This window comes from Nicotiana tomentosiformis, chromosome 5 (genome assembly GCF_000390325.3).
Source record: "Nicotiana tomentosiformis chromosome 5, ASM39032v3, whole genome shotgun sequence".
NCBI lineage: Eukaryota > Viridiplantae > Streptophyta > Magnoliopsida > Solanales > Solanaceae > Nicotiana > Nicotiana tomentosiformis.
The window spans coordinates 117,325,370-117,385,249 of record NC_090816.1 but is presented as its reverse complement, the minus strand read 5'-3'; the positions used below and the strand labels follow the sequence as shown (position 1 = coordinate 117,385,249).

Below are 59,880 nucleotides of genomic sequence, written 5' to 3'. Positions count from 1 at the left end.
TCCAGATTAATTATGCGGAAATTAATAGTGGGGAGATATACATGGACCAAAAATTGACGCAACATGTAGAGTTATTATGAAATAATAAATAAATGGTGTTTGTCACTGTCGAAGTTTCTATTCTTGGCTTACTCTTTCTCTTCTAAAATTCACGTGCTCAACCAAAACCCTCATTGGCCACCGCTTGTGATTTTACAAACTCAAAGTTATATAAAGCGTTTGATCTGAAGATATCTTTAATTGGGAAGAAAAGGACAATATTGATATTGTAGTTCCAACAGTACTTTTCCTAATTTGTAGTATGTCTTTTCCACCTTGGTCTACGACTACGTGATATTTTTGTATGTCAACTAGAATAGAACTATGTAGAATATAAGCTTTTTTTCCAAATTAAGGAATAGGGGCAGGTTAAAAATGAATTAGATAAAAATAAATAAAATATTCGATACGATCATATTTAATACATATAAAAAAATAAGTTAACCGACTGATTCGTTAGGGATGAGCGTTCGGACAGTTCAGATTGCATATGAAAATTTCGGTTTGGATTTTCGGTTTTCGGATTGAAGAAATGACAATCCTAATCCAATCCAAATTAGATTTTTTAAGTTTGGATTAATAGGTTTGAATATTTTGAATTTTCGGTTTTGAACTTATAAGTTGAGATGTTTCTTCTTTTTATAAAAAATGAATATCCAAATGAAGTACTCATGTTAAATTGCTTGAAAAGTTCCTTATTTTTACCGCAATCATCCAAATGAAGTATTCAAGTAATGAGATTATTATTAAAAAAAATAAAATAGAGACATTAATACGACGATAAGAAGTAGAAATAGTAAAATCATGTCCAAATAGAAAGTATTCTCACAATAATTTAGTAATTAATATTGAATATATGAGATAATATCTTGGGTAGTGTATTGAACTTATTATTATTGACATATGTATAATGGACTAAATATAAAGTATAAGAATTTCAGATATCCAAAAATTCAAAGTACCAAATCCAATATCCAATTCAAAATCTAAAAATTTTAAAAATTAAATCCAAAACCCAATTCGTAATCCAAAAATTCAAACCAAAAATCTAAAAAATTCGGATTTCGGGTTTACTCCTACTTGAAGCTCTATGAGACTTCTCCATTGTTTGCCGAATAAAAAAAAGTTTTATATGACTTTAGATAAACGAAAAAGATTCTTATGCTAACTGTAAATACAAAATAGCGTTCTCGAGTAAAAAGATAAATAAACACTAAGACTCAACTGCTTTTAAAAATGAATTAGTACTTACTTCTTAGTGTAGGAGAAGTTTGATATTAGTAATTTTGAAGAAAGATTTCTACTTATTTAAAGTAAAATAATATATTTGTTCAGCTACTCAACTATTTTATTATGAGAAAAGGCACGATTTTTGTAAAATCACTTTTCGGCGACATTTGATTTGTTGCTACTATTTAGAAAGAAGGTGGAAAATGATATTGCTGTGCATTAAAATGGAATATGATTTGAAAAAATATCGGTAGTTCGTTTTCAAAACGACATCTATAACTAAGATAAGAAATCATAATTTGAATCGCGTAGAACTAGTTAAATTAGCTGTGAAACGACTACTATCGAGTTGATTTTTTTAAACTAATGTAAGATACTTATTAATAAAGAAAATTCACATAAGTTTTTTTGTACTTAAAATTAAAAATAGGCACTGGTTGCTAATTGAACAAGAACGCTCGAATTATTCACCTCATTTTCTCACCTAACAAAGTAGATTAGGCAAATAATATGTGGTAAAGCATTGATTAATACCAAGAATTTAGAAAGGTGAATTGATCTTGTCAAATAAGCGAATGATATATTTTTTTGACCTTGACTAATTACCCCCACTTTTAGATAGTGCAGTAGACATAAATTAACGTTATTAATTTCACAGGGTGTCGGTAAATTTTTGTCATCATTTTAAAAATCTTGATTCAACGCCTCCTCCTCCTCCTCCGATTTTTCTATGTGATTTAGCTCAAACTTTGTTTTATTTTACGTGAGCATTTTTTATGTACACCATATAGAGTTAATTACACTAAACACGATCCTATAATATAATTTAGTTTCGACACTCTTTATATTTTGAAATCAAACACTTAGATCATTATACTATGAAAATCCTACGCACACCCAGGTAGTGAGATCCGGAACTGAATACATTAAAATATGATTATAAAATTTACTTCTGTTTCAAAATTATCTTAAATTTACTTATTTATGTGAAGTTTTATTTGTGTAGAATTTTCATTATATAATAGGTTTAAATATTTTTAGAAAAATAACGATAATATCATCATATTTAAGAGTTTCGAAAGATAAAAATATTTTGCCAAATAAGTACAAATTCTAGTTATCTTAGTTATATAATTTTGGTTATTTTTCTATCTAATATTTTTTAAAGAATATATTTCAAAGAATATTTATTTTCTTTTTAATCAAAGGCATGAACAAGATTTTCAACAAAAATGTTTATCCTTTTTTCAAATTTCATAAAAATAAATACATAAAGCTTTTTATTTACAATTTATCTTTTAAGTATATTTTAACATGCATTACTCATAGGGAGTGTAAGTGTAGATTTGTTTATTATTAGGGGTGCAAGTGTTTGATTTTATAATATATAGGATGTATTCGAAACTAAGTCATATTACAAGAACGTTTAGTGTAATTAACCTTATCATATATTCTCGTTTCTTACTCCTCACTCCATCTTCTCTTGATTCCTGTCTCTATTTTTTGCTGCATATTTGTCGTGTTGATTTTTCTTCTTCTTATTGTCGAGTGTTTTAGATTCTAACTTTTTTCCTATTTTTTGCTCAAATCCGGTGTTGATTTCTAATACATCGTGCTTGAACTAGATAGATGTAGTTATTTAGTGTAGATGATGAAATTAACGTTGCTAGACTGATAATAAGTATTGAATGATCTAAATAGTTTAATAAAAAATATGAATAATTGAACAATATAGACAAATTCTGTAAATAGAACAAAGTTATGCACGATCGTCTTAACTTGTGAAATAAGTCAAGTTTTACCTAAACGTTAAATCTTGAAAATAATTTGTACCAAACTAGTGCTTCGTCTAACATAACTTGTGAACAAGACTAAGTTTTATAAATCCGGCAAAAACTTGTACACCAAAATTATAACCCGAGGCCATTTTTATACAAACTTATTAAATTGGACAAAAGTTTAACAATAGTGCGGAATAGTCCTATTTGTGTAAATCACGTGGAAAGTATACACTCTATCTCAATCATCATTGCATGATTTTAAGATGATTTTAATGAGGCAAAAACATAATTAATTCAACTGAGTTAGTTCATTGATTAAGCTAAAAGGGTGCAACGAGATGATAAAATTTCTTTACTTCTACTTGAGCTACGAAAATTTGAGTCAGCTCAACTAACTAGTTCACTAATCAAATTATTGGGGGCTCAATGAAATGATAAATTTTTTTTATCATTAATCGAACAACGAAATTATAGAACTTTTGATAGGGAGCGACTTACTTCAAATACTATTTTTTTTTTTAAATTACTATAAATTTTATGTCCAAACGCTACTTACTCATTTAACGGATCTTTTTTATTCGCAAAATTAAATTAATCAGACCAATAAATTGTGGGAGTTGATAGCTCAAAAATAATGAGGCAAAAGTGATCAACCGTTACAAGCCACAGCATACTGCCTTAACGGTCAAGATTGCGACGTCGTTGCATACGATTTTTAATTTTTAAACACAAATTGCTAGGCAAATTAGTACATTAAATTAATGCCGTCAGATTAACCCCAGTAAGTATGGTGTCCACATAACTGTACATATACACCCAAAAAATAGGAGATAACTTCAGAAAAGAACTGCACATAAAAAAATGTGATTTTGCAAAAAGCACTTTTTAGTTTACTCTATTTTAGAGCCTTGTTGTGATTGACAGACAGTGACATGGATTGAGAACGTCTAGGTTCTCTTCATGTAAGCTTTGTGGACCCTAAAAAACTTAAATTAATATAAGTATGCAAATAAATAAATAAAGAAATTTATTGGAATTTTCCTCTTTTCTTGATCTTGCTTTACTCATTCTTTTTTCTTCAAAACGAGTAGACCAATTTTCCTCATTGAAAAAGGGGTAAAGGTGGTGTCTTTTTTCTTCAACAATGAGTCAAAGAATCTAATTAGTACTGGGGTTTTAGTCTTAGCTGAAATAGTAATAAGGGGGTCAATTTTTTGGGTTTTCTTGATTTTGTGTGTTGTAGGTTTAACTAACCTTGGTGGCTTTGACAAAGTGTTTTTAGGTGTTTGCCATTTCAAAAGGTGGCATTTTGGTAAGAGGGATTGCGTCCTTTTGTTTTGTTGGTATCATTTTGAGATCAAAGTTACCTACTTTTCACCTTCCTACTTTCATTTCTATGCAATTAAGTTCCTTTTAAGATATTTTTTTTGGGTTTTCTTGTATTGAGGAAATTGGTTAAAGATTCTTGAAAACAGTACCAACTTTTCTGTTATACAAAGAATTTCCTGTGGAGCTTAAATCTCCAGAGGAAGGTGCTTTTTTTTTTTTCTTCAACATCATTTTTTTCTCTCCAGATTTTAGCTCAAGATTAGAACTTTGATGCTCTTTTACTAGTTTTTCAAAAAAATACTTGGGGTTTCATTTTGCTTAGTGTACAGAAGAAAATCTAGGAAAGAACTTACTGAGAGAAGAATAGTTTGATGAATTTTAATTTAATTGAAAATTTGGGGACTTGGGTCAAAAGGGTGTGCTAGATCTTTAAGCATGTATGTAGGTTAGATCTAGACATGTGACAGATCATTTTTATTATTTTTATATTGGGGGCTTATATTATCTGAGAATAAGGCTTTGAGCCAATGAGATCTCATTCTAGGAACTTGGTCATTAGTCCAATGGTTGTTCTGCTCTCATCTTAATTCAGTTGATATTTCAAGATTGCCTAGCGGATGGACTGAAAGAGGGATTAAGATGTTGGCAATGTTAAGGTGGTTGTTTTTGGGACTGTTGATTTCTTTGGTCATTATATCTGTTTCAGCTAATGATAACGAACTCTTTGGTTGCTGTGATGAAGATGGTTTTTGGAGCATAAGTACCATTTTAGAGTGCCAAAAAGTGAGTGACTTCTTTATTGCTGTTGCTTACTTTTCAATCCCTCTTGAGTTGCTTTACTTCATTAGCCGCTCCAATCTTCCTTTTAAATGGGTTCTAGTCGAATTCGTGTTGTTTATAGTTCTTTGTGGATTGACACATTTGCTCAATGGATGGACTTATGGTCCTCACCCTTCATTTCAATTGATATTGTCCCTAACAGTTGCCAAAATCCTTACTGCCCTTGTCTCTTGTGCAACTGCAATTACCCTTTTGACTCTGTTCCCTCTTCTCCTTAAGATAAAAGTCAGAGAATTGTTCTTGGCACAGAATGTTTTAGAGCTAGATCAAGAGGTTGTTATTATGAAGAAACAAACTGAGGCAAGCATGCACGTCCGTATGTTGACACAAGAAATTAGGAAGTCACTTGATAAGCACACAATATTGTACACTACTCTGGTTGAACTTTCGAAAACATTGAAGCTGCAGAATTGTGCAGTTTGGATGCCAAATGAAAGTAGGTCACAAATGAACTTGACACATGAGTTAAGCCCTAGTTCTGCAGCAGAATCTCATCGTTCGCTCCCAATTAATGATCCGGATGTGTTAGAGATAACAAAGAACAAGGGGGTAAGGATACTGAGGCAAGATTCGGTTCTTGCAGTTTCGAGCAGTGGAGGATCTGGTGAACCATGTGCTGTTGCAGTAATTCGGATGCCATTGCTTCGTGCATCGGACTTCAAAGGTGGGACTCCAGAGTTGGTTGACACTCGTTACGCCATTTTAGTGTTGGTACTTTCGAGTGCTGACGGTAGAGTCTGGAGCTATAATGAGATGGAGATAGTAGAAGTAGTTGCTGATCAGGTGGCCGTGGCATTATCACATGCCACTGTGCTTGAAGAGTCTCAGACAATGAGGGAGAAGCTAGAAATGAGGAATCGTGTGCTGCAGAAGGCTAAAGAGAACGCTATGAAGGCAAGCCAGGCAAGAGCTTCGTTTCAGAAGGTGATGAACAATGGGATGAGGCGGCCGATGCACTCAATTTTGGGTTTGCTCTCCATATTTCAAGATGAGAAATCAAGCGCTGACCAGAAGATTATTGTTGAGACAATGGTGAAAACAAGCACTGTTCTCTCGACGTTAATAAATGATGCGATGGAGATATCGGCCAAAGATGACGGACGGTTCCCAGTAGAAATGAGGCCGTTTCAGTTGCATTTACTGGTCAGGGAGGCCTCTTGTCTTGTTAAGTGCTTGTGCGTTTACAAGGGGTTTGGGTTTTCTACGGATGTTCCGACTTCTTTGCCTAATCAGGTGATGGGCGATGAAAAGAGAACGTTTCAAGTTTTGCTGCATATGGTTGGACATTTATTAAACGTCAGTGTCGGAAAAGGCTCTGTTGTGTTCAGAGTGGTTATAGAGACTGGAGCAGATGGTGGGAATGACAAAGTTTGGGGAACAAGAAGAGCAAACGCGACAGATGAATATGTGACTATAAAATTTGAAATTGAGGTTAGTCTTGAAGGCACTCAATCAGATAGCTCAATCTCCACCATTCACTTTGGTGGAAGTAGGCATAATAGCAAGGAGGTAACAGAGGGTTTGAGTTTCAGCATGTGCAAAAAGCTTGTCCAGGTTAGAATACATGTTGTTTTCTTGATTTAGTTAGTAGTTATCTGTAGATAATTATAGTTCTTGAACATCTATAAGAAGTAATGTTCATGGCCTGTAGTGAATTCGTACATGCTGGAATGTGTGTCTGTGTTTAGGTATTGAATTTGAATTTGCTTGGAGATTTAGGGGCAACTCTGAGTTGCATACTATATTTATCGTGGTAGAGGAACATAGTATAGTCAGTACGTGTGGAAGTAATCTAATGTTAAAAAATACAAATCACACTCTTAACTTTAGATTGTTTAATAAAATTTGAGACTTGTGAATGGTGCATAAAATGTGGCGATTGATAGAAGTGTGCTAAACATTTAAAACATCCTAAAGTGGGAAATGCATAAAATAAGATGGTCGGAGGAGTTGACCATTTCAAAAAATTTCCATAAAATGGTCAGAGGAGGACTGATGTCTTCTGAAGCAACAACAACAACAAACCCAGTTTGATCCCATAAATGGGGTCTGGGGAGGACTGATGTCTTCCGAAGGTTGCCAACAAATGCCAAACTGTCTTCTTAAAAAAAGGTTGAATGTGAAGGATCTGATATGAGTTGAGCTAAATGAAAGGAATGAGGATTCATATTGCCGACCCCAACTTGTTTGGTATTGATGCGTAGAATGTGAAGGATCGGTCTGCTCCCTTGAGGTTCAAGTTTTTGTTAAGATCACCCACTTAGTAACCCAGAAAGAAAATTCTTTTAAGGAGGAACTCGAGTTAATGATTATAAATGGATGGCTAACAAGGCTTCCAACTCAGACTTTTTTGCTAAACTATTTGATAGAATGATTTAATGAAAATGTAGGTCCCCTTTTTTCTTATTGACCACCGGGTTGCTGAAATCTCAGAGAACAAGATGCAGCTTGAGGACTTCTTCTTGTGTGGAAGATGGTTCTTTAAGTACTCTTCATTTGTAAAAGGATTAGCTTAAGAGGTTTCTAGGCCGCAATATGCTGGAGAGATGTCAAGTGTACATATTAACTGCCAAATGTTCCATATGTTCATATTATGCTGGCATTCAACCTCTTTGTGCTTATCTTCTAATGGAAGTATTTTGTAGGGAGAAAGTTTATGCAGTTGTCGAAGCCTCATCACTCGAGAATACTAGATTTTTTTGAAGTTTCTTCTGAAATTTGTTTTACCTCTAAATAAAATTGAAATAGCCAAATAGGAGAGATCTAGAACCGACTACCAAAAATACCATGTAAGCCATTCTTATCCTGATAAGAATAGAGAATAGTAGTGAGTTCTCTTAAATAGGTAACATTTAAGTTAGCTTCACTTTAGTTCCTAATGCGAAACTACACACAAGCATCTTTATTCAGATAATAACCTAAATAGATATGTAAAACTGCACATCTTCATGCAACAGATTTTTGTGTGTGAGAGGGTGGGAGGGAGGTTTTTTTTTTTTTTTTTTTTGGGGGGGGGGGGGGATATGAGAAGAAAGATGTGTGCTTAAGCATCCAGATAAAGAAGTTGGCTTCAATTTAGTTGAGTCCAAGGGGGTTGGCTTTTGCTGGTTTGTGGCCTTGACCTCATGTCTCCTAAGTCCTAACTAATTCCAAAATGAGCAGGGAAAGTTCTGGATTTCTTCTATTGATGAAAATATTGGCAGAACTTATCAGAAGTTCCAGCAAATGCATTGAGTAAATGCTACCTGCCCAGGGGCGGAGCTAGTGTGTAGGTTATGGGTTCGGCCAAACCCAGTAACTTTGGTCCAAGCCCTGTATTTGTCGACATTCATTGGTGTGTAGAAATTATTAATGAACCCAGTAATTTAAATTTGACTGGAATCCTGAACCCATAAACTTTAAATCCTGGCTCTATCAAGTTGCTTTAGAGCCTTAATGGGTGAGATAGATTGGGACTCCTTACTTGTATTTGTTTATGTTTAATCAGCCAAATAGGAATATTGAAGAAGAATATTCACTAGTTGAGCTTCCGGGCTGAATTTTTCGATGTTTAGGTGTAATGTGAGAAGTAGCCTATGACTTTGAAATGGTGTATACTACCGTTTAATACTCACACGATAAATTACTCATCCTGACTGGGGTTTAAGATATACCTTCATTGTCTTTGTATCTTAACTTCTAGCGCAATTGGTACTCCTTTCAACCTCGGGCTTCTGCAGACAACATCGGTACATATTGCCGTTTACCTTTAATTTTAGTATTGGAAGTTTGGAAATTTAGTGTTTCGGATGTCATAAGATCGAGGAGTGCTTTCAGTGACCTTGTAGAAATATCTGAATCAACTGATTGTTCAAGTTGATTTTTGCCGGTGTGACTACAGATCATGTGATTTTGAGATTATGACATCTATGTTTTTCAATTTTAAAGTTGTGAAATGTCATTGTAGTGTGCTTTTGTTACTTTTAACAATCGCCCACCATGGCTGAAACTAGTCTGAACACGGCCTTTTCTCCTTTGGTATGAGGTTTCATCCTTCGAATTGATTATATTCTCTTGTTTTTTTTTTTCATTGCATATAAGTTTCTAGATGCTGCATATGATACTAATAAATAATCCAGGCAAGAAATTTTTTGTTCTTTTCTTTCTGGATCTTACCTCTGCTATCTGAAGCAGTAAGTTGCTCATGAATGTGATTAAGTAATATCTGGATCACCACATTGCTTACTCTGACCTGCATGTTTTTTTGCATAAAATTTCCAGATGATGCAGGGAAATATATGGATGTCTTCGAACGCGCAGGGCCACGCACAAGGGATGACTCTTATCCTCAGATTTCAAAAACAGTCGTCTTTTAGGAAACGCATGTTTGAATATAGAAATCCTTTGGAGCAACCAATTTCCAGCACAATGTTCAGAGGCCTAAATGTACTCCTCGCGGACGACGATGATGTAAATAGACTGGTAACAAGAAAGCTGCTAGAAAAACTAGGTTGCCAAGTAACTGCTGTTTCAACTGGTTTTCAATGCCTAAATGCTCTAGGTCCTCCATTAACAACCTTTCAAGTTGTCGTTTTGGATCTTCAAATGCCAGAAATGGATGGATTTGAAGTGGCATTGAGAGTGCGCAAATTTCGCAGCCGTAGTTGGCCGTTGATCATAGCCTTAACTGCAAGTTCAGAGGAACATGTATGGGAAAGGTGCCTACAGGTTGGAATGAATGGTCTAATAAGGAAACCTGTTCTCTTACAAGGCTTGGCTGATGAACTTCAAAGAGTCCTTCAACGGGGTGGTGTCGATGGCTTGTGAGGTAATAGTACTACTAATGGTGAAAACAAACCTAAAAAATGGTCCTGGAAAACAGCAGGAGCCGGAGATCGGACAGCGTTAATCATACCAATATAGAGAGATAGAGCATTACATTACATCTTTGTTAAGATGAAACCAGCTTCTTCCTAACCATGTAGTTTCCACTATGTAACTATATAGGTCAGCCTGCAAATTTTCAGTTCTTGGCTTATGTTGAAGTGGGATATGTAAGATGTATGGATTCCATCATTTTTTTCCAAAGAAACAAGGAGAATGTTACTGATTTGAAGAGGACTTGTAAGCTTATACTTATTCCTCACACATGATCTCTTCTGATCTCAATTAATCCATATGACAGGCTTATGCTTGAAAATTGTCTCCTGGCACTTTGTTTAGTTTTGGTTTCCAATTTTATTACCTTTTACTAAAGTTTTTAGAAGTTTTATTCGATAAAAAAGATGATTCTTTTTCAACCAAATGCATTTCCTTGTTCATTCCTTCTAAAAGGAATGCCACATTTATATAATTTAACTTTAAACTGTCTCTTTTACTCTTAATGAGAAATTTTTATTGTCACAAATGTTAATGGCATATTTAAGACTACAAGTTTCTTTTAATTCACTTCTTTTATGGTCCCTTATCACACACCCTATCACCCTCCACTCAGTAAAGGAGTGGCAAACGGGCGGGTCTGGTTAGATATAGGCGGGTCGAAAACGGATAATGCAAAAATGAATAAAATATTTGACATGCCCATATTTAATAAGGATAAAAAAAAAGGGTTAACCGATGGTCGCTTCTTGAATGTGATCACTTTCGAGAGAATTTTTAGTCTCTCAAATTTGAGTCTTTGCAAAGGTAAAAGTTAAACCTATTGGTTATCCATTAAGTATCTATTTTTAAGTAGATAATATGGATCATATCTATATTTTAACCCATTTTTAAAAAATTTATTATCCGACCCATTTTCAGAATAATATGGATGGATAATTATTTTTTCTATCCATTTTGCCACAACTACCTTAATGTGTTACTCTTTATTTGGACTTTTATAAGTATATAGGTATTGAAAGAGTAAAGAAGAAAAACAAAAAAGACTTAGAGGGTGTTTGGCTAAGCTTATAAGCTGGTCAAACTAGCTTATAAGTACTTTTCGGCTTATCTACGCGTTTGCTAAAGTTAAAAGTGCTTATAAGCCAAAAGCCATAAGTTGGTCACCCCTAACTTATTGATTTTTAGCTTATAAGCACTTTAAGTTTGGCCAAAATTTTTACTATTTTATCCTTAAAATATTCCTTTTCAAAACAAAACTCCTACATCGATACTCATTGCCTCACTTATTTTTTCAACCTAAACCCCACATCTCTTCAAGTTTGCAATTCTCATTGACTATTTGAGGTAAGCAAATTCTCTATTCCTTTGCATATTTATATCTATGTGATTTTGTATTAATCTTTGAACTGTATGTAATAAATGAGGACATATCAAATTTTTGGTGTATTGGTTTCAAAGTGTTGTGGTGATGAAGACATTGTTTCTCTTCAAATATATTATCCTATTTAGGTTTATTTTTTTTTACTGAGAAACTTTTGTCAATTTATTAATTATTATAACTTATGATTATATGCTTATCATAAAATAAATTATATTTATCATAAAAATTATCTTATTTAATTACAATTGTATTTAAAATAAAATGATAAATATAATATTTTGTATTTGAATCGATCTGGAATCTAAAATTTTGAAGAAATTACACCCTTATAAGCAGGGGCAGATCTATGTAGGGGCTTGGGGGTGGTACGCCGCCCGATCGCTCGAGTAAAATCGTATATATGTACTAGTATTTTCCTCAAATTATTGAACATATATAAAGAGTGGCACCCCAAGTAACAAAATGACGGTATGTGCCATGGTTAAAGCACTGAAACTATACATTGAAGTCCTAGCTGTTTTGCTGTTATCTTCTTTCTTTTAAATTCTTTTAATTTCTTCACCTCTGTTATTTACTCTATTTTGTACAATCTCCTTTTTATTATTTATTTAAATTGTATATTTGCTTTCTTTTTCTTTTTCTAGATCTTTATTTTATTTGAATGTGATTTTAATCATTTCCTCTTTTTATCCATCTAATGTTATTTTATTAATTTTAGAAACTAGAGTGATACATCAAAGACATAATATTAATCGAGCTATACGTAGATTGAAGTGATGTATTTCCTAATTTAAAATTTTATTTTTTAAATATTTTTTAATCATATTAATCGAATTTGAACCTAGAGAATTAGACCGAATTGGATAGAACTTATTCGATTTTATGATCACATATTCATTTATGCATAAAACAATCTTTTAAATTGAATTGAATTAATTCAAAATGGACAGAACCGAACCGAATCGAATTAATCAAAAATGGATCGAACCGACCAAAATGTATACCCGAGTTCAATCTCTTCACTATGGCCGGTTTGCATTAAAAGCAGTGGCACCATGGACATTCACCGATTTTTTATAAGCGATGTCAAAATTTATAAAAGAACGGGAATAATAACTTTAATTATCATACTTCTAGACAAGAAATAACTTTAGTCTATTGGTTTTGTTGAGCCTTAAGTCAGAAAAGTACTGAATTAAATTCTACTTCATCACAATTTTTAACCGCATAGATTCTCTCAAATATTTACATAAAGAAAAAAGAGAGGTGCTAGTTGAGGTTTGAACCTCTAACCTCTTAGAGCAAAATCAAGCACATAATCGATATACCAAGAGACAAATTATGGCAAGTGATGTCATTTTTTTCTACTTTTCCGCTTCCTCGCAGTATTAATACATATATTTAGCAAAAGAATTCACGAAGCGGTATCGCCTGACACCGCTTCGATAAATATGCATTCGCCCCTGAGTGGCACCTGTAACCATCAAATTATGGATCCGTCTCTGCTTATAAGTGTAAACAGTTCTAAGGTTATTCAAGTCATTTTAACAGAAAACGAGTTTATCAACATTTTTTTATCAAATACTGCAGCAAATTATTATCAATTTCAGCACTTGTATCCAAACACGTAACTGCTTATTTATTAAATCAATTTCAGCACTTAAAAATATTTTTCAGCACCTAATGCTTATCAGCTACTTCAAATCAGTTAATCCAAACGGGCTCTTAAATACAATTCACACCTAATCCATAAGCCATTGATAAAGATTTAAATCACATTGATGTCACACCTAGTCAATTATCATCTTACAAAAAAATAATAAATACAGAATATATGTCATGAAATATATTTTCATCACTTAATTATAGTTGATTAACATGTATTTTAACTTATTACTTAATAATCACAAATGAATGTGATTTGGTGTACACGAAAAAATTTATTTTTTATCTCACACAACTGACATTAGTTGTGTGATACCCAGATCTTATCCCTACCCTAGGGTAGAGAGACTGTTTCCAAATGACCCTCGGTATCCTTCCCTCTAAGAACTCCCCACCTTGCTCTTGGGGTGACTCAAACTCACAACCTCTTGGTTGAAAGTGGAGGGTGCTTACCATCATAACAACCCATCTTGTCATAATGAGTACACGAATATGTGAGATAAAAAGAAGCCTCATACATGATACAACTAATGTCAGTTGTGTGAGGCACACCGTAAAATCAGTGGGTGTACACAAGCACCTTGGACCAAAGTAACACCCTTAACAAAACTTTTGGGTCGTTGTAAGTTTTAACCAAAGAGTGGGGTGGAAGTTGAGTAGCGCAGCCATATTTCTGAAACAAGGAAGAGTCAAGAGAGAGAGACAGAGGAGAAACAAGGGGAGATTAATGGAACCAAGAGAGGAAGGAGAAATTACTAAGGCAGGAGCAGAAAACTACTATAGCAAAGACTTTGAATGGGACCAACTTCGGCACGAGATCGAAAACGATCCTTCTCTTGTCCACCACTTGCTTCCTTTTCCCCAAAATCAACATACCCTTTCTACTTCAGAAGATTCTGAAGCATGGAACAACTTCCACAATCTCCAGAATTCCACTGGCAAATTCTTCAAGGTAACTAATATTCACTGTTTCTGTTTATAGTATCCTGAGCTTGCATTTGTATATTTTGTTTCTTAACTTGGTTAAATTTGTAAACATTATTAATGTGGTTGTTTTTCTTGCGTTGGAGAAGTGGCAGAAAGCCATGATTTTCCTGAAAGTTTTTAACTTTATAATTTTTATGGAAATTGGTTGCTGTTGATAGTGTACTGATCTTGCATTTGCATATTTTGTTTCTTAACTTGGTTAAATTTGTAAACTTTGTTAATGTGGTTGTTTGTCTTGAGTTAGGGAAGTGACAGAAAGCCGAGATTTTATTTAATGATTTGAACTTTAGTAATTTTAATTGGAAAATGATTGCTTGTTAAAGATCAAAATAGTTAAATTTGTACACTTAATTAATGGGGTTGCTTCTCTTGCGTAAGAGAAGTGGCAGAAAGCCGAGATTTTCCTGAAATATTTGAAGTTTAGTAATTCTAAGAGAAAAGTGATTGCTTGTCACAGATCATTAGTTAAATGTGCAATAATAGCCATAGACGTGGGAACCGAGTTGGTGCATTTGCCAAAAGTGTTTGTCAGTGGTAAAGAAAGTTTGGAATTTGAACCTCATAATTTGAGCTATAGTAGGATTGTAGGAATGTTCTTCTAGAGATAGATAAACACCTGTCCCTAGGATGATGCTCATAGTAAGCTCTGTGAGCTAAAGTCTAATCAACCCAAAAGTTAAGGGGAGTTGGCTTATGATTTTGAGCCCACAAGTGGACCAACCATACTTAACTATAAACTCCGCTACTAACTGATGCAACCACTTTCATATCCAAAAAGAAGTTTCTAAATTTGAGTCCACAAGTGGACCAACCATACTTAACTATAAACTCCGCTACTAGCTGATGCAACCACTTTCATATCCAAAAAGAAGTTTCTAAATTTGGAAGTAGTTTTGAAGTTGATTGTTGAAACACAGTGACTAAAGTCGACCACGGAGCTCCAAGCTCCATGATTTTCATTTTCTCCCGACTATGCACCCCACCGACTATACCAACCTTTTACAACCATCTTTCTTTGCTCCTTTCTCTCTTTGGTGTGCATCCATAGCCGAGCTCATCTCCAGAGCTTTGAGCTCCATTTTTCTTCTATCTTAAACAGATTCACCCCATACAAATCTCATCCCAATATCTGAACCTCTTAGCTCACTGAAAGCACCTTTACCTATAATGTTGAGAACCTTGCAAATTCTAATTTCCTTCTACCATGTCTAACTTTAACGTTGCATAAACTACGATGAATTGGTACTGGTATGAGGAACTATGACTTGAGAAATATGATACAAGGGGCTGCGATATGAGAGGAATGGTATGAGGAGGAATGACATGAAAGGTATGATTTGAGGAGCTATAAAATAGAGGTATTACATAACACCAATGACAAAGAGGTATAGTAGGAAGCTAATACTAAAAGCTAAAATATGGACACAACAACAAGGAAGCTAAGGTATGGGACCTGCATACTAGGCTGAGGAAGTGAAACACTAGAAGGGGAAGCGTCATACTTCAAAGGAATAATTAAGAGCTCATTCCCATGACCTCTAGGGGTTGTGTGAATGACCGAACTAGTGCCTTTTTTCTCACTCTTAAAAGGGTTTAGGATTGTGGGCGCCAACTTAACTCAGTGATGTAAATCTAAAGTTTTAGACCATATAAAAGACCTAGTCCACAAAACGAAGTATGTGTACAAATCAAGGGTTTGATGTTGCCTATCTTGGCCAACAAGCTACACTTGAATGGTTGACTTTGTATCTCTTGTAGAACATTTCTTTCACAGCCAAATCTCTCTACAACAGACTTCAAATGAAAGCATGCTCTCCGCTCACATGGTTAGCAATATGCTAAAGTCCTCTCAGAAAGCTCTCTATTTCGCCCTTCTCTTACTAGAGCCTCTTTGGACTTGAGCAATGAAAATTAATCCATGAGGCCTCCTGCGGTGTCTTGCGAGTTACACACATTAGGTCCAAGGTCTATAGGATTGGAAGCAAGCTTTTGTAGCTAAGTTACCAGGGTTTCAATCTCAAGTCCTTAGGTGCGAAGCCCAAGACATCTAATTTTGAGGTTCGAGTTTAGTGCTATTTTATGGGACTAGGAGTTTTGATGTATTAGATAATTGACAAAGAATTGAACTTAGTAGATATCTTTCGGAATCCTTACTTCAATAGTGGTGAGAAACTAAATGGTGGCTAAGGGGAAAAAGAATGTTGCTCTTTCCGAAGTCAATCTAAATAGAACACATGAGTGTGGTTTAAAAAAATTGGCTTCTTCTGTCACCACTACCGCTGTTCAACTACTAGAACTTGGTACAAAAATGTATTCTATGCTTTTGTACCATAAGAACTTATAGCGAGTTCCTTATCAAAAAGAACATATAGCGAGTTTAAACTGATAATTTCTTGTTCAAAAAGAAAAAGAAAATAAAAGGACTATTTTTCTCATCTCAACTAGAATGAGAGCTGGGGCATTCTCTAACTGCTACTGCTTTGGCTATTCTTCTCTGCTTCTAATTTCTAAACTCATTTATTTTGCTTCAAATGACATCTTCATGTTATTATCTTTCAAGACAAGTAGTCATCATCTGCTTGTTTTGGTTGCATATGTAGGTACTCTTGTGTTGACCTGATCGGCAGTTGCAGCAAGAACAAGCGTTTCTGTTAACTGTTTGAAAAACCTATATTCCGCTTCATGTCTTTTCTTAAACATAATTTCTTCCATGTAGGAGCGGCGGTACTTGCTTAAGGAATTCCCTGAGCTAGCCTGTTGCGGGGAATGCTCGACAGTTTTGGAGGTCGGATGTGGAAATGGTAGTACAGCTCTGCCAATATTACGGTGAGGAAGAATTTTACTTGCTTTGAGTGACTTAATTGTTTAAGCATTTTTTGGCTGAGGAAGTGGCAAAACTCTCTTTGTTTAAGGTGCATAATTATAAGCCACTAGTTCTATGATAGTTTCTTGTTCATTGATATTTTGATATCCCATAATTGATTATCTAGAGTGGAGCTATTCCTAAGTTGGCCATCTTATTCCTTTTTTAAACTTGGAAGTAGCCACAAAATTTAGGTTCAAACACGATATATGAGGCATCCATTCTCAAATGGATGAGTATAGAGTAGAGTCTTCACTTCCTATTCAATCTCACCTAGAAACAACAGTGCTGACTAGAAATAAGTAACATGAAATCAGATTTGTTTTCGTTTGGTGATGATGTATTTACTTTACCTTATTTAAGAGCAATGTTGAAGAATCTTTTTTCTTTCTCTAAATTAAGATTAGATTTATTCAATTTCATCTTGCTTCATCTCTTCGCGATAGTAAGGCTTACCTGCTTGTTCATTTGTTAATATTGAATTTCAATGTTCTATGCGAAGATTGAGAATCACATTATCCTGATCTCATTGCTGAAACTTTGCTTATCTCTTGCAGTGGAAACAAGAGCATCTCTCTGTATGCCTGTGACTGCAGCAAAGAGGCTCTTGAGAGGGCTAAAGAGAATATTGAAGCTGCTAATATAATCTTGGCTAAAGAACGGTTTTATCCATTCCAATGTGATTTCTCTGTGAGTGGATTTCCAAACTGGTTAGTCTGCACTTCTTGCCGTGAAAGTTTCTCTCAGAAGCAGAATATGTGCTCCTTAGGTTAGCAAATGTACCAATTCTTCTGCATTTTATTAGATATGATCTATCATTCTCTGCTGGTATAGCAAAGAGGTGGGTTTTCAAATGAACGTGTTTTGCTCATGCAGATGCAAGAAGATGCAGTAAGCAAGATTTCCCTGATCCACCGATATCTGCCAAGAACGATAGCTGCACTGGGGGAATAGATTTTGTTACCCTCGTATGTACATTCTTAATTATGTCTATGATTTGGGCTTTTTTTTTTTCAATTTCATTATTAAAAAAAGGCTCTCTTTTATTCACAACTGTATTGATTTCAACAAAAGTCAAATGTCTAAGTAGATGGTTATTTCATTTGTAATTTCCAGATATTTACGCTATCAGCAATGCCACTTCACAGGATGTCAAGAGCAATCGCAGAATGCTTTTCTGTTCTAAAGCCCGGAGGCCTGTTGTTATTCAGGGATTACGGTAATAACCTGACCTGAATATTAGACATTACTTGCGGAACATTGGCAATGTATCTCTTGCTAATTTGTAAAATTTGTATCTTTTGAATGATGAGGTCTGTTTAGTTTTCTCCTAGTATCTGAATTCGGGATGTGTGAAACTCAGGTCTTTATGATATGACCATGCTTCGGTTCGAGCCGGAACAAAGAGTAGGATACAGAGAGTACATGCGTTCTGATGGAACAAGGTCTTATTTCTTTTGCTTGGATAGTGTAAGAGATCTCTTCTGTGGCACAGGATTCACTGAGGTATTACTTCCCGTTGGCTACTTTGTGGAACTACAGACAGGAATTTTGGTTCCATTACCAATAAACTTTAACATATTTATGAACCTTTTTGCAGCTTGAGCTTGAGTATTGCTGTGTCCAGTCAGTGAATCGACGGAATGGGAAGATCATGCGAAGAGTGTGGATTCATGGGAAGTTCCAGAAGCCACATGTCTATGTAGGTTCATAACCCTGTGGTTTTAATGGGAAAAATGAACTTGCAAGCAGCCACATTAATGTTCCATGAGCTTAAGAAACTGAAAAAGAGATAAACATGGGTTGTTTTTGACTCTTAAATCGCGTCCTCCAACGAGCTAAATCAATGATGAGTAGAAGTAGAATACTTAAGTGTACAATGTCAGTGCCTGAGATTCCTTTGATGAATGAAAGTTTCAGTCCTTTCTAGCTATGCATGCAGAGAGGCACTTTCTCTCGTGAAACATATGAAGTGGTGCTGCGGTTGTAAGATGAGATATAGAAAAGGATGAGCAAAAGTTTAACAAGATGGTGATATTGTTTTTGTTGACTTCGGCTGTTTGTTATCTTAAGATTGGGGCTGTTTTAAGGCCAGGTTACACTATGGTGCAGTTTGGTTTGAGAAGCTTCCCAAGGGCGAACTATTGTTGTTCATGTCCTGGAGAATTTGATTGTGAAAAGTAAGTCAACATGAAGGCTGGAAGTAAAAGATGTGTTTTGTCAAATACAGCACCTTATCATTATCAGACATTCAGACCTGGGATATAGAGGATATTGACATGCTATTTTTATGGTATGAATGTATCTGCCGAGCTCTTTTTTTTTTGGCATTATGTCATGCCATCAATTCAACTGGTCGCGGTAAAAGTTTTGAGGATTCATATAGCTGATCCAACTAGTTTAAGGCGTAGTAATTTGTATGCCGTGTCATTATTCACTGCATAACAACTTTTTTAGAACTAATACATAACTTGCTAAGTTCTGGCTTTGCAGAACCATAATTGGTAAGTGAGAATGTGTAGCAAGCTCTTGTGAGCCATCTCATTTTTTCTGAAGAATCTTGTTCTTCATTTCTTCTATGAATTGGTTGAGATTCTTCTTTGAAGATCCCTCATCAGACAGTGCATTGTGAAGGACCATCTTTGTTCTCTCTATATTCTTCCTCAAATCATCTGATTTACTCATTATCCTTCCAATATTCTCCGCTACTTCCTCCCTCCTGATTAATCTTCCAGTGCAAAGATTCACACCAATCCTCCAATCATTGACCACTAATTTCCTATTAGTAAATTGATCTGTTAAAATAGGAACACACACCATTGGAACTTTACACCATATGCTTTCCAAGATTGAATTCCAACCACAATGAGTCAAAAACCCTCCAACTGCTGGATGTGATAGTACTGCTAGTTGAGAGCACCACGGCACAACCAGTCCTCTACCTACTGTTTCTTCCTCAAATCTACGAGGCAAAATGTTTCTTTCACCAGAACCTAGGATATTGTGACGTAGCACCCATATGAAACTCACCTTACTTATTAAAATGCCCTGTGCTATTTCCAGAATATCCCGTTTACTCATATTAGCAAGACTACCAAATGAGATGTATAACACTGTACCATCTTGTTTGCTATTGAGCCAGTCGGTGTAATCTGACTCTGGCAGCAGGCCTGTTGAAATTGTTCTCTTGGTAAAGCTTGCAGGGAAGACCGGCCCAATTGCATAGAATGGCTGCTTCTCTTGTATGACTGAGATAGCTGAGGACTCTAGCTCTTGCACTGTGTTGCAGATGACAAAATCTGCTTTCTGCGCATCTTCAAGACACTTGAACACAAAACGGGGCATCACGGTGCTTGAATCAGGATCTTGACAATATGAAGGTAAATCTGCTGGTTCAATGGCTTGAACTCCTGGTATGTATCTAATTGTGTCTTCACACTTACCTGGACAAAATGATTACTTATTAGCTAATTGATAATGTAATGTAGCCAAGGGTGTGGCGTAGTGGTCAATGAAGTGGGTTGAGAACCATGAGGTCTCAGGTTCAAATCCTGTAGAAACAAAAACACTAGATGATTTCTTCCTATCTGTCCAAGCCTTGGTGAACAGAGTTGCCTGATACATGATGTTGGTAGAAGGTAACAGGTATCCAATGGAATTAGTTGAGGTGAGCGTAAGCTGCCCGGACACCACGGTTATAAAAAATAAATTGATTATGTAATGTAGTCACTGATTAGACAGTACTAATAGCTTCAAGATATGGAGTTCTTACCATGACATCCGAAATGGCCTTTACTCTTGAGCAGGTCCATGTGATAGTAGATAGTAAGCACTGTTGCTGGTTCAGTCCAGAATGAAACGTTGAAAAGATTATATTTTTTGGCAATCGTTGATGCCCATACGTGGAAACTGTCAGCTATTATACACGAAACGGGCGGGTCTGGTTTCGAAAGGATTAGTTTTTCAATGAAGTCATCCACATGAGCTTCGAAAACATGAATAAGACCTTCCACAAACTGGTCTGCTTTGGCCCTCCTTTCAAAACTTAGTGGGAAACCATCACTAATTTTGGCATAACGAATGTCAAGACCGGATTTCTGTGCATGGGAGAAAGGGTTGTCGTGTTCATCTTTAAGTGACTGAGCTCTAGTTATGTGCTGGTGAGTTGATTCTGTGTTGACAAAGGTGATGGTAAAACCTTTTGAAGCAAGCTTCATTGCAAGATGGGTGAATGGATTTATATGGCCTTGAAGAGGAAGTGGTATCATTACTGCATGCAGCTTTGGGTGTTCTTCTACCCTCATTTTGGTATAGGAGATGGTTGCCTTGTTTGAGAAAGGTAAGTGTTTTATTAATATAGCACCAAAGGAGGTGCAGGCATATAGGAGCTGGTTTCCTTGTATGTTTATATAAGAGCTTGGACGGAGATGGTCGCTTTATATTTTGTGTTAGTGGGAAGTAACAGGTACCCATAGAATTAGTTTAGGCGCGCTTAAGCTGGTCTGCACACTATGGTTATTTAAAAAGAAGATTGTGGCTTATGTTCTTTGTTGCAAAAGGGTTGAATATTAATTGTCTAAGTTGGTCTTTGGCTATACCTATAGCTGCATTTATGTGAATTTGGAGCCTCTCCTAGGTTATCTCTTAGGAATTTAAAGATATGAGATGGGCCATTGTGCCACAACCAAGAGGTACTTATATATGTTTATACGCAAAAAAACATGTCTTGCATTCGTTTGTTTGGTATAAACACCGGATGCGAATAAATATTTTCCATAGATCTGTCAGGCTATCTAGAAGCTACTTGATGTATGGCCAGCATTCATTGTGCAAGAATGTAGAGAAATTGGACACGTTAGTGGCAGCTAGGTCATCCTTGAAGCTGCATTCATTTTCAATAATTGCCTGTGCATTGCATATGTGATGCCCCTTTCTTTCATAATCAAACTTTTGCTCTTTTCGCTTTTGATTGTGTCGGGTTGTGAATAATTGGTTAATAAACAGTATGGACTTGCTACTTTTTCTTTTAATTTTTAGGATGTGTTTGAACTCGAAATTTTTTATTTTGTGCCACACAACTAAATGATACTAGTTGTGCGAGGTTTCTTTTGTCTTACAATTTTGTGGACCCATAATTCTATGGATGTTTACCCGTGATACAGTTGAATTTATTTCGTGGTTTATAGACAAGCGAATCGATTTGATCCCAAAATGATAATTAAATTAAATTAAATGCAAGATTTAGCGTTGAAATCGAGATAAAACAGTAGATAGCATGGTTCCGGGAGCAGGGCTTCTGAAGGCATCAATATGAATCTTAATAAGCAAGAAATGAAATGTTGCTACCATTGAATAATGTGTAACGACATGCTACGAAGGCCATATTCTTTGTAACAGACTATGTAATTAATACTACTGAATATTTTTCATTGAATGCTATCAGGTGGCAGACATTCATTTGTACTCATGAGCAACATTCCCTTCGGGGGCTTCCCGGTGCCAACCGAAACTGCTGCCCCCGGTCTTGATTTCCACCTATGTTGCTTTTCATCTGTCTCCGGTTCCACGTGTTGCTCTATTATATGAGTATTTAATATGAACTAATTTGACCTTAGACAGTGGACCCAAAAGTGTAAGATATTGGTCTACAAATTTGTGAGATAAAAAAATATCAGTTGTGCGAGGCAAACCATAAAACTTTTCGTTTGAACTCCAAATCAATATGTCAATCCGGTAATTTTTTTTGGTTTTCCTAAGCTTTTTATTATTTTCTTTTACTTTCTAAAAAAAATGATGAAACTCTAAAGTGGAATTTTGAGATAAATTTTCTTAATGTAATTTTGGGTTTACTTTGTTCCCTTTTAACACCTTCAATCATTATATTGTTGTACTTGTGGACTATTTCATTTGGAGATCTATATAGGATATGATCAAACCATTTCGGATAACATTTTCTTATTTTATCTTATCTGTGTGCTTCTTGCGCCCTATGTTTGAGTTTGACGCGGTTATTTCTCTATCTTACTCTATATAATCATACATCCATATCAACATTCAAATTTCCATCGCATTCACTTTCGTGGATATGTTGGATCTAACAGTTATTTTCTAGAGTACATTTTCATAGTTTCATTTGAAAATAAAAGGGATTTTCACATTCATATACACTATTTAAAACCTTATTACCCTCCCTACTCAAGTTTCAATTTAATTACATGGTCATATACAATTTACTAATTATACACAAATAAGTTTTAAATGAGTATCCCTTTATATTAGGAACTGAATAAGGAATATCAGTTATTTCTTTATCCCTTTATACTTGCCCTCTTTCTCTCTCCGTCTCTCTCTCTCTCTACTCTCTCTCTCTATACTCTCATTCTCTATTTTTTTTTCCAATTTTTCTTCATTTGGTGTTCTCTATTTTTTTATGCTTTCTTGTTGTATATAGTTTTAATGAAATTTATCAATGGATTTCAATCGTTTTAACTTAGCAATTTTCTTTCATGTTGCACAATTGATGTTTAAATTGAAATTGTTAATCAATAAATTTTGAAGGTGTTTGACTCTCTACCATTGGTAACCATTAAAAAGCTTTGAAGCTTTGAAATCGAATTTGGGTTTTTAAAAATTATTATTTGTTTGGATTGAGTGTTGTCGCAAACAATTGGGAATATTGTTTGGAGTTTATATCTCAATCTTGAGGGTGTTTGGTGAAGATTAGACTTGATATTGGCTGAATTTCAGATTGAAACTCGAGATACTTATACATACAAGATACTTACGAGATTGTAGTAAAGTTGTAGTATAATTGTATGTAAATTGTATTCTGTTATAGTTATATATATATATATATATATATATATATATATATATATATATATATATATTTTTTATTTGAATGTTGTATGAAAGTTGAAAAATAGTTGTATAATGTATGAATCGTTGTATAAAATTTGTATTTAGGTTATCAATACTATCTTTTTACATAAAATTGTTGATATGTATCAAAATTGTATCAAGAGAGAGTTTTGATTGGAATTTTAGAGAGGAAGAAACACACACCACATACAAAATATATACAAATCAGATACAAAATATACAAAAGACATATTGTATAAAATTTGTATAAAAATTGTATTTAAGTTGTATGATATTATAGTTGTATTTAATTGGGTAGAAATAATGTATGAAAGTTGTAGATTTGTTGTAAATAAGTGTATACTGTATAGTTATTGGAAGAAATTTATTTTTAGTATGTATGAAAGTTGTAGATAAGTTATAAATAAGTTGAATATTGTATCATTAGTTGTATAAAATTTATTTTTAGTTTATATGATATTGTAGATGTATCAAATTTGTATTAAATTTTTACGAAATTTATTTTTTAATTTGTATGTTATTGTGCCATACAAATTTATCATATCTCTGTTCTGCTTACGCTTCAACTCCAACTAATCTCGAGATCATTGATAGATTTGTCCTGTTTGCGATATTCACCAATGTTACATAAGCTTTGAAAAAGGACATGGAGGATAACACAAATCTGTTCCGAATTTCTGGGATGTACTAGGTGAAAAGGAAAAAAGATAAGTGAGTTAAGAAAAGCAAGAATTCTACAATAAAAGAAACAATTTATATTCCTTAAGAAAAATCATGCTGGCAACTAAGGAATGCAAAATAATTCTACAATTAAAAGGAATAGTTGATATGCCAACTATGGAAACAACGCAAACATTCAGATGTGTACTTGGCAAGAAAGGATATTGCATTTAAAGTTCTGAATTATCTTCATATGAAGCGTTGCTTCATTGCCCACGAATTTTGACTCTCAATTACGGGAATTTTGGGTGGAGAGAGGTAGCAGAGAATAGGGAAATTGAGGGGAGGAGAAAAAAAGAGAGGAAAATAGTGTAACTAAATCCCCTAATTTAAGACACTAATAATGGATTGAGAGACTTTTAAGGTGTAATGTATATAATTTGTAAGTAATCCTTGTTTAGGGCGGATAATATACAAAATTAGAACAATTTTAATAAATAAATTTCAAATATTATATGAAAACGAAAAAATTCCAAAATAAAATGCACCATAGAATCTCATCCAATATAGCGTAGAGTCAGCTGAATCATAGCTACGTAAATATGTAAGTATGGACTTAACATTGAATCTATGTGCCAAAAAATGATGTTGACAAAATAATTTGACAAAAAAAATTTGAAAAGTTTTTCTGTTTTTTTTTTTCTTTTTTCCAAACACTTTTAGGAAACAAACGCCTGCTGTTATGTTGCTAGACTTCCAAGTGTCGTTAGACACCCAAAGTTTTGATGACCGGAGACGAGGCCATGTTATAAAATATGTATATTATACATTAACATATAAACAATATATATTTCTTCGGCTATTAATTTTGGGAAGACCACACTATATAAATTTCTCTTATATTTATATTATAAACTAATGGGCCAAGGTTCCATATTATAGGAGGAGATTGATAACAATAGGCTATTTTTGTAAAGATTCCCACGAAAGAAGAATTAATCTAAATAATCGTCCACCCAACCGCTTAAATAAAAACCAACTGACGGATGTACGATATATCTATGATTCATATGTCATATGTAAAAGTATATCTAATCAATATATGATATATATATACCAGTTAGAAAAAATAAATAATAAATCCGAGCGACTATTTGTACTAAAGAGGGAGACTTTCATTATTAGCAAGCTTTTAAAGATATATCACGGATGCTTAGCATGAACTAATGATTAACAAGTAGTAGCAGTAAAATATTTATACGTCTAGCAATTTCGTTTCAATTCAAATATGGAATAATATATATCCAACGTGAATCAAGCTCTTGTAAATAGACACGGTCGTAGCATATTTAATATATTTCCTATTTTTCCGTTGTGAATGAATCATTCTTCCATAACTTATTTAAATAGTAATATCTTCCTATTTTTTTGTTGGAAACCAATCCATTCCATAATGATTTTTTTCTTTCCATACATAGGCTCTTTTATACAATGTAATCCTAGCAAAATTATACTTATTATGTATAAAATCTGCTATTTTCTCTATTTTTGTGTAGGATATATTATACTATTTATAAATTTATTTATTTACCATATAAATCATGTATATCCAAAAAGTAAAATACATATATTTGGTGATAAATAATGTATATATGTGATATATATACATTATAGTTCATGTATTTTAAAAGACAAACCATGTATATACATGTAGATATATTTAGTATAATAGTCGTACATAAACAATTTATGTGACATATTTTGTTTCTATATTAATACAAAATTTATATTAATAATATACAAGGATAAATAAACCATTAAAAATGGAAAACGGTACCAACTATATTATACCAAGTATATATATAATTCGAATGTTATAATTGTATATCCGTACGTAATACCTTTAATAGCAAAATGATGATCAGGAAAATTGTAAGGAAAAAGTGAAATGATGTTCTTTTTCGAAGAACAAGAAGAATAAAACTGAGATACCATTCATAATTTGGCTGAGTAAAAATATGAAAAATGCTTTTTGATGTTCTAGTGACTCACTGGAAGAAGTCCAGGTCATAGAAAAATGAGATGTGAAGGAATAAGACTAACATATTTAGAAAGATAATCACAAGATACATGGAAAATAAGGACGCAACATATCGGAAAAATTCCCTTATTTAGTTAAAGCTTTAAATTAGTTGGAAGATAATACTGATCAAAACTATTCCTTAATTTGTGGGTCTGTTAAAATTTTAAACAACTACTTGATTTTTCAATGCTGCTAAAAAGGTAAAAAAAAGTTGTTGTTTTTGAAATAAACAAAAAATACTTTTATTTATGAGAAATTGTAAGCCCTGTACATCGATCTGATAAAGCAGGCCCATAGTCAAGTTTAGCGGGTCTGACTACTTGAAGTATTAAAGGACATACTTGAAAGAACATTCCCATATGTGAAATTTACCAAAACCTAGTTGAAAGAGACAAATTTTCTTGAGAAATGTATATATTTAATCGATCTCAAAAATAATAATATATATTATATATTTTTTGGCTAGCGAATAAATTTAATTTCGGCCGATCGATTAATTTTATATTTTTTCATATTTTCGTTTATGCTCAGTCAAAGAGGCTTTCTTTTCAAAATTGAAAGCCGTGCCTGTAGTAGAAATGACGCGGGATAATCACTTTTTAATATGGTATTTGGTTTTTATCTATTATTTTTAATGCTGACCAAAAATAGACACTACTTTATTAAAATTAATACGAAAAGACGTTGTTACCCTTTCTTCATGAGTGCTGTGTAAATATTATTGACATGATGTCCTTAACATTTACACTGCACACATAAAGTTAAGGACGCCGTGTTCTTAACATTTACACTGCACATATGAAGTTAAGGACATGATGTCCTAAAGTTTAACAACGGAAAGTGTAAATACAGGATATTTTTGTCCTTAATATTTACACAACGTTCATGAAGTTAAGGACACCATGTCCTTAATATTTACACAACACTCATAAAGTTAAAGACATTATGTCCTTGACATTTACACTGCACACATGAAGTAAAGGACATCATGTCCTTAACATTTAAACTGCACATATGAAGTTAAGGACATTAGGTCCTAAAGTTTAACAACAGAAGGTGTAAATACAAATTAAGTACATTATGTCCTTAACATTTACACTACACATTTGAAGTTAAGGTCATGATGTCCTAAAGTTTAACAACAGAAGGTGCAAATACATGACACTTTGTCCTTAATATTTACACAACATTTATGAAGTTAAGAACACCATGTCCTTAATATTTACACAACACCCATGTCTAGCACAGAGGTATTTTCGTCCGGGCGGGTAAAAATTTAATAAGCACTCGCTAAAGAGTAAATACATTTTAAACAGTTGCTAAAGAGTAAAGACATTTTTAATTAGTGGCTAATTATGCACTTCCTCGTGCATGTATGCTAATCAAGTTCATAAGTACTCGATATGACATGTATATTTTACACGGAATTGATTGTTTCTTACTAATGATTAACTATTATGTATTCTTCCTTTAATATCATCACCTAATTTTAATAAATTCTAATATGATGTGATATATGGATTGAATCCGAGCAAGTTTTGTCGTGTTTGTTACCTTGCATCTCAAGCTTTGTTGCTTTTTAGTTATACGTTACAAATATATTCTATTGTCCACTAATAGGGGAAGCGTTGTCGACTTGTCGCAATGTTTAAGGGGGTACGTTGTCTTCACTCAAAATAAGGATGAAAGAAATTATTAGCTCGAAAATATTGTTCAACGTAACGATATTTTGTCAACTAACTCAGCGTACCATTGCCTCTATAATTCATACTATCAGTTCTATATCAAAAAACCTAAAATCAATTCTAATCTCATTTAATAGTACCACCTAAGTTTCAATTACCATTAAGTAAAATTAACCTATACTAACAGTTACATTATCTACTTTCTACAAGATTTTTTTTGTAATAGTTCTTGTGGAGGGTTGTTAGGATCGGGAATCCGGGTAGTGCGAAATTTAGCCAAACAACGGTATAATGACAATAATAAAGACTATGAAGGTTGATAATAACGGCAATTAAAGAATATAAAGAAGACACAAATTTAACGTGGTTCGGTCAAGGTGACCTACGTTCACAAGCGGAGATGAGCAATTTCACTATACCAACAAGAGTACAAAATAGAGTACAAAATTAGAGTAAATATTCTAATTAATCCCAAATACCCCAAGAGAATAACCTCACAAGATCACTCCAAAGAAAGGGTTCACACTTCACACAAGTATTTTCCAACACTCACTCTCTTACAAAATACTCTATAATGAAATAAATGAGGAGAAAGAAAGACAAGAGTGAAAAGCTCTTGAATTGGTGTGTTTACAAATGAGGAGAAACTCCTCTATTTATAGAAAGAAATACTTGGCTTAATAATGGATATTATGTCATGGCAAATGTCATGATCCACAAATTTGTTATAATGGATATTATGTCATGGCAAATGTCATGCACCACAAATTTGTTATAATGGATATTATGTCATTGCAAATGTCATGAAAATTTGGTCATATTACAAATCTCCACCTTGGTCTAATTTCGGCTTATATATAGTAAATTTGCGCCACCTTCTCCGTAAAAACCCCAATGGGCAAAATCATTCTTCATAAATGCCAATCAAGTTCAGGCAAAGCTTGAACTTGGACACTGGAAGAGGTTTTGTGAACATGTCACCAAGATTGTCTCTAGTGTTGATCTTCTGAACAGAGACTTTTCTTTCAGGAATGGTTTCTCGGATGAAATGATACTTTATATCGATGTGCTTCGTTCTCTCATGATACATTTGATCTTTAGTCAAGTGAATGGCACTTTGACTATCACAAAAAATGGTAATACCACTTTGGTATAAACTGAATTCCGCAAATAGACCCTTCAACCATAAAGCTTCTTTGGTCGCCTCAGACACTGCCATATATTCTGTTTCGGTAGTAGATAAAGCTACTACATGTTGTCATGCAGCTTTTCAACTAATAGCGCAACCACCGATACAAAATACATAGCCTGTCAGTGATCTTCTTTTGTCAAGATCACCTGCATAATCTGTCTACAAAACCAACCAAAGTGTTAGTATTCCTCCCAAACACCAAACATGTGTTTGAAGTACCTCGCAAGTATCTGAGAATCCATTTCACAGAATGCCAATGTGTTTTATCAGTCCAAGCCATATACCGGCTTACCAAGCTCACTACTTGTGAAATATCTAGACGTGTACAAACCATTGCATACATAATACTGTCGACTGCACTGGAATAAGGAACATGTGCCATGTACCTCTCTTCTTCCTCTAACTGCGGGGACTGAGCAGCTGATAACTTAAAATGAGCAGCAAGAGGGGTACTAACTGGTTTAGCATCTTTCATGCCAAACATCTCCAAGACTTTCTCCAAGTATGTCTTTTGGGTCAGAAATAGCCTGTTGGCTTTTCGATCTCTTTTGATCTCCATGCCAAGGATTTTCTTAGCTGCTCCCAAATATTTCATCTCAAATTCACTTTTCAGCTGACTTTTCAAGTTGTGAATTTCTGTTAAATCCTTAGCAGCAATGAGCATGTCATCAACATATAATAATAGGTACACAAATGAACCATCATTTAACTTTCGGAAGTAAACACAACTATCATACATGCTCCTCGAATAACCATGACCCAACATAAATGAATCAAACCTTTTACACCATTGTCTTGGAGAATGCTTTAATCCGTACAAGGATTTCTTCAACAAGCAAACATGATCTTGTTTTCCTTCAATTTCAAATCCTTCGGGTTGATGCATGTATATTTGTTCCTCAAGTTCGTCATGTAAGAAATTCGTCTTAACATTGGCGGCTTCACAAGAGACCAAGTACCATTCTTGTGGAGAGACTCAATTTCTTCATTCATTGCAATCAGCGACTTGGCTGAGTCAGAACCAGAAACTGCTTCTAAATATTTTGATGGTTCTCCAATTTCTTCAGTTTCCTGTGCAACTGAAAAAGCAAATGCAACATAATCTCCAAATCTTAATGATTGTTCACCTTGTCTTTTTGGTCTATGTTTGGCTATAGAATACTCCTCTTCTTCTAGTTCAACTTCAGGAGTCTCAACTTCAGGAATTTCAGTTTTTGTCTCAACTTCAGGAGTTTCAACTGTATTTTTCTCCAAAGTTGATGAGCTTGTCTCAGAAGGAATTCCAATCTCAATCTCCACCTCATTCTGTGTACTCTTTCCTTTATCTGTATTACAAGAATTAGAAGACTCTTTTCTATAATGTAACATAGAGGATTCATCAAAGGTTACATCTTTGCTAATTATAAATTTTGGTGTCGTGGGATCATGATACCATAGTCGGTATCCTTTCACCCCAGATGCATACCCAAGGAAAATGTACTTTTTAGCCCTTGGCTCTAATTTTCCATCATTTACAATTTTACATGCATATATGCAGGGCAACCAAATATCTTTAAATCAGAATAATTAGCAGGAGTACGTGACCAAATTTCCTCTAGAGTCTTAAAGTTCAAAGGTGCAGAAGGAGCTCGGTTGACAATATAACAAGTTGTATATATAGCTTCTGCCCAAAAGGCGTTTGTCAACCCAACATTTGAAATCATACAACGAGCCTTTTCCAAAAGAGTTTTATTCATCCTTTCTTCCACACCATTTTGCTGAGGTGTCATTCTCACAGTGCGATGTCGAGCAATTCCTTCATTCTTACAAAATTCGTTGAATTCATCATTACAAAATTTCAAGCCATTATCTGTTCTAAGCCGCTTAACATGTTTTTCTGTTTGCTTCTCAATCAAAACTTTCCATTGTTTGAAATTTAAGAAAATATCACTTTTATTTTTCAGGAAATAAACTCAAACTTTCCTTGAATAATCATCAATGAAAGTTAACATATACTTGGCACCACCTTTTGATAGGGTACGTGAAGGACCCCAAAGATCTGAATAAATGAAATCCAAAGTACCTTTTGTTCTATGAATCATTGGAGATTTGAAGTTGACTCTTTTCTGCTTCCCGAACACACAATGTTCACAGAACTCCATATTTTTGGTACTTTGGCCACATAAGAGACCTCTTTTGTTGAGGATGAAAAGACTTTTTTCACTCATATGCCCCAATCGCATATGCCACAATTTGGTGATGTCAGAATCTGATTTTTCTGATATTGAAACTCCAGCAGCACCTGTAACAGTAGATCCCAAAAGAGTATACAACGTACCAGATCTGCGTGCTTTCATGATCACAAGAGCACCATGAGAAATTTTGAGAACTCTACTTTCACTTGTGTACTTGCACCTAAGAGATTCTAGAGTGCCCAAAGAGATGAAATTTTTCTTCAAGTCAGGAAAATGTCTAACATCGGTGAGAGTTCGCACCACACCATCGTGCATTTTGATTCGGACTATACCTTTTTCAATAACTTTGCAGGCAGCATTGTTGCCCATCAAGACAACTCCACCTCCAATAGATTCATATGTGGTAAATAAATCTCGACTGTGACACATATGATAAGAACAACCCGAATCTAAAATCCACTCATTGTTAGATTTGAAACTATTATTAGTTGCTAAAAAGATAGTTCCCTTAGTCTCATTAGCAGCTACACTTACTTCTGCAGTGTCAGTATTTTTGTGCTCATTTTTCTTTTCTGTATGCTTTTCTTTATTTTTCAATTTAAAGCATTCAGAAATAATGTGATATTTCTTGTGACAATATTTGCACATAAAATTTATGTATCTGGATTTTGACATTGATTTAGGTTTCTCACTACTTGAATCTTTCTTATTGGATCTACCTCTTATGAATAAGCCTTCCCATTGGTTCCCACTAGTATCCCCAGTAATATCTCTATCTATTTGTTCTTTTGATTTCAAAATAGATTTGATATCTTTATAAGAGATATTATCCTTTTCATAAAGCATAGTATCTCTTATATGTTTAAACGACTAGGGTAAGAAAACAAGTAATAACACAGCTTGATCCTCATCTTTGATTTCAGCATCTATGTTACTTAAATCCATAAGAAGAGAATCAAAAGTATCAAGATTAGTAAGTATAGAGGTGCCTTCAACCATATGAAAAGTGTAGAGTTTTTGCTTTAGGTAAAGCCTGTTTTCTATTGTTCTTTTCATATATAGGGTTTTAAGTTTTTCCCATATGCCTTTGGCTGAGCTTTCTGCTGCAACTTCACGCAAAACCTCATTTGAAAGATTTAAAATAATACATGTTTTTGCCTTTTTGTCTATGACAGCAAATTCCTCGTCTGTCATTTTATCCGGCATCTTCTCCTTTCCTTGTAGTGCCAAATCTAAGCCATCCTAAATTAGGATTGCTTCCATCTTTAATTTCCACATTCCGAAGTTTGAACTTCGGTCAAATTTTTCAACATAAGACTTTGTTAGAGTCATTTTGGCTATTTAAACTAACCCGGTTAGATCTGGCTCTGATACCAATTTGTTAGGATCGGTAACCCGGGTAGTGCGGAATTTAGTCAAACAATGGTATAATGACAATAACAAAGACAATGAAGGTTGATAATACCGGCAATTAAAGAATATAAAGAAGACACAAATTTAACGTGGTTCGGTCAAGGTGACCTACGTTTACATGTGGAGATGAGCAATTTTACTATACCAACAAGAGTACAAAAGAGAGTACAAAATTAGAGTAAATATTCTAATTAATCCCAAATACCCCAAGAGAATAACCTCACAAGATCACTCTAAAGAAATGGTTCACACTTCACACAAGTGTTTTCCAACACTCACTCTCTTACAAAATACTCTATAATGAAATAAAGGAGGAGAAAGAAAGACAAGAGTGAAAAACTCTTGAATTAGTGTGTTTACAAATGAGGAGAAACTCCTCTATTTATAGCAAGAAATACTTGACTTAATAATGGATATTATGTCATGGCAAATGTCATGATCCACAAATTTGTTATAATGGATATTATGTCATGACAAATGTCATGAACCACAAATTTGTTATAATGGATATTATGTCATGACAAATGTCATGAAAATTTGGTCATATTACGAGGGTGATCAAAATATTTGAGAATGATAGATGTAGATAAATTGTTACAATGGTTCTTTGAATTCTATATATCATAGGGTGTATCAATTTCTGCTTTCTTAATAGGCTATATATAATCCTAAAATCATTTCTATTTGGGATAGACATGTCCATGTCCCCAAACTAAGACACAATTTCTACTACTAATTAATTGATATAATTCAATATTTAGAGCATGTACGTATAAAATTATCTGATTCAGACGTGATTGACAAGCATCAATTGATGAAAAGTACTTTTTAATATCGAAACTAGAATTTGCAAATAAGAATAAAAGTATATTTAGAACTGACAAGTAGCAGTTCGAGTGGGGTTTTTGTTATAAAAAAGTGTTGTTAATCACTTTCTTTCTTTAAATAATTGAAATGCCCATAAACCTATTTACCCAAAAAACAAAAAAAACAAAAAAACAAAAAAAGTTCTGAACATAGAAAAGAGGATACAGGAATGGAATGAAGAGGGAGTTAGTGTCTTTTTCCCCCTATGTTTTTAGGTGTTATGTTTTGAGAAGGATAGTTCAGAGATTACAAAGAATATTAGGAATAACATATCAACAATTTTCGTCAAAACAAAAATTAATGAAAAGCCATAAGTTTGGGGTGATTAACTTTTTACTTTTGACAAATTTTGGCTAATAAATTCTTTTTGTGTTAACCGACGTAAATCCAAAAAGTGTTTTATAAACCAAAATAATAATAAACGAACTTATCCAAAAATCCTCTTAAATTGACAAGTTGATTTCAGTAGCTACATCTTTGTTAAATGTAAGAACGAGTTTTGAAGGTAAAAATTCAACTAAATCAAATTAAAGCATATCATTGACTTTGAATGAAATGTGCCAGCATATTAATCTAAGTTAAGCAAGCCAGCCTTCTCAAAACAAGTGTTATAAGTGCTTCCCCAAAATGCATGTACACAAATACATATACATATAGTAATTTTTTTTTTATACATATAGTAATTAAAATCATATAATAGCTCATTGTCTATTATATTATTTCCTTAAGAAACAAGGCCCACCTTCATAAGGTGACATTAAAAGATTGTCGCGAATTTTGTCCTTTAATTTTTTTTTATTTTTTGTTCGATGTCCGGTACCCGTATTGGAATCTTACTATATCCGGATCCGCGCCGCGTAAGGCCCCATTCGAGTGAAAGCTCTTCTTACCAAGAATTTTTTCATATTCAGAACTCGAACCCGAGACCTCTGGTTAAAGGAAGAGCAACCCATTTGTTGCGCCACATCCTTTGGTGGTAAGTTTCTCCTTTCCGAAACTTGTAGTTTCACTATATTCTTTAGTTTTGTCTAATTATACTCTTGAACTTGATATTTCTATTAGATTTTACATTTTATCTTCCTGTTGTACCATCTTTGTAACTAGATCAAGAAAGAATTTTCGGATAGCACACCTTGAAAATTTAATAACACATTTGAAGAATTGAATTCGCCCATAATTGAGCCCATTTCCCTTTTTGCTTTTTCGATTGGTGTTTGGTAAAAATAATCTCGATTAATTTTGATTCGTATTGTGTAAAGACTTTAATGAAACGATTTTCTTGTTGAACTATATATTACGATTTTTTTCACTTCGATCATCGGAAACAAAAGTTGAATCCTTCCTACTTTGATTAATCAGTCAATGGCTAATTCACTAAAGTTTTGAAAATCAAACAATTTTCAAGGCCTAACAATCAAACATAAGAGATCTTGATGATTCGTGTGTTTACCCGAAAAACGGATAACAATTGAATTTATACGCAGTTATAAGGATACGTGATATAACTTGGCACAAATTGAGAAAATGTATATGTATATTAATGTTGAAATTGACTGTAAAAGAAATGAACGCAAACCAAACGAATCGAATAGCCTTGGCCCACGAGTTCGATCACCCTCAAACCAAACGCTCCTTGATTTCCGCTGTGATTTTCGCCGTGATTCTCGCCTAATTGCGGATATTTTGGCTTTTCGTTATTTGGCTCGGTAAGCTTCACTCGATCTTGCTCGGTCCCGATCTTGGCCAGTATCGATCTTGGCCGACCTCGATATTGCTCGGTCTCGATCTTGGCCGACCTCGATCTTAATCGTTCTTTGATTCGCGAGCTCTGCAATCTGCCTTCGCACCATGGTTTGATATAACACGAGTTTGAACTTTGCACTATCATGTTCTACTCTCGATAAGTCATGCAAAAGGCAAGCCCGGTTTTGACCGTATACATATAGTCCTCTCGTTTTTCGGAGAGAAGATGACGAGAAACGATATGAATTTCCGAGCTCCGTCTCGACGGGCAATGATATAAGCGACGAACGTCACTTGTATACCCGATCATGACGTAAGCAACAACTCGAAATGTCCCGTCGGTCCAGTTATCAAGGCATTAAATTTCTGTCAGTCGCTGGTCGGCCACTACCGGTTCTGAACTGTCACCGGCAAGCTATAAGTACCCTAGTTTTTTCCTCATTCAAAACGTTTCACGCTCAAAAGCTCTTCCTGGTCTTGCTCTTTCTCAAAAAGTCCCTTTGTTTTACAACTTCTGCACCAAAATTTCTTGAATTCTCATCAATCCGTATAATATCTTAATTCTCTTTCTCTTGTTCTTTAATGGCGAAAACTTCTAAGACAGTACCGCAAAAGGAGGCTGCTTCTTTATCACGGCCCGCCGACGGTGAGGCTACGACGGAACCCCGCCCTGAGGAATTCGTTCTGGTAGGGTTCCCGACTATTACTGATTTTAGGGTCGAAAAGGCCTCCTTGGTAGCGGGCCGATGTGAACCGGTCTCGAGATACATATCCACAATTATCGAAAAACTCCTCCCTAAGGTTAAACAGGACTGCGACTGGGTCGATAAGCATGTGGTGGTTCATTCGCCTGAGGACTCGATCACTACCTACGTGGAGGGGTTTCTAAGTGTTTACACTTACCCCTTTACGTTGGGTCCCTTAGAGCCCATCATTATTACCTTTTGCAAGAGGTATGATGTGACCCTCGGCCAAATCCACCTCTCCTTATGGAGAATGGTGATTCTCTTCCGATTTTTGTGAGCAAAATCGAGGGATGTCCCTTTACCCTCGGCCACCTTATGCGCCTATGCAGTCCCCGACTTTATCGAGGGGGGTTGATCAAGCTTGCTCGCCGAGACAATGAGACTCCGTTCTCGAGCATAGATGAAGGTCGGGACCGAGGTTGGATGGGCCGATTTGTTCGAATAAGGACTTTAGACTTGATCCATGCTGAATACATGCCATTTCCCGAGAAATGGAATATGAAACGTAAGTAGCACTTCGCTTAGAAGGTTTAATCTCGTTGTTTTTCTTCTTATTTCTTTTGTTATTGATATTTTTCGGCGTTGCAATTGTGGCCCAGATGCCGGACCCAATTTCGAATCTTAGAAAATGGGTCGAAGGCCTCGTGTTACATAGGCTATACTCAGAACGTACTTGGATGGAATTGTCGAAGGGTCAATGGGAGGCCCGTAATCATGGTAAGTTTCCTTTTTAGAATGGTGATCATTCAAACTTTTCTTCGAGCTTACTCATCTTTTTTCTTTTACAGGCCTCAGAAAGGATATTGCAATGAGGCCCCCCATCTGGTGACGAAGAAGTCCTTCCACCTGCTCCGAAGCATGCCAAAGAGAAGAAGAGAAAAGGGGCTCCGAGTTCCCCGGGCTCGGAAAAGAAAAAACTGGATAGGAAGTTTCGCAAGCCCAAGGGAGACATTGGTGCTATGACTTCGGAACTAATCAACCAATTAAGGAAGGAGCCTAAATAAGGAGAAGTGGAAGATAATTCCAAACTAGTGGCACGCGTGCAGGCTGGTACTTCGATACAAAAGTCCTCCGAACTGGCAGAGGTCGAAGAGGGAGCTTTGGCCGATGTTCCTGAACCAGTAAGAATGGAGGCCACTCCATCCCAAGTTGAGATGGTCAAAAGGGAGATCGGATATATCTCGAGGGATGAGCTCGGAGTGATTGATATTTCCGTATCCCCTTACATTTCGAACGATATGATCCGCAAGGCCAATATGTTGGAAGGTCGCTCTTACGAAGGTATTCAGGGGGCGATCGATATCCATGGCTTATTGGATGGGTTTGAGTCCCCTTCCTCGGAGGATGTCACCGGGTTTGGTAGTTTACCAGTACCGAAGAAAGTACCATCATCGGGCGCTACCAGTTCTTCATCGAGCCCAAATCTAGTGGACCGATTCCCAACCCAAAGTGTTAATCCCGACCGTAGGCGGAATATAGTGCTTTATATCCCGACGGATTCCCGGATTTTCTATCCTACTGTGGGAATTGCTAGCTACCTTCGATCCTTGGTGACCGAGGAAGACCAAGCCGGGATGAATGAGGTGGGAGTCGTTTGTATTTTTAATGAGGCCTAACAAGCTCTGAATCGGGTAACTTCGAAAGTTTCTCAATTATTTCTTTTAAACTCAGAGTTGTAGAAATATTCTAACATCTTCTCCCTTGTTTGCAGGCTCCGGTGTTGCATCACGAGGCTTTCCTCCAAATCCCGGAGGAGCACGAGGTTGAGGTTCAGAACCTCACTGATAAAAGTGATACCTACAAACTTCTTAGTGAGAAGCTTCATGTCGATTTAGTGATGGCTCGGGATGAGCATGCCGAGATGGCCAAGCAAGTATTCCGAGTGCTTCACGATAGTGAAGACAAATTGGAGATAACTACTAACGATCCGATTCTGCAGGTCCGACAGAGGCTCGAACAAATTGGACGGCTCAATTTGCAGGTGGATGCGATATAGGCCGATGTGGAAAAATTCAAAAGGAATATGGACATCTTAGCTTCGCAAAAGGAAATTGTCCAAGTGCAATTGGAGTCAGCTGAGACCCAGCTCCAAGCTGCAAAAACGAAGGCCTCGGTGCAGATCGAGAAAATCAACGATCTTCAGTCTCAGTTGGATTTGGCCGATTCTTATAAGGAAAACTTGGCCAACGAACTCGAAATGGCCAGATCTGATGTGACCATGGCCAGATTTGAGGTGGATGTGGCCAACACAAACGCTAATGCTAAAGTGGCCCAGTTTAGGGTCGACGTTGAGGCCATTCAGGCCAAGGGCATGGTGGATCATGCAAATGGCAAGCTCGAAGGGAAGCTCTCGAGGGAGTTAATACCTAGAGCTTCGATATTTTGGCCGAAATTTAAAATGCCAAAGCAGAGGAAGCCAGGGCCCGAAGGCTGTCTTTCCCTGAGGAAGACTCCGAGAGCTCAAGTGAATCCGAAGACGGAGAAGATCCTGAGGATGGAGATGCAACCTCCGATAAAGACCAAGCCACTTAGGACTTTAGGTTATTTGTTTTTCTTTTGCATTTTTTCTGAGGTTGTTTTTGGCCATTGTAAATTTTTGTTTAGACCGATTCGGCCTTTGTAAAAAAATATATAAATATAAGGATTTTCTTTCCCTTTCGGCTTTGATATCTTTCCTTTGCTTTATTATTTGTATTTGCAAAGGTTGAAATGCCTTAGCATGAAACAATAAGGTTGTGTTCGAGGGTTCGAACAAACCTTGCCTTTATTGCCTTTTTGGGTTAAAGCATTATTGGGGTTCGATGTTACCAAAGTTATTTTCCGAAAATATCTTAAGTTTGAGACTTTGCCGAGGGTAGCCTTTAGAACCGGTTTGTGAAAGAATTTTTTCTTTTTTCGAAGGCCTATATTTGTTACAGATTTCGAATGTCTTCGAGCCGTGTTAGATTGGTCGTAGCCTTTTAGTTCGGCCGCTATCTATTGGGCATATTTTCCCGTTTAATCCGGAGCTTGCCCGATATAATAGTCCTCGAGTAGGGTGGCCATGATCTTTAGAAGTCGAGGAGTTGCCTATTAGGTCTTTTTCTCCCAAGCCCCGAACACTTGAGCTATTTTAAGTCGGACGATAGTCCCCGAGTGAGGGAGAAATCGTTCATATTCCAGTTAAGTACTGCCCTTTGGGCTCATTATTAAAAACATAAGATTTTTATGAGGAAAGTATTTTTCTTTATTCTTGATCAAAATGGGGCTCGACCAATCTTTGTGGGTACGGTTCGTTTTGATCGTTTGACCCTTACAATAAATCCTATCAATCGAGACCCTCCCTTTATGAAGTAGTCTTCTCGTTATAGTTGATATTCGAAGCTAACACATATAAGAGGTTACCCCCTAGTATTCGAGGTTGATTGCAAAGGAACCTTGGATATTGTTGGATTGATATTTTGTGTCGATTCATAATCGGGCTTGGTTCTAAGTTAGCACAATTCATCGTCACCTCGTTAAAATTCTCGCCGAAAAAACACATTTGGGACTAAAATCGGTTAGAGGGAAAGTTTGGACCCTATTTTAAGGAACTTGGTTACCTCATTTTTTATAAAGGTGTTCTTGATTTCGGACTGGGGACTTCTTTTCTGCTTCATCGGATAGAACATCGAGTTCAAGCTTAGATTATGGGTGGTGATTTCCGGTGGGATCCCTTTCATGTCGAGATGGGACCAAGCGAAACAATCCATGTTAGCTATAAGAAATTGAATAAACTTTTTCCTGAGGCCGTGATTTCACCTCGTGCCCAGGTATACCTTTCGTTCGGGGAGACGTTCGATTAGCATGATTTGCTCCAACTCTTCAATCATCAATTTGGTAGCATCAGAATAATCGGGGATTATGAATGATCGAGGAACCCCGTAATTGTCATCTTCGTCAATCTTTTGTTTGTCCGATTGGGTTGAGACCGGTATCGATGATTGCATTTTGGCTTCATGTTTCGCTTTCGAACCTGAGTCCCTTGTTTATGAGAGTGTTGATATCGGAATTAACTCATTGACGGAAAACATCTCTGTTGCAGTGGGCTGCTCCCCATAAACCGTCTTTATTCCTTCTAGCATTGGAAATTTTAATATCTGGTGAAGGGTCGAGGGCACGACCCTCATGTTGTGGATCCATGATCTCCCGAACAAGGCATTGTATCTCATGTCCCCTTCGATCACATAAAACTTGGTCTCCCGGACGGTACCGGCCACGTTTACTGGCAATGTTATCTCTCCCTTAGTAGTTTCACAACCCATGTTGAATCCATTTAGCACTCGGGCCGCAGGCACAATTTGGTTCTGTAGGCTGAGTTGTTCTACGGCCCTCGATCGAATGATGCTGGCCGAACTACCTAGATCAATCAACACACGTTTAACTTGAGTTTTATTCATGAGTGCAGAAATTACCAGTGCATCATTATGGGGCTGCATGATTCCTTCTGTGTCTTTGTCGTTGAAGGATAAAGTTCCTTCTGGTATGTAATCTCGAGCCCGTTTTTCCCTTGTGATTGATACTTTGGTGCGTTTTATCATAGGACCTTGAGGAACATAGACCTCTCCGATGATCATATGAATGACGTATTGGGGCTCATCTTGTTTTCTCTGTTTATTGGAATCCCTGTTTCTGAAATGATTCTTAGCTCTGTCGCTCAAAAATTCTCAAAGATGCCCGTCATTGAATAATCGGGCTACTTCTTCTGTCAATTGCCAACAATCCTCCGTTTTGTGGCCATGTGTGCCATGATATTTGCATATTTGGTTGGGATCCCTTTGTGCAGTATCGGTTTGTATAGGTCGAGTCCATTTAGTATCTTTGATGTGTCCGATAGCTGATACAATGGCGGATGCATCGACATTGAAGTTATATTCTGACAATCGTGGTGCTTCTGTAGGTCCGGTATTCCTGTCGAAACCATTCTTGCTCATAAACCCTCGAGAACACTGGCGTCGATCATTTCTCCTTTCACTTCGCATAGGGTTGCGCCCAGGTTCGTTGCCCCTACGATCTCTATTATACAGATGATATCGATCCCTATTCGACCTTGGTTCTAGGTTGATATCCCTCTTAATTCTATAGATGGGTCTGATAGGATAAACTGACCCGGGTGGAGCCCCGAGTTGGTCATCTTCGACCTTGATCTTCGATTGATACTGATTATGGACATCGGCCCAAGTGACAACCGGGTATTCTATCAAATTTTGCTTCAACTGTTGTGAAGCCACCGAGTTTTGAAGATTGAGTCCTTAGGTGAAAGCTTGAACTGCCCAATCGTCAGCGACCGGTGTTAGGTCCATTCATTCTATTTGGAATCGGGACACGAATTCTCTGATCATTTCGTTGTCCTTTTGTCTTACCTTAAAAAGGTTCGAATTCCTGGTTTCGACCTTGATGGCTCCAGCATGTTCCTTTACGAAAGAATCTGCAAGCATAGCAAAAGAATCAATAGAGTTAGGTGGTAAATTGTGGTACCATATCATAACTCCCTTTGATAGGGTTTTCCCGAATTTCTTTAGTAACATGAATTTGATTTCGTCGTCCTCTAGACCATTCCTTTTAATTGCACATATGTAAGAGGTGACATGCTCGTTTGGGTCAGTAGTTCCGTTGTACTTAGGAATTTCGGGCATGCAAAATTTTTTGGGGATCGGCTTTGGAGCCACACTTGGAGGAAAAGGTTTTTGTACAAACTTCCTCGAATCCAGGCCCTTCAATATCGGAGGTGCTCCTGGGATTTGGTCTATCCTAGAATTGTAAGTTTCCACCTTTTTGTCGTTAGCATCGATCTCCTTCTCCCCTGATTCTATCTTTTTCGTCAGTTTCTCAAGCCTCTTTATAACTTCGGAGCTAGCCCTCATTTGATCTTTCTACGACCGATACATCCCTGGGGGCGGCTTCCCAGGGAGGATCGGGCTCTGCCCAGCTTGGGGCACGACTTTGGTTCTGTAACTGAGTTATTGCCGCATGTTAGGCATGTAGCATTTCGAAGATCATTCGTAGGTTGATCCCGTCTCCTTTAACGTTTTGAGCGTTCCGAATCACCGATCGGGCTCCACCACAAACGCTATTTTCGGGGTTGGTAGGCAAATTTGCATCGATAGCCACATGCGATTTAGCGTCGATCGGATCTGCGATCGGAATTCCTACGGGATCAGCAGGAGGTATCTCGTTACCAGGCGCTATGTTGTTATTTTCACCTTGGTGACCGGACTCGTTGTTAACACATAGAGGCGCTGATTGAGGGTTTGACAATTTTGTTTTTTAGCTTGGAACCAAAGATACTTATAAGAACAAGTGTAAAATAGTGTGTGTTATGAAAGGTAGTACTAGCCAATCACTATTATCCTTAGCCCCACGGTGGGCGCCAAACTGTTTACCCGAAAAACGGATAACAATTGAATTTATACGCAGTTTTAAGGATATGTGATATAGATTGAGGGTTTGACAATTTTGTTTTTTAGCTTGGAACCAAAGATACTTATAAAAACAAGTGTAAAATAGTGTGTGTTATGAAAGGTAGTACTAGCCAATCACTATTATCCTTAGCCCCACGGTGGGCGCCAAACTGTTTACTCGAAAAACGGATAGCAATTGAATTTATACGCAGTTTTAAGGATATGTGATATAGCTTGGCACAAATTGAGAAAATGTATATGTTTATTAATATTGAAATTGACTGTAAAAGAAATGAACGCAAACCAAACAAATCAAATAGCCTTGGCCCTCGAGTTCGATCTCGAGTTCGATCACTTTTTGGTGGTAAGTTTGTCCTTTCCGAAACTTGTAGTTTAACTATATTCTTTTGTTTTGTCTAATTATACTCTTGAACTTGATATTTCTATTAGATTTTACATTTTATCTTCATGTTGTCCCGTTTTTGTAGTTAGATCAAGAAAGAATCTTCGGATAGCACACCTTGAAAATTTAATATCACATTTGAAGAATTGAATTCGCCCATAATTGAACCCATTTCCCTTTTTGCTTTTCCGATTGATGTTTGGTAAAAATAATCTCCATTAATTCCGATTCGTGTTGTGTAAGAACTTTAATGAAACGATTTTCTTGTTGAACTATATATTACGATTTTTTCAGTTCGATCATCGGAAAAAAAGTTGAATCCTTCCTACTTTGATTAATCAGCCAATGGCCAATTCACTAAAGCTTTGAAAATCAAACAATTTTCAAGGCCTAACAATCAAACATAAGAGATCTTGATGATTTGTGTTACAGAGATGACCGATATTGATCTTAGCCTATAAGTTGTACGTAAACTCTACTTATAATTAACATTTTGTATATATAAATTCTCTTAAATTATTTCAGGGATTCTTCATTAATAAACGACAGATATATAATATTTTTAGTATCATTTAAAGTTAACCCATATAGCATACAGAAAAGTTTTTCTGTCGGCTCATGATATCACGACAAGTATAATATGCTCTAATAGTTTTGCAAAATGAATTTAAATTCTATGTACTAATGATATAAAATATGTATACACTGTACACACAATAAGATTATCAATTATGTATGGAATATAAAGTAACTATAAGTAAATTTCTATTATAAATGTAATTTGTAATTACTCGATAAAAATGGAAAATAATTAACCAAATTATATAGGTTATATTACACAGATCATGTAAAAATCTTTGCATGTCGATCAATATATAATAATAGTTAAATCCTTGCAAAATTACTGCATCAATTGATAAGTTCCTTATATACATGAATATGCCATCTAGTGTTTGAACACAAAGTTTAAAGTTTTGGCACATTCATATAAGGGAAGACCTCGGAAATGTATATGTTTGCAAATTCAAAGACTGACCACCTTGACTAAGTTTTATTTTAATTAATTAATGGGACAGGTTACCTGCTTCTTTAGCTAATTCTAAACAAGTAACATAATTTTCGAAAATTGACCTGCAAACTAATCTCTCTCATACGTACTCCATTTTCATTACAACATGCACTAGCAGTACTTTGGTTATTTAAATTAATGATTAATTATATTACATTAGCTTTAGTGAGCTACTAAAGGTCATCTGTTCACCAGCTAATTAATGGAGTATAATTGTTTCATTAATTAATCAGGAATCACTGACCACAACAAACACTGACCTAATTAATTATTAATTAATCCTCAAAGCACCAGTAATAAAGTGATAGAAACCCCTCAGTTTATTGTCTAATAAATATTCCATTATTGTGCCAACTGTAGCAGCACTCAAACAAACACTGATTTTTCCTTTTTTCAATCTCTTCATTTATTTAATCATTTTCATGTTCTACGGCATATGGAACCTTTTTCTGTATAGTTGGATTCGAAGTAGAAGTGAAGAATCTAATATTTTTAGTTATTGAATTATAAATTAATAATTTATATATATTTAATAATTTTCTTAAAACAAATACAGTCTAAACGATTGAGTTTGATGAACGTGTAACCTACACTCTAGGTCCACCTATATATCGCGGATGAAACATCATGATTTTATTATGGGGTATGAGAAAAGTGCCAATGGGATATGAGAAAAGTGCCACACCAAATAAGAAGAAACTCTTCTTCGATGGATGAAAATCTTCGAATAACGAATCCTCAATTTAACTACAGAATTTGTCTATCGCTAATTTCTTTATTTTAGTAGTGTATGTATCATTTCTTTTTAAAAATCGACGAGAATGGAGCTGAATATTTGACATGTCTCTTGCAGTTTTTTTTTCTTTTAAAAAGGAATTTAATGATTTATCTTTAACGAAATCGACGGATTTGCTCGAGCAATTAAAGGCTTTATTATTGTTATTTTAATATAGTTTATATTTTTCTGACCTAGTAGTTTAAAAGTCTTGATTGATGATGGCACCATGCATTTTCATATTTTCTTTTGGAAGAAAATATCTTCCTTGAATCTGTTGGAATTTCATTTTGACAAAATTAAAGTTTCCAATTTCTTTCACATAATATTCTACAGGCTGTTCATTAATTGAATATCTGACTATGTTTTAAAACCCAACTTTACACAGTTACCCAAAGTTTTTCTTCAAATATCATGGAGTTGACCATTATACACTTAATCCTAAGAATTTAACTTATTCTATGCAGTAAACTTGTGTAATAATTGTATACTATTAATGTATTTAACTTGCTGTAATAGCCTAACTAGCTGGTCATCTATCTGCCATGTTACTAATCTTACTTTACAATATTATCTTTAAAATAACTTGACAAATAAAGAATAAAAAGTAGTTTTACAATATCAGCCTGTAAAAATTAAACATGAATTCTGAATCACATGCAAATTAAAGTAAAACCGTTTGCCCAACATGAAGCTGATGAAATTAAGTAATTAAAATTGCAAGCTCTGTCAAATGCTCTTAGCTCAAAAGATATATTATGTGACTTCTTTTGCCTTTGAATACTCCACTGACTACCATCAACAAGATTTTGGATTTACACCATGTGACTAAAGAAACTCGGATAAGGAGAAATTCATATTAGTCTGATTTAATGGTGGCAAAATGGATAAAAAAAAATAATTATTCATCCATATTATCCATTAAAAAATGAATTGGATAATGAACTTTTAAAAAACGACTCAAATATAAATAAAAAACATATTATTCACTTACAAAATGAATAACTAATGAGTTTAACTTTTATATTTGTAAAGCCTCAGATTGGGGTTTACTCATGTTTGGGAGACTATGAATTATATTCTCCCAAAAGAGATCATGTTCAAGAACTCATAGATAATATGAATATCCATATTATCAGCCGGTTAACTCATTTTTTATCAATATTAAATATGGGCCGGATCGGATAATTTATCCATTCTTGCATTAGCCGTCCTGGACCCGACCCAACCCGCACTAGGATTAGTGAGTTCCAAGAATACCAGATGGTTTAAAAAATAGTCTACTAATTACTATTAAAGGCTAGGTTAAATTGAAGAGACATGAATGTACAAGAGTGAGTGTGTACATGCATGTATCAAGGATATGCATACAAAAAGCTGTGACCTTTATCTTTCACTTCAATCTTTTGTGTTCTAATCCTTAAACATGATAATGTCAATCCTATGAAAATATATTAATAAAAAAAAAAGGAACAGAATAATAGGATGATCTCTTATATAGATAGGTATAGCTATATGGGAGCCATTTATTGTCAAACTGACAAAAGAAGACAGGTTTTTGTCATAAGATCCAGAAATTCAGATCTAGAATAGGGAGAGAGAGAGCCACACTATACTCCACATTCTTCAACTTGATCTTGGTCCTGCTCCTCCTCCTACTGCTGCATCAAAAGCACCATCTCTCCATGAATTCAGCAAACTCTATTTCCTAAGATTCTGCTAGTAAAAATTACCATATCAAACACTTGGTTTCTTATAGAATAAGAAATTAAATGAATAATGGAGTTGCTACTTGCGCAGAGCCACATAGCTTGAGGGGGTATCAAAAAATTATTTTTTCAATGTATATATATTATGTATTGAATCTTCTTGACTTATTCGTGAATTACTTCTTGAAATTATTCACACCGCTCGTAAAAACTACACTATATCAAACACTAGACATTTTTTAATTTAATACAATAAGAAATTCAATACAGAAAATTCAACGTGAATAGTTAGTTGCAACTACGTACTTGCAGGAAAATAGACTTGTTACACAATGTTTCAGTACTAAAATGAGAAGGCAGGAATCTTGTTTGAATTTATTTAAAACACATCAATTAGATTAAGTAGTACCCTTATTGTACATTTTTTTATATATGAATTTTTTTATTGCAGTTAACTCGGTTGGCATGAGTGAGACTTTGAAATGATTGTTTTTAAGAATCTTTATCCTTTAAAAGTATATACTATTTTTTATATAGTAGATGTGAATAATATAATCTCATATACTTAGATTTAAACCTAAATTTAATACTTAGCTTTCAAATAAACAATAAAACAGAAGAGAAACACAGAACGAGTCAACAATTAAGCCGAACATCTATGATTGGTGAAGTATTAGGAGGAAAAAAGTACAACCAAAGAACAAAACATAGGGAAAAGGAAAGAAAAAGAGAGAAACCCTAAAATGTTATATATCGAGAGAAAAGGGCAATGGTGAGAACTATTTATTATGGATATTAATAAACCACAAAAGAAAAAAATATATAAAGGAGAAATAGTTTTAGCCATAGGTAGGTAAGGAATTAAACTTATGATTTGCTGTGTGAAGTTTACTCTAATCGTTTTCTCTATCAATAGAAAACACCAAGAATATGATGTGGAGAACTAGAACAAGAGAAGTATAGGGGAAAGCTAAATCATGTTGAAGAAGAAAAGTTCTTCTTTTACGAATGTTGAATCAAATTCAAGAAGAAAAATTTATACAACTAATAAAAACTCAAATTACTTTGTCCTTAACTATTTCTTTCTCCAAATTCTCCATTTTTTTCTGGAATTATTTGAGAAGGAAAACTTATTTATTGAGTTGCTGTGTGAATTTTCTCACAACTTTTGAGACTTTAAAGAGAAGAAAATCGAAGTAAGAGAAGCTATACCTCATGTAAAGTCGAACCAAAATTCAAGGAGAAAATATAGACAAATAATAAATACCTCAAATTACGTTTGCTTATCTTGTATGCGCCCTTCACCATTTTTACCATACAACATAATGAAAAGGAATTAACAGAAGTTCTAAGTTCTCACACTTTTTTTCTTATCTTGAATTATTGTTGTTATCATTACCTCTAATTAAAAAGGAGGACGGCCATGAGCCCAAGCAAATGCTTCATGGTTCAATTGTCCACCATTTGGTAGCAAATTTGGTGGCAAATTATACACTGACATATTTGAAGATGGATCTCCCATACCACCACCACCACCTTGTTGCTGTGCCCCTCCACCACCACTACCTCCCATTCCCGGCGGTGATCCACCTCCACCACCACCTCCAAGCTGCCCTTGTGCCGCCTGTCCGCTGCCTTCTTCCTCCTCCTCCAACGGCAGCCTCTCGTATGTAGCATTAGAAAACGTTGATGCAATCACCATAACAGGTCCTGATGCTACTAATGGCCCTACTACACTTCCTCCCACAACTTGTCCTTGTCCTCCGGCTAAGTATATAGTCAAACCTGTGTTAAACAGTTCAAATTTTTGGATGAAATCATCACATAATTCAATATAGTATCAAACAGACAAGAGGTGTACGAAGATAAAACGTAATTAGTATTGTAATTAAAAGTGTGTTCTCTCTAATAACTTAAATTTTTAGATAGATTATACAATTGAATATGATATTAGGGTAGACAAGAGACTTGAAGACATAAATTAATTTTTTAGAAGATGGTAACACAAGATAACAACCTGTTGATCCAGGAGGAGCTGGTCCAGGGAGGAAAGCGCCGGTCAATGATAAGATCTCGAAACGGCCGTGTAAGGCCATGACAGCACTACCAGGAGCAGAAGGTTGTCTTAGGGTTACATTAGTTACCGTTCCAGTAGCACTCAAAACACAAACACCTCTTTGTCTTTTTCTAGCAAACTGCGCTATGCTTTCAGCTACATCTGCACCATTTGCAACTTCCATAACGTGACTTCTTAGCGCGTTAGGGCTATCCCTAGTCACGAAAATGGGCGGTTTCGGCTTGTTTTTGGAGCCAGCTGGTCGACCTCTGGGTCGACGAGTGGCTCCTTCGACTGCACCCTCTTTAGGGTCGTCGCTATGATCTCTTTCTTCGTCGTGACTGCCACTTCCGCCGCTGTTGTCGTTCATAGAAACCCCCAGATCTGGTTTTTTATTGAGTGCCGGCGAGCCAGCTGAAGATGATGTATCAACTCCTGATAAACCTACTTGGCCTGTCCACCATGGGTTTGCCATATTGTTATAAGTTTGTTACAAGCTCAAAGATGGGGTTTTCAAGTGAAAAAAAAATACTAAAGTTCTAAAGAAAAACTTGGAATTTTCTATGTTATGTGAAATTTCAAGATTTTGAGACAAAGGGGGGTTTTGTTATATTTTATAGTATACTAAATGAGCAAGAGATAGGGATGAATAAGGAGATTGATAAATTCAACAAGGATCTAAGCAAAGAGCTAGAGAGATGATCATGAGAAAAAGAGAAGGGAGAGGGATGAGGAATACAGAGAGAGAAAGGAGAGAGTGATGATGATAATTAAGGAACAAGAAGAAAGAGTTAAGGTTTGTGGGTTCCTCTTTATATTTTTTTTAAGCTTTGATTTATAAGTATATTCATTTTATTCGGTGGCCAATACATGATTTTCGTTAAAGAAAATCAAAACAATACTACAAAATAATAAAAATATTAAAAAATTAAAAGAGATTGTGGCCAATGGAAAATGAACCAGAAACCTTATATATGTTTTGACCCCATCACTGAGCTATATTTTTGAGTTGTATTAAAGAGATTCAAAATATAAAATATAGAGGTATAAATCAGATTTTGGACGACATGTAGGGCGTAATTTTTCGATACTCCCCTAAATCCGCCCGAGTGGGGATAGGGTGGGTGGGAGCCGTCACAAGTCACAAACACACGAAAATACACAAATTAGAATTGTGTCAAAGGGTGAAATGGTAGTAGCTATAATTCTCAAAGGTAAAGTGTGATCTTGAGAAATGAGAAATGGGAAAGAGAGCTGAAGAGATAAGAGGTCTCTTGGAAATTAGGGTTGGTGCGTGGGGTCTTGTGCGCGTGAGGTAGTGGGTTGCACGTTCTTTCTTGCCCCCAAGACAGTATAAGCGTATTTGTTTGTACATAAGTTTATGTTTTGTGCATGTTGACCGTATAATTTTCTTTAACATTATGTTAAGTAAACTTATAATGTATAATCCATCGGTTCAATTATGTGACAAAGCTTAAGTAAATACGGAGTTTTGAGATAAAGGAATTTTATTGAAACTTGTACTCATAATTAATCTTGTCATGACATTTTTATTTTTATAAGACTTTTAAAATTAGTAATCTTAAAATATTTTATAATATTTGTGTACTATAAATATTTCTCATTAAAAATAATATAAAAAGCTTAAATTTAACTAAAAAGATGTTATTCTTTTTTAAACAAACTAAAAAATTATTACCACATAAATTGGAACAAATAATGTATTATAGGTACATTTTGCAGGTGAATTGCTTTTCTAGTAAAAGAATTTCTATTACGGTATATATACATATACCTTAAACATCATATTATATATAATCATATAGAAGTATGATGAGATGGTCGATCGTGATATGTCCTTCTATTATTAGCTAAAAGTATGTAATAAAAACAGACTTGTTTAACAAATGTTATTTTTTATAGTCAATAAAAAAAATATTAAAAAGTTTCAAATATATTTATGTTTAATATTAAGTTTTTTAAATGCTTTATCTATTAATATTATTTATTTAAAAGTATTAATCTGATGTGTCATTTTGCTAAATATAGGTATTTTATTTATTAAATTAATGGGTATGGCTTGACTAATAAATCAATGAACTTTGCTTTTTAAATTTTTATTAAACATATTTCGTTAATCATGATTAAGAATGTGGACTTGATATTTGTTCACGGTAATGTTAATGATAAATTTAATAATGCTACTTATATATCTTGAAAATTAATATTAAGAAAAAATTAAATGTACGAATATATTATATAAATGGGAGGATTTATAATGTCATGGGCATAATAAACTTTTCAGGTGAAACGTTTGTAAAATCAGGTCAAAGTGATTATTGTGATAACCACAGCATAGTAAAATATTTTTTGTGTAACAAAAGAAAAAAATAACTTTTGGGTAATGAACACACAATTGAATGGTAAAAATAGCACGGGCTAGCCAGTTTTTGGACTGGTAATTCAAAAATAGCAAGTGTTTGCAAAGTCATTAAAAATAACTATTATTTTGCTGCAACACGGACTGGTCCAGTATAATATACTGGAGATTGGTGCACATGTGTATAAACTTCCAGCATATTATGCTGGAACTCCAACACGCGGAAAGTTCGAGCATAATATACTGTAGATTGGAGCACCTATGTATGAACTTCCAGGATATTATGTTGGATCGATATATTATACTGGAACTCCAGTATAATATGCTGGAGTTCCAGTATATATAATACACTGGAACTCCAATATATCATTCTGGAATATTTTCCGGATTTTGAACAGTATTTTCGTTCAGATTTATCTTTATATGAAAAGTGGCTAAATTTCTATTACTTTTGAAACTGTGGCTATTTTTCAATTATCACTTGTAAAATTGGCTATTTTTGAATTTATCCTATTTGAATAACTTTTACGTATAAAAGAAAGAAAAATGACTTTTGAGTAATGAACAAAAAATTGAACGACCACCCATAAAATTTACTCATTGATAATCTTTCGGAAGAAAAATAAATAGCAACGAAACATTATAATTCTCATAAATTTATATCCATCCCTTCTATAAGAAAAATAAAACAATCAAGGGCGATAGTGATGTTATTGGAACTTTAAAAGAAATGCAAAAGGAACAAATAGTAAATCGGCAATTGTCCATGAATATATCATTATATCTGGATAAATTGCAGATATATCAGGTGATTTGCAATGCAATTACAGATAAATATTTATGATAATCATTAATTAATAACTTATAAAAATAGTAATTAACTACTATAAATAATCTTTTACACTATCAGTATATATAATTTAAATCTTATTGGATACTAGTCGAGCAGGAAATAACAAAATACTCACCTCAAAATAAAAACACTCAACAATCCCATCCATGTGGGAACGCTTAAATTTGTAGAAGGATTTTTGTAAGAATATCACTGGGTGTAACCAAATTTATGGTCTGAAAATGGAGGAATATCTAAGTAGCGAAATAAATACTATGCGAATTGAGAAAACAATATATTAATTATTTCTAGCAATATTGAGTAATATGTTAATTAGCGAGTTATTTTTGTTATTATTGGGATCAATTATGAGCCTTGAAATTTGTAAAGATGAATCTTGTCTAGCTTATATTCCTACCAAAGTGGAGGATGCACTATATTATGTGTGTCCCACATCACTTGGTCACTAGTAGTAGGGTGGTCTAATAAATAATAGTTAAATATTTACTTAATTTGGTATTCATGAAAAACTTTAGTCGAGTCAATTAAAGAGGTAATGCATCTTTGAGAGGCGTAGTAAAGAGGTAATGCATCCTTGAGAGGCGTAGAGTTCCGAAAACGGTCATATTTTTAATGTGGTATGATATAGACAGTCTATCATAATACAAGTATTATTGACTGATTTTGTGGTTTAAACTCGTGACTTATAAATCACACGTATACACCGTTACCGTTATTTCAAAACAACTTTAATTAAAGTGTTAACGCTCAATATTTGAATAGGCAAAGTAGTTAGGGGAGCACTAAATCTTGTTATGGTACATATTAATTATATATAATATGTTACTCGATCTTGCCTAAAAGGAAAGAAACACTTTATATAGTTGAGGCAAGTCCTATGTTATGAAGCTCTATCATGCATGGGTTCCACATTAAGGAATTATTTCCGTTTAATTATCTGTTGATAATTTTGCAAAAGGAATAAATCTCCTAGAGGAAAATGTATTTACATATATCCTCAGGAAAAGTTTTTCTGTTGATGGATAAGACATTATTGAAAAGGGAAAGAGAAAGGCATGATTTTTCTCTTTTAAAAAAAAGTTTCATTATTTTGGGTGATAGGAGTTAAATAAATAATTAGTGTGCATATATAGAACTACAACATGATCCATTTCAATAACTAGAGAATCGTGGATTTATGAGCTCCTCAAACTTGAATAGGCATCAATTAAATTCTGCTACAGTCGAATATTTTCCCCGTGGAATAATCTTTTAGACCTCGAATCCGCTGAAAGTCTCTAAAAGTTTTTTTTATTCCACTTCCAGATATGTTGATGCAGAGACATTTCTGAAATTCTGCTTGTAATATAAACTAATTAAAAAGGAAGTTCAGTGCATAAAATATTCTGCGTTCATGAGGTTCGAAAAATTTTCACTTCAATTCACTCACAAAACTTCAGAAATAACTCTAAATTGTGATATTCCAAACACAAACTCTAAAATTTAAATATTATTTTAACTCGAATATTTTTTATTTTTTTCGGAATACCCAAGCGCCCACTAAATTTCATGAAAATAGTGTAACTTTGTCAGTTTGTCTTATGCACAAGCACTAATAGGTAATATCACTTTAAGAGATTTAGGGTGCGTTTGGTATAACGGAAATTTTTTTTCGTGGAAAATGTTTTCCAAGAAAATATTTTCTTGGAAAACAAGTAGTAATTTTACTCATTTTTCGGTGTTTGGTACGCAAATTAAGGAAAATAACTTCTCAATAGTATTCATAAATAATCTAGATACAATAAACATGAAGACATAAACTTTCGAACCAACAACCTTCTGAACCCACAAATTTCATAAACTTCTGAACCGCTAAACTTTTGAACCCGCAAACTTTCGAACCCGTAAAATCTATAATTTCTAAACCTGCAAACTTTCAAATACATAAACCTCTGAACTCATAACTTTGGAACTCATAAAATTTCGAACTTGTAAACTCTGAAAAATGAAAAAAACATAACTGAAAATATAATATATAAAAAATTGCGCGCGGGGGGTGGGGGTGCAGAAAAATAAAAAATCAGATAACAGAAAATTGAAAATACAAAAAGGAAAAAATTACAGGGGTGGGGATGGGTGAGTGGCGCATAAAAACAAAAATAAAAAATAAAAAATTGAAGTTGTAGGAGTTTGGGATTATATGTGAGAGTAGGTGGAGTATTTTAAAAATGTTTTCCTAACTTTTTCTAGGGAAGTCATTTTCTTCCAATTTTAAGAAAATATGATATCTAGAAAAATATTTTCCAAACCATTTTGTGCAACCAAATAATAAAAAAATAGAAAAATATTTTCCGTTATACCAAACACATCCTTAGTTATTCATTTATTCATAGCAATTTTGAATAGAAATGAGAACACGTATGTATGGAGATACATGCGATACTCCTCTAGTTTGTGGTTCACACTAAGAAAATAAGAATTAGCGACGGACAAATTATGTAGCTAAACAAAAAAAATCATCACTTATCTGATTTAATAACGAATTAGCAACAAATTATCAAAATATTTAGTTAGCTACTAGCAATTGATCAATTCTTGCAAATGAGGTTCATTCCAAATTCTTTGAACAACTAGTTCTAGGTGTTAACTTTGGAAGTGGAAGCCGCTCAGGGTAGATGAGACGAGGAGTTTCCTATTCATTAATCGATACTTGTTTTGAAGCTCAATTAATTCAAATTTACGTAAAAATATCCCGACTTTAAAAGGTAAATAGCTTCATAAATAATAAATACTCTATGTTTACCACTCCACTATAACCTGTTGTGATGAGCAACTCAATTGCAAGGAATACATAAAACACACTGTCTTTTATCACATTTGTATTACTAGGATTTTGATGTAAGGGTATATCAATAAAAAACAATTTAGGGAAGAGATGAAAGATCAATTTCATTGATATTTGATTCTCCAATAAATACAGTTCTTGTGATGATTAAATGGATAATTGATATCCTCTTTTCTTTCAAAATAAGGCAATACATAATCGTGATAGTTTATTTTTCTTTCAAGCATATACTGGAGGAGTATATATATTCGCATAGTCAAATTAATGTTGAAATTCAATAATATCTGTAAAATGGTATAGTTGAATGTGTACGCGGTTTATAGACAAGCGAATCGATTTGATCCCAAAATGATGGGTAAATTAAATAAAAATGCAAGATTTAGCATTGAAATCGAGATAAGACGGAAATAACTTGGTTTCGGGAGCAGAGCTTCCAAGGGCAATAATAAGAATATCAATACACAAGAAATAAAATGCTATTGAGCTTAGAATAATGTGTAGCATAAGTCTTTCAGAAAATTTGTACCTTACAATGGGTGTTGAAATCACTATTTATAGTTGCACATAGGGAACAAGGTTTTAGGATCAAGTCTCACTTAAATGACAATTATGGGGGCCATTGAAGAATGTGTAACAGTAGGTTATGAATGTCAAAATTCTTTATAGCGGACTATGTATTTAATACTGTAGAATATTCTTCATTGAATGTTATCGAGTGACAAACATTCATTTGTCTTCATTAGCAATATTCCCTTCGGGGGGCTTCCAGGTGCCAACGAAAGTTGCTGCCCCCGATCTTGGTTTCTACATGTCTCGCTTTTCGTCTGTCTCTGTTTTCACGTGTCGCTATACTATATGAGTATTTAATACGAACTGATTTTACCCTATACAGAATAACAATTAGTTGCACAAAAAAATAAAAAATTGCATACTAATTTACTCTCTTCTTTCTTAGGCTTGAATTGGGGTATGATTCATATTTTTAGCATTGTTTAATATGATTTGAGACTTCGACTAAGTTCGTATGATATTTTAGGACTTGTTGGTGTATTTGGTTGAGGTCTCAGGGGGCTCGGGTATGTTTTGGGGTGAGTTTTGAATGAGTTTGGGCATTTCGGTACCGTGATGATGTTCTGGGAACAGTTGGAGTGCGGGGGCATATTTTGGAGTGCTGAGGAAAAGCCTCATGTGCGGACCTTAGAGGAAAATTACGGACCGTAGAGGAAATTTGGAGACCGCAGAAATCCTCTTACGGCCGCAGGAAGGAGTATCTGCAGGTTCGATAGTCTGACTTGGGCTTATATATTTTGATTTATAAGGAATTTGGAGATGATCCAATAATGAAATTTGTATCCCTTTGAGTCTAGTTTTGAGAAAGTTAAATCATTCATCATTTGGACATTTTACATAAAGTTATGGTCAATTTATCGAAACTTGGTAGTGCAGTCACTGCTGGACTGCGACCGCACAATTTGCGTTTCGGCCGCAGAGACCTTAAATGTGCGGACCGCACAAAAAAATATGCGGTCACTACATTGGGAGATCATATTGGTACCATACAAACGAGGGTTTCATCTCATTTATCATTTTTGGACTCTAGGCGTTTGTGGCGATTTTTCGGGAATTTTTCAAGAAATTCATCGGGGTAAGTGATTCTAACTCGGATTTGGTTAATATACATGAATATAGCATTGTTTTCATCATTTAATTAGTATTTTGAGATGGAAATTTGGAGAAAATTATAGAAATTTTATAAAACAGAAATTTAGGATCTAAAAGACAATCCGATGTCGGAATTCGATAATTTTAGTATAGTTGAACTAATATCGGAACGGGTGTCCGGATTCCGTGATTTCTTGCTGGGTTCAGAAAAGTGGTCCCCTTATTGACTTGTGGTTGACTTTCTAAAAAAATAATTTAAATTAAGTTTCTTTCGAATTATGAATAATTTCTAAAGCTCCAATTGAATTGTTGGCCAATAATTTGATAGATTTGATTGGTTTGGAGACTAATTCGAAAGGAAAAGTTGTGGTTGAGTGATTACATGAAATTGCGAAGCAAGGTAAATGTTGTGGTTAACCGTGACTTGAGGGAATAGAACCCTTGAATTATTTGTTACGTGAATTTCATGTGTTTCGACGTATAGGGGAGGTGACAAGTGCCTATACGTCGTCAAATTGGTTGTTTGCATATTTATCTAAAAATCATAAATTATTTTAATCATGAATTAATTATTGTATTAATTATTTGTCTCATATTCCTTGTTCAATATTATTTCTTGAATTCATGCTATAATTGCTATATGCTTATTTGACTTATGTGTCTTAATTGCTACTTGACATTTAGCATATTAAATATTAAATTATCTATTTTCTCCCTGATTTTCATAATTAATTGCTACTTGTCATTACTTATTTTCTAAATAAATCATAATTATTGTATGTCTTATTGCCTAATAACTTCTTATTAAATGTGGTATTTATTGGAGTAGTTTTACATTTAAGTGTTATTAAGTTATATTGTTGGATCGGGTTGCACGCCGCAACAGATTATATTTTATGTTTATATTGTTGGAGCGGGTTGCAAGGCGCAACGAAATTTAATTGGAAGATTATATTGTTGGATCGGATTGCACATCGCAACGGATTTTATTTTAAGTTTATATTGTTGGAGCGGGTTGCACACCGCAACGGAAATTAATTGAAGTATTATATTGTGGGAACGGCTTGCACTCCGCAACGGAATGATAAAAGAAAATAATTGGCTATGACTGTTGAATTGACTTCAGTTATTGATATGATTTAACGATTTTACCTCTATTCCTATTATTATTATTATTATTGCGTTCAACTTAATGTAAACGACCTATCTAAGCCTCATCACTACTCCGTCGAGGTTAGATTCGGTACTTACAGAGTACATGAGGTCGATTGTACTCATACTACACTCTGCACTTCTTGTGCAGATACTGGAGTTGGTCCCAATGGCGTACGGTAGATTTGTTCGGATTCAGCTATCAGAGGAGACTTGAGTTATAGATGCACGACGTTCGCAGCTCTGAAGTCCCCTTCTGCTTTATCTTAGCTGTGTGCTTTCTCTCATACAACTTTATTTTTATTCAGACCCTTGTCTGTATTATTCTAGAAGCTCGTGCACTTGTGACTCCAGTTCTGGGATGGTATTTAGACATCGTTATTATTTTGATTTGTTCATTTAAACTAAGATATTATTTCAGTTGTTGGGTTCATTACTAGTTAATAAAGATGAATTATTAAAAATGGTTAAATTATTCTAACGTTGGCTTGCCTAGCAAGTGAAATATTAGGCGCCATCACGGTCCCGAAGGTGGGAATTTTGGGTCGTGACAGTTGGTATCAGAGTACTAGGTTATTTAGGTCTCACGAGTCACGAGCAAGCTTAGTAGAGTCTGAAGGATCGTTACGGAGACGTCTGTATTTATCTTCCATAGGCTATGAAGTTTAGGAACAATATCGCTTCTTTCTTATTCTGTCGTGCGATTTTATTCTATCATCGATGATTGAACCATTATATTCTTGTTCTCTCCAATATGGCAAGAGCACGTACTACATCTACCTCCGGACAGGATCCAGAGCCCCCCGGTGGCAACTATGACCAGGGTTAGAGACCGAGGCCGAGGTTGCGCCAGAGGCAGAGGTAGAGCCAAGCCTCGAACTCGAGCAGCATCACCTGTTGTAGAACCTCAAGTGGACTTGGAAGCGGAGGTTCCAGCTCAGAAAATACCTGTTGGACCAGTTCAGGTCCCGGAAGGATTCATAGCTATTCCGTTCCTTCAAGACGCTCTAGTCCATTTGGTGAGCCTAATAGAGGGTGTGGTCCATAATGGTACATTTCCAGTGGCACCAGCCGTCTCACAATCTTGGGGAGGAGCACAAACTCTCACTACTCCCGCTTCGGAGCACATAGATCCCTAGTATCAGGCTCCAACAGTTCTACCAGTTGGGATAGTTCAGCCCGTTGTTGCGGCACAGGTCGGTGATAAGGCCGCCATGTCTTCTGAGGCTTTATTGAAACTGGATAAGTTTACTAATCACTTTCTAGTTCACTTCAGTGGTACCTCTTCTGAGGACCCATAGGATTATCTTGACCGCTCCCACGAGGTACTACGGAACATGGGAATAATTGAAAGCAATTGAGTCAATTTTGTTGTATTTCAGATGACTGGTTCTGCCAAGAGGTGGTGGAGAGATTATGTATTTACTAGACCAGCTGATTCGCCTGTAATTATCTCGGAGCAGTTCTCACAACTATTTATGGAGAAGTTTGTTCCTATTACGCTGAGAGAGGAATACCACATGCAATTTGAGCGTCTCCAGTAGGGTAGTATGACGGTTACCTAGTATGAGACCCGATTTGTGGATTTAGCACGTCATGCCATCGTCTTGCTTCCTACTGAAAAGGAGAGAGTGAGGAGATTAATTGATGGACTCACTTATACTGTCATGCTTCATATGGCCAAAGAGACATGGAGTGATATTTCCTTCTAGACAACCGTGAATATTGCTAGGCGGATCGAGTTAGTTCGTGCTCAGGAGAGAGGGCTAGTGTCAAATAAGAGGCCCCGTCATTCCGGTAATTTCAGAGGCACCTCATCTGGAGGCAAGGGTACTTATGGTATGGGTCATCCTCCCAGGCCATTTTATTCAGCACTTCAAGCATCTCACGGTGTTTAAGGGAGTCATGGTCTTATTATGCCTTACTCTAGGCAGCCAACATTTAGTGCACATTCAATTCCTATCAGTGCACCACCGCTCAAGAGTCACTACAGTGATTATCTGACCCGTTCGGGTCAGCTTCAGCTTCAGCAACCACAACAATAGAATGAGTGTTATGAGTGTTGGAATATTGGTCACATCATGATATATTGCCCTAGGTTGCCAAGCAACATATCTCAAGAGGACTTTCGTGTCATCATACCGGCACAGGTTGCTCC

The 59,880-nt window shown here is 35.0% G+C and overlaps 4 protein-coding genes across 6 annotated transcripts; 2 read left to right on the top strand and 2 right to left on the bottom strand.

Moving 5' to 3' along the window:
* Positions 1 to 4,586: 4,586 nt before the first annotated feature.
* Positions 4,587 to 10,314, top strand: LOC104114791 (protein EIN4). Its single transcript, XM_009625322.4, has 2 exons — positions 4,587 to 6,773; positions 9,480 to 10,314. Exons 1-2 carry the CDS (start codon positions 5,019 to 5,021, stop codon positions 10,023 to 10,025), a joined length of 2,301 nt encoding a protein of 766 aa, XP_009623617.1. The 5' UTR covers positions 4,587 to 5,018; the 3' UTR covers positions 10,026 to 10,314.
* A 3,472-nt stretch (positions 10,315 to 13,786) lies between these two features.
* Positions 13,787 to 19,271, top strand: LOC104114790 (uncharacterized). The gene is made up of 7 exons (XM_009625321.2): positions 13,787 to 14,077; positions 16,829 to 16,938; positions 17,533 to 17,744; positions 17,852 to 17,943; positions 18,092 to 18,194; positions 18,339 to 18,481; positions 18,576 to 19,271. Exons 1-7 carry the CDS (start codon positions 13,853 to 13,855, stop codon positions 18,687 to 18,689), a joined length of 999 nt encoding a protein of 332 aa, XP_009623616.1. The 5' UTR covers positions 13,787 to 13,852; the 3' UTR covers positions 18,690 to 19,271.
* Positions 19,272 to 19,374: 103 nt separating this feature from the next.
* On the bottom strand, positions 19,375 to 21,673 carry LOC104114789 (UDP-glycosyltransferase 86A1-like). The gene is made up of 2 exons (XM_009625320.4): positions 20,748 to 21,673; positions 19,375 to 20,418 (listed from the first exon to the last, which is right to left on the bottom strand). Exons 1-2 carry the CDS (start codon positions 21,277 to 21,279, stop codon positions 19,517 to 19,519), a joined length of 1,434 nt encoding a protein of 477 aa, XP_009623615.1. The 5' UTR covers positions 21,280 to 21,673; the 3' UTR covers positions 19,375 to 19,516.
* A 24,777-nt stretch (positions 21,674 to 46,450) lies between these two features.
* On the bottom strand, positions 46,451 to 49,654 carry LOC104114788 (AT-hook motif nuclear-localized protein 20). Of its 3 annotated transcripts, XM_033660915.2 has the most exons (4): positions 48,813 to 49,654; positions 48,195 to 48,580; positions 48,063 to 48,094; positions 46,451 to 46,802 (listed from the first exon to the last, which is right to left on the bottom strand). In XM_033660915.2, the coding sequence occupies exons 1-2, from the start codon at positions 49,324 to 49,326 to the stop codon at positions 48,201 to 48,203; spliced, it is 894 nt and encodes a 297-aa protein (XP_033516806.1). In that variant the 5' UTR covers positions 49,327 to 49,654; the 3' UTR covers positions 46,451 to 46,802; positions 48,063 to 48,094; positions 48,195 to 48,200. The 3 variants fall into 3 exon arrangements, with proteins under 3 accessions (XP_033516806.1, XP_033516807.1, XP_009623613.1); XM_033660916.2 differs by lacking the exon at positions 48,063 to 48,094 and having other exon boundaries at positions 46,451 to 46,747; XM_009625318.4 differs by lacking the exon at positions 48,063 to 48,094 and having other exon boundaries at positions 48,813 to 49,652.
* Between the last annotated feature and the right edge of the window lie 10,226 nt (positions 49,655 to 59,880).

Coding starts and splice junctions, on each gene's coding strand:
- LOC104114790 (XM_009625321.2), top strand. CDS start 13,853: ATGGAACCAAGAGAGGAAGGAGAAATTACTAAGGCAGGAGCAGAAAAC. Junction 14,078..16,828: donor CCACTGGCAAATTCTTCAAG/GTAACTAATATT, acceptor TCTTCCATGTAG/GAGCGGCGGTACTTGCTTAA. Junction 18,482..18,575: donor GTGGCACAGGATTCACTGAG/GTATTACTTCCC, acceptor ACCTTTTTGCAG/CTTGAGCTTGAGTATTGCTG.
- LOC104114788 (XM_033660915.2), bottom strand. CDS start 49,326: ATGGCAAACCCATGGTGGACAGGCCAAGTAGGTTTATCAGGAGTTGAT. Junction 48,581..48,812: donor AGCTCCTCCTGGATCAACAG/GTTGTTATCTTG, acceptor TGTTTAACACAG/GTTTGACTATATACTTAGCC.
- LOC104114791 (XM_009625322.4), top strand. CDS start 5,019: ATGTTGGCAATGTTAAGGTGGTTGTTTTTGGGACTGTTGATTTCTTTG. Junction 6,774..9,479: donor TGTGCAAAAAGCTTGTCCAG/GTTAGAATACAT, acceptor TAAAATTTCCAG/ATGATGCAGGGAAATATATG.
- LOC104114789 (XM_009625320.4), bottom strand. CDS start 21,279: ATGAGGGTAGAAGAACACCCAAAGCTGCATGCAGTAATGATACCACTT. Junction 20,419..20,747: donor AGGCCATTTCGGATGTCATG/GTAAGAACTCCA, acceptor CATTTTGTCCAG/GTAAGTGTGAAGACACAATT.